A 72,089-nucleotide genomic window follows, 5' to 3' on the forward strand; every position below is an offset into this window, starting at 1 on the left:
TCCATATAAATTTTATTATGATTCATTTTTATTATCTTAAAATATTGCTGCCATTTAAGAAACACACAGCATCTTGTTGGATGTGCCTCATAGAGGAGAATCAAGGCTCTTAACCAACAGCTACTTGCTAGATTTGACTATCTTGAACCATCCAGTCCCACTGAACCTCCAGATGAATGCAACTATCGAGTGACCAAAGGTGAGATGAGCAGAAGAACTGACCAACTAAACCTAGCCAAATTACAGAATCGTGGGCAAATAAACAAGCCACTATTTCAATATGGTTTGTTATGCAGCAAAAGATAATTAAAACAAGCTCCTACCATGGGTCAGGAACAGGAAGTACAATTTGAAATAAAGTTTCCACTCTTGGTGATTATATTCTTGTAGCAGAAGATAGACAATAGCAAATAAGTAAATAAATATATAATGTCAGATAGTGATAAGGGATGTCAGGATGGATCCCAAATAGCCAAAGCACACTTGAGAAAGAAGAAGAAAGCTTAAGGCATCATGCGTTCTGATTTCAAACTCTATTACAAAGCTACGACAATCAAAGAGATACATAGATAAATGGAACAGAAAAGAGAGCCGAGAAACAGATTCATGCATATATGGTCAATTAATTTACAACAAAGGAGCTACGAATACAGAATGGGAAAAGGATAGGCTTTTCAATAAATGGTGTTGGGAAAACTGGACAGCCACAAGCAAAAGAATAAAACTGAACCACTATCTTACATTATACATAAAAATTAAATCAGAATGAATCAACAACTTGATCATAAGACCTGAAACCTTAAAACTCCTAGAAGAAAACATAGGCAGTAAGCTCCTTGATAGCAGTTTTGGTAATAATCTTTTGGATTTGACACCAAAAGCAAAGGCAACAAAAGTAAAAATAGGTAGGTGGGACTATATCAAACTAAAAGCTGTACAGCAAAGGAAATTATCAACAAAATGAAAAGGAATTCTACTGAATGAGAGAAAATATTTGCAAATCATATATCTGACAAGGGGTTAATATACAAAATATGAAGAATCCATACAACTCCATTGCAAAAACAAAAACAATTTGACTTTTTAAAAATGGGCAGAGGATCGAATAAACTTTTTTCCAAAGAAGACATACTTATGGTGGACAAGCACATGAAAAGTTGCGCGACATCACCAATCATCAGGTAAATACTACAGTGAGATATCACCTCACACCTGTTAGATGCCTGTATCAAAAAGGGCTAACAAGTATTGACAATGATGTGGAGAAGAGGGAACACTTGTACACTGATGGTGGGAATGTAAATTAGTGCAACCACTATGGAAAATAGTATGGAGGTTACTTAAAAATTTTTTAAACGGAATTATCACATGATCAGTCAATTCCACTTCTGGGTATTTATTCAAAGAAAATAAAAACACTAACTTGAAAAGATACATGAACTCCCATGTTCATTGAAGCATTGTTTACAATAGCCAAAATATGGAACCAGCCTAAAAATCCGTTGATGGTTGAATGGATAAAGAATATGTGAGACATATATATATGTAAAATTCAGCCATAGAAAAAAGAATGAAATCTTGACATCTGTGAAAACGCAGATGGACCTTGAGGGCATTATGTTAGTGAAATAAGCCAGACAGAGAAAAACAAATACCATATGATCTCGCATATATGTGGAATCTAAAAAATAAATTGAGTTCTTAGATATAGAGAACAGATTGGTGGTTGCCAGAGTCAGGGAGTAGGGGGCAGGTAAAATGGGTAAAGGGGTCAAAGGTACCAACTTCCAGTTATAAAATAAATAAGGGGGGAGGGTTTAGCTCAGGTGGTAGCTCGCATGCTTAGCACACACAAGGTGCTGGGTTCAATCCCCAGTACCTCCTCAGAAAATAAATAAATAAATAAATCTAATCACCTCCCAAAATAAAATAAAATGAGAAAGATTAATAAATAAATAATAAATAAGACATGGGAATGTAATGTACAGCATGTGGACTATAGTTAGTAATACTGTATGGCATATTTGAAAGTTGCTAAGAGAGAAATCTTTACAAAGCTCATCACAAGAAAAAAATTGTAGCTGTGTATGGTGATGGATGTTAGCTAGACTCATTGTGGTGATTATTTCACAATATATATATATAAATATCAAATCATTATGTTGTACACCTGAAACTTATATAATGTTGTGTGTCAACTATACAATTTTTTAAATGTTTATTTTAGAAAGGGGGTTAGAGGATGACAGGTGTGGTTGGGAGCAAAGGAAAAGAGATGCTATTTTAGAAAAATAAATCCTTTGAAGAAAATATGAAAATATTCTAGAAAAGAGATTTTCATGCCTGATGTTAACTATCAAGAAGTTTTTCTGTTTTCTAACCCCAATCCTTCTAACTGCATTAAAATCCATTTATAGATTCATGGAATAAACTTTAGAAGTCAGTTCATCCTATCTCCTTACATAAACAAACTGAACCCCAGAGAAGGTGTTATGGTGTCTATAATTTACATATATTAAATATTATAATATTTAATATAAAATAGACGATGTATAATATGTTAATGTGATATGTATTTAAATATTCTGGGCTAGAAAGTTTGAGATACATGTGTGTCAACTCCTTTTAGTGTAAACCTTGGAGGCTATTAGTTAACATTTGAAGTACTCTAATAAGAAATACATACTCTAGGAGTTAGTATCTAAGAAATTCTAGTCAATAGTCCACATTCCAGTAGCAGTTACAACAAGAACTTCAACTACCTTCATCTTAAATCAGCAGTAGAAGGCTGTTAAATATGGTTAGAAGTTAGATGTGTTTTCTTCATGGGTGAGATAAAAAGTGTCTAGATATGTGATTTGGCTAGAAGTACTGTATTATGTAGGTACCTCCACCCTTGCTTGGCCAAGATATAAGAATCTAGTGAGCCCAGCAACTAGGTTCTTCAGAGTGATGTTATGAGCTAGGAACTATTTGGTCCTTTTCTTCCTCTTAGTGGAGGATCCGGTCATCAGATTCTAACTAGCAGGTTAAATGAATCCTGCTGCTAGAATATGGTCTTATTTACTTACAATAAACCTTTCATGCAAAGTACTTGGCACTGTGTCTAAAAGGATGAAGGGCTGGGACTTCATTGAGCTTACAAGTTGTATGACTGGTTTTGCCTGCTTATTAATAAATATTTTGAACATGTGGCAGATTTCAGTTTGAGACTTGCTTTCATTGTAACACACCACTTGGCAGTAAGGTTTTGAGAAAGAACTTATGGCCTATCTCTCACTGTTAGGGGCTGCTACTATCTGCCCCTCACCTCTGCAATAACAACAATCCAAAATACCACTCAATAATGAATAAATAAATGTTTATTAATATAATATACTTAATAAATGAGTAAGTTGGCTTGGGTCAGTTTGTGACAGGAGATGATCTGCCTAAGATCACATAGCAAATTGATTCTTGTCACCATCAAATGCCAAACAAACGACTTGGACCCACAGTACCAAAAAGAAGCCAACCAGTGTTGAGTCAAGGTAGACAATGCAGTGTTTTAGGAAGTTCAGTTTGCTGCCATCAAAGAATGGGTTGGGAAGAGAAACCCTGGAGACAGGAACACCAGTGCTATATCACTGCTATATCGCCCAGGTGAGGCACAGGCCAGAAGGGCAGCATGGTGCAATGGAGCAAGTGTGGGCACTGGCATCACAGAGATCTTTCTTTGTTCACAGTCTGGCTCTGCCACTTATCAGCCATGCAACTGGGAGGAAATCGCTTCCCTTTTCTGAGTCCATTTCCCCAAATGAAATAACCATTAAATGAGATGGTATATGTTAAGACCCCTAACTCACTGATTGGCACGTGGTAGGCATTAAATAAATGCTAATTCCTTTCATCATCATTAAACCATAAGGTAGAAAGATGGAATGGATGCAGAAAAAAGACTAATCTAAACCTAAAGCAAGGGCTTAACCTCTTGCCTGTAGCAAACATTAGAAGCAAAACTTGGGCTCTAATTTGCTAGAATTCTATTGTTCTTCTTGCTTGACAAGATCATTTCAAATAAACAAACTTTTGTTAAGCAGAGTACTTAGTCTTATTCAAAGTGCAGAGATGATAAATAAAAATGACGTCTGTCTTCAAGGAGCGTCTAGTCTTAATATTTTCTTTGTGTCTATTAATGCTTTAATTTCTCCCCCTTTGAGCTACCACTAGCCTTCCAAATACTGTGACATCAGATTCAACTATTATTTTTTAGAAAGAACTGATGTGCCAGGCACTTAGACTAGACCTCTCACGTACATTGTTTAATCAACACAACAAACCTTCAAGGTCTGTACTGTTATTATCCCCATTTTATAGATGGAAACTAAAACAGATAGGGAAAGAGGGTTTATTATCCAGGGTCACATAGTTAATTAACAGCATAGCTAGGATCCGAATCTAATCTAACTCCAAGTCCAATGCTCTTTCAATGGTTCCAGGATGTTTCTTTTCTGTATTTATAGATACATGACTTCACTGTCTTATCAGAAGTCAGATATCAACTCTGTTAAAAATGCCAAGTTTTTAGGGGGCTTTTAGATATAAGAGTTCCTAGTATAACAATATGTATTTGATCAATAACCCCAGAGCTACCAATAATACTTGAATAAATTACCAAATGAAATATCTGGCTTTGCTATAATTTTTTTCTTCTCATGGAAGCAAATGAGACTTATACATTATGATCATTACTCAAAGTACAGCTATCACAATCCTCTACCATTTCTTACAAGGTATCCGCATGAATGAATGAAGAGAGATAGATGAACAAATGCAAATACCCTTTTTAAAGGTCCTTTATTTGGAAATCCTGGCTTTTTTATTTTCCAGCATGAAAAAAAATGTTTAATTGGAGTGCTTGATCTGTTTACATTTAACATAATTATTAATGTGTTTGAGTTTAAGTCTGTCATCTTGGTATTTGATTTCCCTTGGTCTCATCTGTTCCTCATTTCCTGCTTTCTTTTGGGTGAATTTAATATTCCATTTATTTCCTCTACTTTTGGCTATAATTCTTTTAACATGCATTTGTAACTTATCACAATCTACCTTCAAATGATACTGTACTCTTTTATGAATAATGTAAGAAATATTACGATAGTATTATTTCATAAACCTACATCTCCCCATTGAATCTTTGTCTTATATTTGTAAATCCCACAATACATTATACACTTACATTACATATATGTTATATATATAAATAAAATTAGATATTATTTTTGAAAAAGTATTCTATATTTATTCAGATATTTAGCATTTCTGGTGCTCTTCATTTTTTTCCTGCAGATTTGAATTTTTACCTGGTATCATTTCCTATCAGCTTCTAGAACTTCTTTTAGCGTTTCTTGTTATGCAGGTCTGTCTGAAATAAATTCTCTTAGCATTGTGTACCTGCAAATGTTTTTATTTCATCTTCAGTTTTGAAGAATATTTTGTTTTTTATTTCTAGCACTTTAAAGATGTCACTCATTGTCTTTTGGCCTCCATTTCTGATAAGTCATCCATCCTTTGTATCATTACTTCCCTGTATGTAATATGTCTTTTTTCCTTCTGGTTCCTTTTATTTATTTATTTATTTTTATTTTTACTTAAAAAAATTTTTTTTTGTCTTGAGGGGAGGTAGTTAGGTTTATTTATTTATTTTAATGGAGGTACTGGGGATTGAACCCAGGACCTTGGGCATGCTAGGCATGTGCTCTGCCACTGAACTATACCCTCCCCCTCTTTCTGGTTCCTTTCAAATGTTACTTTTATGTTTGGTTTTCAGTAATTTGAGTAGGATATGTCTAGGTGCATTTTATTTTTTGTTGTTGTTGATGATTTACAATATTGTATTCATTTTTGGTATACAGCAAAATGATTCAGTTATACATATGTATTTCTTTTTCATATTCTTTTCCGTTATGGTTTATTACAAGATATTGAATATAGTTCCTTGTGCTATACAGTAGAACACTGTTGCTTATGTATTTTATATATAGTTGTTTGTATTTGCTAATTCTAAACTTCTAAATTATCTCTCCCCTCTACCCTTTCCCCTTTGGTAACCATAAGCTTGTTTTCTATGTCTGTGGATCACTTCTGTTTTGTAAGTAAGTTCATTTATATCATATTTTAGATTCCACATATAAGTGATATCATATGATATTTGTCTTTCTGTCTGACTTACTTCACTTACTATAATAATCTCTAGGTCCATCCATGTTGCCGCAAATGGCATTATTTCATTCTTTTTTTATGGCTGAGTGGTATTCCATTGTATAAGTATACCACATCTTCTTTATCCATTTGTCTATCAATGCGCATTTAGGTTGCTTCCATGTCTTGTTATTGTAAATAGTGCTGCTATGAACAGTGGGGTGCATGTGTATTTCCAAATTAGAGTTTTCTCCAGATATACGCCCAAGAGTGTGATTGCTAGGTCATATGGTAGGTGTATTTTTAGTTTTTTAAGGAACCTAGATACTATTTTCCATAGTGGCTGCACCAATTTACATTCCCAACAACAGTGTAGAAGGGTTCCCTTTTCTCCATACCCTCTTTAGCATTTATTATTTGTAGACTTTTTAATGATGGCCATTCTGACTGGTGTGAGGTGATACCTCATTGTAGTTTTGATTTGCACTTCTCTAATAATTAGTGATATTGAGCATCTTTTCATATGCCTATTGGCCATCTGTAAGTCTTCTTTGGAGAAATGTCTATTTAGGTCTTCTGTCCATTTTTTGACTGAGTTGGGGTTTTGTTGTTGTTGTTGTTATTGAGTTGTATGAGCTCTTTGTATATTCTGAAAATTAAGCCCTTGTCAGTTGCATCATTTGCAAATGTTTTCTCCCAGTCTGTAAGTCGTCTTTTTATTTTTTTATGGTTTTCTTTACTGTGCAAAAGTTTTTATAAGTTTGATTAGGTCCCATTTGTTTATATTTGCTTTTTTTACTATTACCCTGGGAGACTGACCTAAGAAAACATTGCCTCAATTTATGTCAGAGTATTTTGCCTATATTCTCTTCTGGGAGTTTTATGTGTCATGTCTTATATTTAAGTCTTTATGCCATTTTAAATTTATTTTTGTATATGGTGTGAGGGAGTGTTCTAACTTCATTGATTTACATGTGGCTGTCCAGCTTTCCCAGTACCACTTATTGAAGAGATTGTCTTTTCTCTATTTATATATTCTTCTTTTGTCTAAGATTAATTGACCATAGCTGTGTGAGTTTATTTCTGGCTCTCTTAGGTGTGGTTTTATATGTATTTATCCTGCTTAGGATTTGCTAAGCTTCTTGAAACTGTACATTTTATCTTTCATCTATTTTAGAAAAATCTCAGCTATTACCTCTTCAAATACTTTTTTGTTGTTGATTTTTCTCTCCCCTCTTTGTCTGGGACTCCAATTACACATATGTTAGAATATTTAATTTTGTCTCAGTTCTTGGACACTTTGTTCCATACTTTTTGCTCTTTTTTCTCCTGTTTGTGTTTAGTTTGGATAATTTATACTGACCTGCATTCAAGCAACTGATTCTTTCCTCTGCTGTGTTGTGTCTGCTGTTAAGCCCATTAAAAAACATTCTTCATTTCTTACATCTAATTTTTCATTTCTAGCACTTCCATTTGGTTCTTTTTTATAGTTTATATCTCTCTGCTAAAATTCTCCATCTGTTCATGCATTTTATCCACCTTTTCCCTAGAACACTCACTTATTTATCATAGCTATTTTAAAGTCCTATCTGATCATTTAAAATCTGAGCTATCACTTTATCTGCTTCTAGCACTATTAACATTCTTAGCCATGGGTCTTTTTTTTTTTTTTTTTTGGTTCATTGTGTGTCTCATAATTTTTACTTATATATTTTTGTGTAAAAGAACTGTAGAAATGAATATAAATAAAAAAGTGCACCCCTTTTTTGTCAAGTTACTAGTGTGGGGGAAATTAGTCAATCTACCTATAGTTGAGCTGGGTCTGAGCATTGTTGTAGCTCTAGGTCAGTTCACTACTGGTTTCAAGTGTTTTGAAGGTGGATCAGGGCTTTCCCTTCAGCAAGACTTGGACTGTGAGCATCAGTGATATTCTGGTAAACTCCTTATGCTTTAAGCCAGTTCCCAGCTGAAATGTGGGAGATCTCTTTCTACTTTACAATTTAGATGATAGATTTGGGAGTTACTGGAGAGTTAGTCTCATGCCTGATTTTCTGTGCCTCAGGAGATCTCTGCTCACCCTGCTGCTCTGTTTCCAGTTTTTGTAAAGTGGCCGCAGTATCCTTTGTTGAGGCCTGCAGTACTCCTGCTCACCCCCCCTCCCCCAATGGATGCATCCATAAATAGATGAAGATAAATTTTTTCCTTTTATATCTCAAATAAGAAAAAAGGAAATTATAATTGACTTTTAGTATGGGCCTTCAAACTCTGCTCCTGGGAAAATATTGAAAATGATCAGAATGACCCTTCCTGCTTGTTGGAACTGCAACCTGAATCAAGTGCTTACATACTCAGAGGCTGTGTTGTAAGGTTGCAGACATCCATTCCATCACTGACTCCAATTGCAGGGAAGTAATACCACCTCTAGGGGCCAGGACTATTCAGATGGTTGACAAATCCCAGTTTAAAGCAGAAGGCTAAAATCATGGAGAGTACCATCAAGACGTGGTCTGGGTGTCAAATTTAATAATACATAAATGGTATTGAAAAACTTTGATTGGTTTCTGAGACTCAGCAGTATAAAATTTTTCATCGGATGAGTTAAAGAAGGCAAAATATGATCTTGCCATAAGAAGAGAGGCAGCATAGGCTAATGGTTGAGCATCTGGGCTCTGGAGTTTGAATGTCTCAATTCAGTTCCCTTCACCTTAGCTTTGCATTTAACTCCCATGTGCTTTAGTTTCTTGAGTGGTGAATTGGAGAAAATGGTAGAACCTACTTCATAGGGCTGTTGAGGATTGTGTAGTTAATACATAATTATTTATTTTACAAGTTAATAGACAAACACTTAAAATAGTACCGGCTCATAGCAAGCATTATAGAAATGTTTCCAGTTATTATTAGCACCAACTTTAGCAGATTCAGAATCACCAGGATGTGTAGATAATGATATGAAATAAAATTTATGGCCTGAGTCTCACACTCTCAACCCGTAGTTTCCAAATATTTTCCCCATATAACTTAGAGATTCCTTTTCATGGCTTACCATCACTTCCCAGACTTAACAGACTTGTGCATGTATATTCTTCCTGTGTGCATATCACGGGCATAGAAGGATTGATAAAAGGGAGAAATTAACCTAAGTTGGCTCTTTGGCAAGTAGGAAATGCCTCCACAGTCAGGCAGCTGGGAAATAGATGAATTAAATAGGCAGAAATACTTCTGGTCCAGTTCTAGCCTCTGGAAAAAATAAAATAAGAGATACTCTAGAAGACCAGAGACATGAAGAATTCAAGTAATGTGGCTTCTCCAGGGAAGAATTTACACCTCTCTTGAAATTCTGGTCTGAGAACCTAGAAAACTGCTATATATTTGATGGTCTCAAAATACTATTGTTGAGAAAGAAAAATGGTAGTTTGAACATGTGTTTATCTCTTTTCCTTCTTAGAACCCCACACAAATGAAAGCAAGTGAATCAGACCAGAATAAACCCACAAGGATAAAGAGAGTGGGACAGGAGACAGAGTATGAGAAGGTGGGAAGCCACTTGGGAAAGTTAGCAGGGCTGAGAAAGCTGCTTGCCAAGTGTCTGCAGAGGTGGTGCTTGTGAAAAGCAAGCCATTTCCCATCATTCAAAAGCCCACAAACAATAAGTGCTGGAGAGGCTGTGGAGAAAATGGAGCTCTCCTACACTGTTGGTAGAAATGTAGTTTGGTGCTATGGAATACAGTATGAGGACTCCTCAAAAAACTAAAAATAGACCTACCATATGATGCGGCAATCCCATTCCTGGGCATATATCCAGAGGGAACCTTAATTCAAAAAGATACATGCACCCCAATGTTCATTGCATCACTATTTACAATAGCCATGACTTGGAAACAACATAAATATCCATCGACAGATGACTGGATAAAGAAGTTGTGATATATTTATACAATGGAATACTACTCAGCCATAAAAATAGTAAGATAATGCCATTTGCAGCAACATGGATAGCCCTGGAGAATGTCATTCTAAGTGGAGTAAGGCAGAAAGAGAAAGAAAAACACCATATGATGTCACTCATATGTGGAATCTTAAGAAAAAAAAGGACAAACAAACTTATTTACAAAACAGAAATAGACTCACAGACATAGAAAACAAATTTATGGTTACCAGAGGGGAAGAGAGTAGGAAGGGATAAATTGGGAGTTTGAGATTTGCAGATGCTAACTACTATATATAAAATAGATAAACAGCAAGTTTATACTATATAGCACAGGGAACCATATTCAATATCTTGTAGAAATTTATGGGTAAAAAGAATATGAAAATGAATATATGTATGTTCCTATATGACTGAAGTATTATGCTGTACACCAGAAATTGACACAACATTATAAACTGACTATATGTCAATAAAAATGTTTTTAAAAAAACAATGTATTTTAGGGGTCCTTCCATGTCAATACATGTAGAAGTATCTCATACATTTAATACATACATTTTACTTATTATTCCATATGAATGTAACCTACCTTTTAAACCTTTCCCTTTGATGAATGTTAAGGTCATTTTCATTTTTCCTATTGCAGTCAATGCTGTAGTGAACAAACATGCCTGTTATACGTTACATATGTACAGAAGTTCAAGTAGTTTCTCAAGAACAGAGACCAAGAATGGAATTAAAGGTTTGAGGGAGGGCACAATTAAATTTTTCATAGACACTGACAGGCTATCTTCCAATAAAGTTGTCCCAATTTACAATCCCACTGATGCTGTTTGAGAGTATTAATTTCCCTCATTCTTACCACTGGATTTAATCAATTTAAAAATATTCTTCAAACTATGAGTTTTAAAAAGTTAATTTTTGTACTTTGCTTTTCTGATTGCTGATGATTGCATACCTTTTCATGCTTGTTAGCATTTGTATTTTTTTCTGTAAACAACCAGTTTTTCTACTTACGGATTTGTAAGGGCTCTTCACAGTTAATTTTACAGTGGTTTTGTGAGAAGTTTTAATTTTTCATGTAATTAAATCTATCAGTCTTTTTCTTTGTGGTTTTCAAATTTTATGTCTTGTCAAGAATGCCTTTCCTACTCCCCCACCACAATTTGGAAATATTATATACTTTCCACTGTTACGTTGTTCTTAGAGTTTATCTATTTTAATCAAATTGGAATTTATTTTTGTGTATGGTGTGATGAATGATTGGAACATATTATTTTCCCCAAATGGATAGCCAGTTGTCCTGACATTTGTTATAGACATTAATTTCCCCTCTAATTTGAGAAGACATCTTCTTCATGTACTAATTTCTAATAGAGACAGATAGATGAGAGAGGTGAGTAGAGAGGGAGAGAGAAAGAGGATATATCTGGTCTTGGACCCTCTATTCAGTTTTTTTTTAATGTTTGTCTACTCCTTGGCCAATTATATCTTATTTTAATAATTATAGCTTCATAGCACATTTTGATGTCTGATAGGGAAGTCCCTCTTCCTACTTGGTCACTCTGGCTATTCTCACATTTTTTTTCAACCTGCCAAATTTCAGTTTAAAAAACAGATTAATTTCAGTAGGGATGACATCTTTAATATAAGCAATCTCCCATATGTGTTTATTTATTTGGATCTTCTTTTATATCTTAGAGTAAAGCTTCATAATTTTATTCATATGGAACTTTCACATTTCTGGTTAAGTTTATTTCTTATTTCTTTATAGATTTTCCAGCAATTGTGAATTAATCCTTTTCCAAGACATATTTCAATAAGTTATCACAGTCTATAGGAAAGTTATTGATTTCTATACAGTAATTTAAAATGTAACCATTTTATTAATTCTCTTATTCATTCTAATAATTTTTTCAGTTGGCCCACTTAGATTTTCTAGGCAGTATTTTTTATCTTCAATAAATGCTTGTATCTTTTTTCTGATATTTATACCTCATCTCTTTCTCTAGTCTCTCAGTAATAGTTAAGTACTTCAAAATGATATGGACTAGTAGAGATGATCATTGGCATGCTTTTCTTGTTCTTTATTTTAATGGGGTTTGCCGTTTCCCATTTTTCTTGTAAGAGGAAATTTGGGGCATAGACTTTCAATTAATAGAAGCATGAATGTATTATCTAAACAAATTGTTTACTTAATAGTTGCTTGATTCAGCAGACAGCAATACATCACAGAAGAGATTCTACAGCTGAACTCCCTTGGTCCTATAGAAATATCTTGATCAGGGAACAAGATGTTACCAGTTTATATGAGGTGCGTTTTGTTGAGACTAAGTTGTTGCTCAGATGCTTTCTCAGTTACTCTTTTCTGTGCATGGGTAGCACAGCTTGTGCATATTACAGTAACAGGTTCAACTTAACAGGATACATCTGTATTTAATATAAAGTATTTAATAGAACACATCTGTATATAACATTTACATATTTGTTTCACTCTGGATGATTGCCTTCATGGGGTGTTGTGGGCATCCCCTTATGGGGAAGCTCCACTACAAGTAAAATGTTTGCCCCTGGTTTCCGGTGGATACTTTTTTTTTTAAATCACATTACAGAAAGATAGTAATAATAATAAGAGCAAAAGTTATTGTACGTTTAATTGTGCTAGTTACTGTTGAAAGTGCTTCATATATATTAACTCATTTAGAAAATTTACCTTTATTCTCAGCTTACTAATAGTTGCGTTTGTGTGTGTGTGTGTGTGTGTGTGTGCGCATTAACAGGAAAGAGTGTGGAATTTTACTGAATGCTTTTTTCAGTGTCTATTGGGATAATTGTATGATTTTCCTCCTTTATTCTGCTACTGTATGGTATAATATGAATAGGTCTAGTGTTAATGCAGTCCTCTAATCCATCAACATCATCACTTTTCACTGTCTTATCCTCCTCAAGTTCTCATTTTTTTCTTTCCTCGTCTAGATTCTATGGTAAATCGTTGCAATAACCATATTGTTAATATTCTTAATTATCTTGTCACTTTCTCTTCATTATGCTCACTGACAAAACTCCAGATCCTCCTAAACCTGATTAACTCAATAGTCTATGTCTGCACCTGAGCAGCTGGAGAACATCACACAACTGGGCTGTCTCAACTAAAATTTCTGACTACAAATGAGCACTCTTTACTGCCCAGCAATCCTGCTTTATGCCCTCAGTTTTGTTTTCCCACTGTCCAATACGACTTCTCCTCTCCCTTCAAGCCTCCAACATACTCCCCCCACCCCCCACCTCATTCTCATATGACCTCAACTTACAACTCACTGAGAAAACAGAAGCATTCAGGTTCATTTTCCTCCCATCTAATCTATCAACTTTTCTGACTTGTCCCAGGATTCATATTCTCTGCTTTTTCTCCTCAGTCTGCCCTACATCCCATATCCTTCTGCCTCTTCTGGGATCAAATTCGTTCTCTCTGCTGCGTCATCAATTCCTCTTTCTCTACTGGATAATTTCCATCCAGCAAACACACATGACTTAGAATCTCACCTTAAAACACACGTGCAAACAAGCAAATCCCTCCCTTGACACTATGTCTCTCTTCAGCTACTATTCCATTTATTCCTACTCATAGCAAAACTTATGGGAAAGTTGTCTATATTTGCTTTTTGTGCTATTTAACCTTCCATCATCTCAGCATGGTCCAACCAGCCTTTTAACCCCTTTACTCCACTGAAATCTTGTCAAAGCTATCACTGACTTCTAGTTTACCAAATTCACTTGTCTGTCCTCTTGTTATCTGACCTCTCAGAAGCTTTCAAAATGGTTAGCCCCTTCCTTCTTGAAACCCTTTCTTTCTTTGACTTGGGTAACATACCACTCTCCTGGTTTTCTTCCACCTCACTGGCTGATCCTTCTCAGTCTCTTTTGCTGGCTTCTCCTTGTCAAGCCAACCTCCAAATGTTGGAGTGATTCAGAACTCCATTCTCTGCCCTCTTGTCTTCTCACTCCTTTGGTAATTTCATCCAGCTCCAGTGGTTTTGAACACCTGGTGGCTGACAAAGACTCTCTCCTTGATTAAACTTTGGACAGGTTCGTCTGAGCCCTCTTTTTTCTAGGCTTCATCCTTCAGCCTTGTCCTCAGCCTGCCTAGCCACTTATAGCTAAGTCAGTTTATCAAGAATGATCCCACTCTTCATATCTGATCAAGTTTCTCATCCCCAAGCCTTGCTGTCTAAGTTCTTGGCTTGCTATTAACTACCTTGATGTCTCCTCTTAGTAATTTTCCATTAATTGACTCCTTTGCTCTGCTCATTGACTATAAATCCCCAGCTGTCTTTGCTGTATTCTCAGTTGAGCTCAGGCTCTCTCTCTCCTGATGCATTAGTCTTAAATAAAATCCGTCCTGCCATCTTTAACAAATGTCTGGTGAATAATACTCTTTAACTTGGCTTCCAAGTTTATATCTTCAGACCAGACAAGGCCTCTGAACTCCAGACTTATATACACTATTGCCTCTTTGACATCCCCTCTCAGATATCTAATAGGCATTTCAAACTAAACAGATCTAAAACAGATCTTTTGGTCTTTCCCTCTCACTTAATTAGAATATCTTCCTCAACCAGACAGGTTGGCTATAAGAGAAGCTAGACACTGAAAAGTCTCCAAATCTCCTAGTTTTCCAGTTTTCAGGCTCCTTCCTCTCCCTCCAAGCTTCTTTTTCCTTTTTTTTTTTTTTTTTTTTTTTTTTAGGTTACTTATTTATTTATTTTCAGAGGAGGTTCTGGGCATTGAACCCAGGACCTCATGTATGCTAAGCATGTACTCTACCACTTGAGCTATACCCTCCCTCCCTCCTCCAAGCTTCTTAACCATAGCAACTGTGGTGGTTTTAAACTATAGCAATTCTTTGACATCTCTCTCATCAAGAGGTAGTGTCTACATCCTCTCCCCTTGAATATGGGTGGGTTTGTGACCACTTTGACCAAGAGAAATGGTGGGAGTATACCATATGACTCGTGAAGCTAGGTCATAAAAGAACATGCAGCTTCCACCTCACTCACTGGAACACTTTCTGGGAGCTCTGAGCAGATACGTATGAAGTCTGATTATGCTGAGGCCGCTGTGCTGAAGAGGCCATGTGTAGATGCTCTAGTTACCTGTCCCAGCCTGAAAGCATAAAGGTCCTATGCTATGTGCTAAACATTAAGGATGCAGTAATAAATGAGGCAGGGTCCTTACCTTTAAGATTTCCCACTAGCTACAATGTCAAGAAGAGAATATAATTGTTTTCTCTGACACACACATATTGCTTCGGTATCATGGGGTCTTACTTCTCTTTCTCTTATTCCTTGTCCTCCTTATGCTTTTCTTCTTCTTACTCATACTCCTCTTCAACCTCTTCCTCCACCTTTTCCACCTCCTCCTCCACCTTTTCCACCTCCTCCTGTTCTGCTTCCTCTTTATGGCTTTCTGTTTCCTCCTTCTCTTTACAACCTTCAGGTCATGTCTTCACTCATTTATACTTGCAGGAAGGAGATTCAAAATTGGGAAAGAAAAAGAAACTTATCTGTTGATGTTATGGTTATCTATTTCTGGGTATCAAATCACCCCTAAAATTAGTGGCATAAAGAAATGACCATTTTATAACAAGTTCTGGCAAAGATGTGTAGAAAAGAGATTCCCTGTGCACTGTTGGAGGCAAGTAGATTAGTATAGCCACTGTGGAAAACAATATAGAGGTTCCTCAAAAAATTAAAAATAGAAATACCATATGACCCAGCAGTTCCACTTCTGGGTATTCATCCAAGGAAAAAAATATTTTAAAAGATATATTCACTCTCCACCCCCATATTCATTGCAGCATTATTTGTAATTATCAAGACATGAAAGCAACCTAAATGTCCATTGGTGGACAAATGGATAAAGAAAATGTGAGATATATAGATATAGATATATAAATATAAATATATATACAATGGCATATTAGTCAGCTCATTAAAAAGAAGGAAACCTTGACATTTGTGACAACATGGATGGAACTTTGTGGGTATTATGCTAAGTGAAATAAGGCAGACAGAGAAAGACAAACACCATATGGTCTCGCTTATATGTGCAATTAAAAACAAACAAAAACCAAATTCATATATTCAGAGAACAGATTGGTGTTTGCTAGAGATGGGAACTGAGGGGTAGACAAAATGGGTAAAGGGGTCAAAAGGTACAAACTTCCAATTATAAAATAAATAAGTCCTGGGGGTGGGTATAACTCAGTGGTAGAGCTCATGCTTAGCATGCATCAATCCCCAGTACCGCCATTAAAAAAAAAATAAAATAAATAAGGCTTGGGGATGTAATGTACAGCATGGTGACTGTAGTTAATAATATTGAATTGCATATTTTAAAGTTGCTAGAGAGCAAATCTTAAAAGTTCTCATCAAAAGAAAAAATTGTAACTATGTATGGTAACTAGATGTTAACTAGACTTACTGTGGTAATCATTTTGCAATATATACAAATATCACATCATTATGTCATACACCTGGAACTAATATAATGTTTATATGTCAAATATATATCAATTAAACAAAGACAAACAACCATTCTATTATGTTCATGGATTCTGTGCGTCAGGAATTCAGAAAGATAATAGTGGAAATAGTTTGTCTCTGCTCTGCAATGTCTAGAATCTCAGCTAGCAAGACTCAAGTAGATGGGGGTGACTCAAATGGCTGGTGGTTGGAATCATCTGGAGGCTTTTTACTCATGTGTCTGGCACTTTAGCAGGAATAGCTGGAAAGCTGGTCTTAGCTGGGACAGTCAACTGGAGCACCTACACATGGCCTCCCCAACATGGTGGCCTCACGGTAGTCAGAGTTCTTATAAGGCAATTCTAGGCTCCCAGAGAAAGGCTCCAGCAAGCAAGACAAAAACTGCATGAACTTTTATAACTTAGCCATGGAAGTCCCACAGCATCAATTTTGCAGTTCTTTGTTGGTGAAGTGCTCACAAGCCCACTCATATTCAAAGAGAGGGGACGTAGATCCATCTCTTAATGGGTGAAATGTCAAAGAATTTGTGGCCATGTGTTAAAACCACCACAAGTTCTCAGCTCAAATGTCACTGTATCAGAGAGGCTATCCCTTCCCATTTTTTCTAAAATTGCCTCCCTTAGGTACTTAATGTCATTTGGTTTATATATTCCACAACTCTCATCACAGTTTGTAATTATCTATTCTTTTGTCTCAATTTGTCTTCTTTTTATTGTTAGTCTCACTTCAAGATTGTGAATTTCATCAGGACAGGAACCCTGCTTCTCTGGCTTGCCCTTGTATTCCCATGACCTAGGCATAGGGTCTGGCACATGGCAAGTACTCAATAAATAGTTACTTAGAAAATTGAAAAACACATAAGTCAATAAATATTTTCACATAACTTGATAGACTCTTACCTTTTCATCATCTCAAATATGCTTGAACAGCCCCCGGAGCCTGGAGTTCACTACCTCCTGAGAACATTTCCTTCTTTGGACTTGGGTATTGGAAAAATCTTTTAAAAATTAGTTGTTTTCCCTAACCTACAGATAAAGGAGGCTTATACAGGGCTAGGGAGAAAATCAAAGGGAATGGGCATTTCTTGAGCCTGTTCTAAGTGCTAAGCATTGTGTGAGGTACTTTCCACTCATTATCTTCTTTGAGTCTCTCAATAACCCTATGAAGCATCCATTTTACTGATGAAGAAAGCTAAGATGCAGAGAAGTGAGGTGACAATGTCACATGGTCTATAGAACTGAATTTTGAGAATTACAATATAAAATTGGAATTCAAGTCCAGGTTTATCTCATTCCCTAATTCATTCTCTTTATTTCACCTTGAAGAAAAGAAAGAAAAATCAATAGTCCTCATTAAAAAGTGTAGTAGAAATAAAGAGTGAAAGTAAAAGCAAACATGTTTATCTGTTTGTTTGTCAAAGCCTCATGCATCTCATTGCTAGCTATGCCATCTCATTGACAGAGACGGAAAAAATCAAATGGCTGCTAAACCATGAATATGTAGAAAGCTGCTTGCAAAATACACAAGAGGGTCACTTCTGTTTGATATTGTACTGGAGGTTCTAGCCAGGGCAATCAAGCAAGACTGTAAAAGGGAAAGCATGCATATTGGAAAAGAAGAAGTAAAACCAATCTCTATTTTTAGATAGCATGATTTTATATATAAAATGGTAAAAAAAAAATTCACACATGCAAAACTATTAGAGGTAATAAACAAATTCAATAAAGTTGTGGACACAAGATTAATATAAAATATCAGTTGAATTTCTATATATTAGCAATGAAAAATCCAAAAATAAAATTAAGAAAACAATTCCTTTATAATAGCCCCTCTAAAAATAAAATGCATAGGAGTAAATTTAACCAAAGAAATGTAAGATATGTACTCTGAAAACTACAAAACATTGTTGAAAGAAATTAAAGAAGACCTAAATAAATGGGAAGATATCCTGTGTTCACAGATTGGAATATTCAATATTGTTAAGATGGCAATTCTCCTCAAATTGATATAGCAATCCCTATAAAAATTCCAACTTTTTTTTTTTTGCAGAAATGGACAAGCTGATCATAAAATTCACATGGAAATGAGAAGAGACCCAGAATCTTCAAAACAATCTTAGAAAAGAAGGACAAAGGTGGAGGACTTATACTGCCTGATTTCAAAACTTACTACAAAGTTACAGTAATCAGAACAGTGTGATAGTTGCAAAACAATAGACATAAAATTGAGGGACTAGACTTGAGAGCCCAGAAATAATCCCTTACATTTACAGTCAATCAATTAATTTTGACAAGTGTGCTAGACCATTTGTTGGGGGAAATAATAGTTTTCAATAAATAGTGCTTGGACAACTGTGTATCCACATACAAAGTTATGAAAGTGAATTTCTACCTCTCATCATATACATAAGTTAACTCAAAATAGATCAAAGACTTGAATGTAAGAGCTAAAACTATAAAACTCTTAACAACTTAGAAATAATTCATGACCTTGGATTAGATTTCTTAGATCTGATGACAAAAAAACACAAGCCATCAAATGAAAATTGGACTTCTTCTAAATTAAAAACTTCTGTATTTCAAGGGACATCATAAAGAAAGTGAAATGACACCCCACAATATGGGAGAAAAGTTTTACAAGTTTTATATCTGACAAGGGACTTAATATCTACAATGTATAAAGGACCCCCACAACTCAAAAACAAAAAAGATAAATGGCCTAATTTTTAAGAGGCCAGAGGATTTGAAAAGACATTTCTCCAAAGACATACAAATGATAAATAAGCACATAAATGGATGCTTAACATCGTTAGTCCTTAGGGAAATGCAAACCAAATCCACAATGAGACACCACTTCATACACATGAGGATAGTTATAATTTTTTTAATCTGAAAATAAGCATCGATGAAAATGTGGAGAAATTAGAACCCTCATACATTGCTGATAAGAATGTAAAATAGTGTAGCTGCTGTGAAAAATAGATCCTCAAAACGTTAAACACAGAGTTACCATATAACCCAGCAATTCGACTCTTATATATATACCAAAACAATTGAAAACATATCTACACAAAAACCTGTACACAAATGTTCATAGCAGCATTATTATAGTCAAAAAGTGGAAACAAACAAATATCCATCAACTGATGAATGGATAAACAAAATATGGTGTATACATACAATGGAGTATTATTCAGCCATAAAAAGCAATGAAGTATTGACACATGGATGAACCTTGAAAACATTATGCTAAATGAAAGAAACTAGGTTCAAAAGACTACAGGCTGTATGATTCCATTAATATGAAATATCCAGAATAGGCAAATACATAAAGACAGAAAGTAAATTAATGGTTACCAGGGGCTGGGGGTGGAGAAGGAATGGGGAGTGACTGCTAATTGGTACAGAGTTTCTTTTGGGGGTGATGAAAATGTTCTGGAATTAGATGGTGGTGATGATTGCACAACCTTGTGAATACACTAAAAACCAGTAAATTTTACACTTTAGAAAGGTGAATTTTATGGTATGTGAATTATATCTCAATTTTTTTAAATGCAAAAGAGCAAGGGTGCTGATGGAGTTGGGGCAGGTAGGCAGAAATTCCGTTGGGATGCCAGGCTCTTGGCATGCTAGTCTAGTTCAGGAATGTGCAATGCAGGTCCCCATCCTCAGCCAGAGTGGCTCCATTTCAGCTCCCACTTAAGATTTTTGTATGAATAAGGGGGTCCCCGGCTAGAGAGGCTAAAAAAAGCTCCTAGCCTAATTGATTGACTGCAAAGAAACTCCTCCTAAACTTTTTGAAAAATATTTTCTTTCTTTTCTTTTTTTTTTTTCTTTTTTTTTTTTTTTTTTGGTTTTGGGAGGGGATTAGGTTTATTTATTTATTTAAGGGAGGCACTGGGGATTGAACCCAGGACCTTGTGCATGCTAAGCATGCACTCTACCACTGAGCTATAACCTCCCCCTCCTCCTCAACTTCTAAAGCTCCAGACTTGTGGAAAGATAGTATGAGGAGAGGCTGGAGAGTCAACACTCCAACAGAGACCAGCAGCCCAGACAAGGGTTGGAGTGTCACAAGCAGCATGGGTGGCTGGAGCCCTGCCATCTGGCACAATGTCCACTAGCAAGGCTCCCTCTGGCACAATCTGGTCTCAGGGGAGGACTGACACATTCAGGAAGTCCAGTTCCATTCATAAACCTTGACTGAGCATGTTCTGGCTCTCACTCTCAGATAGGTGCGCCAAGTCCCTGTCCTCAGGCGGCTCAGACACAAGACGTGTAAACGGGCACTGCTGATGGCTCTGCTCCCCTCTCTTGAACTGAACTGGGATCATGAGTTCACTGTCTCTCAAGGGGCAGCAAGACAGCAGCAGGGGAGTAGTTTTTAGCTGGGGGAAAGGAGAGAAGGGAGGAGAATGAGTTACTGTTGGGCACTTACTCTGTGCTAGACACACAGGAACAGACACCTATATGGTTTAGCTTCCTCCTCACAACATCCTTGAGCAGTAGGTGAAGGGATTTGTCCCAGGAGCTTCGAGCTAGTATGTTGTGGAACTGGGACCGGAACCCAGGACTACCTGATTGGAAAGTCTGTGCTCTGGAGAAGCTGGGAGTTCACCCAGAGTTTTTCACATAGGCTCCTCCACTGGACAGTTTCTAGCTCCCACGGTTTACACATTACTTGCTCATTCATTCATTCCATAAATTTCCCTGAGTACGTATTTGGTGCTAAGTAACATATTAGGCAACAGAACACAAACCTGAATACCTGAATAAGGCATAAGCCCCGCCCTCAAGGATTTATAACATAATGGGAGCCAGGCCTGAACAGAGACATAAGACCAGGAGCTGAGTTAATTATACCACCAAGGGAGGACCTGTGGTAGTGTGGCCAGATGGCAAGTGGTTTTAATTTGAGAATGAGAATTCAAGGTTTGGTGCAATGGGGACAAATCGATTGCCAATTCTCTGCCCATCCCCCACCCTGTCCCGTAGCTGTGTGGGGTTTGGGAGAACAAGCAGTCACCATCAGAGAGAGCTGAGGGGAAGTGGTATTCTGGGGCACAGCTTCTCCACCACAGCAGGAAGTGGAGAGAGGGCTTGCCGAGCAGGCTGAGGTTTAGGGGGGTTTATTGGCTACAGAACTTTGGTTTGGGAGGGCTCAGTCAGAAGGGTCTTTGGAAAGCGGGCAGTGGGTGCCTGAGTGGGAGTGAGTTTTGGAAGGAGGATGTAGATAATCAGATCGGTCAAGGGTGACAGGGATGAGAGACTGAGGGACTAAGACATTGCTGTCCTGACGGAAACTATGGGGTTTCATTTCATACTCAGGTTTCTGAGGCTATTTTCAGTACAGGAAACAAGCTATGGTCTCTGCTCAGCATACCAAATAGAATACGGGGAAAATTTGTTAGGAAGTGTGAAGGGGAAAGTCAGCCTCAAATCAGGCTGGAAGCCACCAGCACTGTGTAAATTGTGGGAAGAATTTAGCCTGGGGTGGGGAAGGAAGGTGGCTACTAGGTTTAACTCAAACCTTGATGTTTAGTTGGTTTTTCTTATCCTCTTAACTGTCAACCTGTCTGTTCATTTAGTGAATACTTCCTCCCCTTCAAACTTTCTGTCCCTTATCATTGTTTCCAGTTAATATCTGGTTTAACAGAGAAGTGGCATGGTGCTATGGAAAGAGCTTGGAGTATGGTACCAGCAGACCAGAATCCAATTACTTGATTAAAAGTCCCAATTCCATAGTCAATCAGGGACGAAATCAGCTAGGGCTAGAATGCAGGATTTAGAACTCCAATTTTTCCATGCTCCTCTGCCGTATCATGTAATGCAGAGCCTGACTTTCTTAGCTTCCCTGAGCTTCAGTTTCTTCATCTGCACAAATACCTTCCTTAATAATATCTACCTTACAGAGGAGTATGAAGATTAAATGACATGTGAATCCGATAACAGAGTGCCTGGCCACTGTGTGCCCCAAAGATGTTTTTAAAATAATTTTTATCATACAAAAATTACTTGGTTCTATGGCTGCACATGATAGGTGTTTAAATGAATTTCACTATACATGTTATGGGCTGAATTGTGTCCCCCTCAAAATTCATATGTTGAAATACAAACCCCTACTATCTCAGAATTCAACTGTATTTGGAAAGTGGGTCTTTAGAGAGGTAATTAAGTTAAAATGAAGTCTGTAAGGCGGGCCCTAATCCAGTACGGTTGGTGTCCTTTTAAGAAGAGGAAATTCGGTCACAGACTTGTACAGAGTATTCCATGTGATGAGACAGGGAGAAGATAGCCATTTACAAGCAGAAGAGAGAGATCTCAGAAGAAACCAATCCTTATCTTGCATGTCTAACCTCCAGAACTGTGAAAAAATTAATTTCTGCTGTTTAAGCCACTCAGTCTATGGTACTTTGTAATGGCAGCTCTAGCAAAAGAGTACAACACATACAAGTTATACCTTTTAAACTGGTGGACAGAGAGCTCCCACATTCTGAAGAGTAGAAACTGTTTCTTGCTCTATGTTGTCCAAAGTTCCAACAGAAAGCACCAATGATGCTGGGCCTACTGGGCTGACCAGGCCACCTTGGAGGGAGTTATTTCTCCCTTGGCTCTTGGCTGCTAAGGTGAAGTCATCCGAAAAAGTAAGACTTTTCTTTTATGAAGCGACTGGTGACTTACTGAGCAGAAATGCTTGTCATGGTCAGCGAGAGAATGCATTATTCCTCATGGTCCATTCCCGTGCTGCTTTCTGGCTGGAAGGGTGTGCAGTCTTGGATGAAGAAATGGAGGGACAGCGCTGCGTCTGTGGTGTCCCTGGTGTTCTCTGTCCCAGGACAGTGGAGACAGAGGAGACAGAAGAGAAAGAAGTAGTTTGAGGTGGAAGGAAGGAAGAGAGATGCATGATGTGAATCTCAGGACCCTTTCCACTCACGGAAGTGGAGAGCTGTGTCTGTGGATCAGCGGGATTTGGAATCCGATCTTTTGCTGGGCACTGTGTGTCGGGAGGCTCTGGGAGAACCACATTTAGCCCCCCACAGCACTTTGCTTGGGAAAGCCGCCTAGGGCTACAGGGCAGTGTAGGCGGGCGCGCGCGCACCCGACACGTCCTCGGGGCGCTGGCCCCTCCGGGCGCGCGCCCGCCCCCGCCCCCGCCCTCCACCGGGCTGGGTGGACCCGGAGCCTAGGTCCGCTCCCGCCCTCTCCGTGAGCCGGGACCCCGGGCCGCGTGCGCCTCTGCGCCCCGCGCCCCCTCCCCGCCTGGCGGGCGCGCGCGCTGTCTCCCGCTCCCGCTCCAGCTGGCAGCGGCGGCGGCGGGGATTGTTTTTGTTGTCGCTGAGGCCGGAAGAGCTGCGGGAGCCGGGTCCCCGTCCCCGGGCCGGGCGCCGCCGCCGCCCCCTGCCCAGCGCCCGCGTCTCCGCGGCGCCCCTCCAGCGCCAATATTCCGGAGATCAAGCGTTACGCGGCGGCGGCGGCGGCGGCGGGGCCCGGAGCAGGAGGCGCCGGGGACCGGGGCGAGGCGGCCCCCGCCGCCGCCATGGAGGCGCTGGGACCCGGTGAGGAGCGCGCTCAGGCTGGGCCCCGGACCGGGCCCCGGGACTGGGCAGGGCGGGGGGTGGTTCAGTGGGCCGGTCGCGCCTGGTGGCCCCTGTCGGCTCATGCGTCCCTGGTTTCGGGCCGTCAGGCCTGGGGAAGGGGACCCGTGCCCCACATAGCACAAGGCAGAGGGAGCTGACCCGGGCCTCTGGGGGGCGGGGACCGCACCCCAGTCTGGAGAGACTCGCAAATTCTCGAGGTCTAAGGGAAGGAGGTCCAGGAAGGTGACCCGCGTTCCCAGGTAGGGGGGAGACCTGATCCAACCTCAGGGAGGTGGTCTGGCCTCCAGTGTGGGCCTCAGTGGGGACGATCTGTGCTAGGTGCTGGCGGAGGCCTGGCCCGGACCAGTCCGGGAAGGACACCCTCCTCCCCTACTACCAGGGGCATTCTTGGCTCGGGGCCACACCCCTATTTTTCTTTGCACTGACAGGCCAGAGCCCTCAGATGAGGAAGAAGGAGAACTTCCCCTAAACACTTCTCATTACCCCCCGAAGGCCAAGGGGCAAAGCGCCCACCCTTTCTCAAAGGCCCTGAAGTCTTGGAGAATATGGTCCTATGCCTCTGTTTTTTGTCAGTCTGTGCGACAGACCCAGAGTAGTCTGGTAACTCGCCTTAGTGACAGGCGAGTTACCAGCCAGCGCGCTCCAGCACAGGCTTTAATGCCCCGAGTGTCTTCTAATTGGGTTATGGGTAGTTGTGAGGATCAAATGAAGGAGAAAGTGCTTTAGAAACTGTAAGTCCCCATCGTTATGAGTGGCCTCTGGTTATCTCCCTGACTGCCCAAATCGAAGGAACCATTCCAGGTTGTAATAGATGCCCTGAAGATTGGAGGCAGGTGCTTCTACCTGGAACTCCAACAAGTTTCTAATGTCTTGGCTAAGCAGGGTAGGGTTTAGGGGCTGTGATAGAATTAACTTATTAAACCTTATCTACAGTGGACTTAGTTGTAGAGCATTTCATTTTTTTAACGCATAGAAAATTCAGGCTACCATTTGAGTTTGGAAAAACTTTGCAGATTTACTTAACACTTGTTTACATAGCTGAATGATTAAACCACACCTTAATTTGCCCCTTGAAGTATTTCTTAAAGGCCTTCATAAATCAAATTTCATATGCCTTTAAAAAATAAATTGGTTTTGCCACATTAATATTATTTGATAAACCTCAGTGTGAGTATTACACTGGGTTACTGCAGCTATGTCCCCAGGCTAAAGGCATGATCAGGTTTTTAGGAACGTAACAGACTTCTGTTCAAATACAGTCTAGTAATTTAATAGTTGTAGAACCGTGGGCAAATTACTTGTTCCTTTAGACTTCCATTTCCTCATTTATAAAATGGGGGTAATAATAATTATGTGCTACAAGTTTTTTGTGAGAATGAAATGAGATAATCTATGTGAGAAGACTTGTTGTAGAGAATAATGTGTTATAGATACTCAACAAATATTTCTTCCCTCTCTCCCCTTTTAATAACTCATAATTGAATCAACTGTTGCTTTTATGAACTGATAATGAAAGGGACTATGTAAGTGTGTATACTAACTAAATTTCATGGAAAAGATCAACCTGGTGGTGTTAGGAACATCCCAGAGACTCTTTTTATTTTTGGTTTGATTTTAGCTTTTGCAGGTTTGAGGGCTTATCAGTTCACCTAGGATTGTGGAAAATTAATTCTCATTTATAAGACACTAGTGAGTAAACCAAAATGTCACATAGATATTTTCTGTTGACTGTAATATTTTCTTGTCTGCTGTCTAGCAAACTCCTTTTTTGGTGTCACAGTACCTTGGAAACCCAATTAATAACAAGAAGCTGCTTGCTGAGCATGGAATCAGAGCAAAGGGAGTTGGTAATCTTGTGGGATATTTCATCCAGGCTGTTTAAGAACCCAGAGAAGCTTTTCTGCTTCTTTGTTAAAGCTCATGGATGCAGTGCCAGTGCCCTCCCTCTCTGGAACAATCACTGAAGCATGCTTAGTCTTGCTCTGCTCTCCCTCGTCCAATTTCAATTTCTGACAACAATAACTTAGAAATAGATTTAATTAGATTACCATTTATTTTGCTTGCATTAATGATAACTTTTATTTTTATACTGCTTTACCATTTGGAAAGTGCCTTCACAGCTGTTAGCTCATTTGATCCTCTGTGAGATAGGCAAGGCAGGTATTATCCCCATCTTACAGATGAGAAAAGAGGTTCAGAGAGCTTCAGTGACTTTACCAAGGTCTCAAGGCTGAGTGATGAAATGAGGATGAGTCTCGGTCCTCTGGCTCCTAGTCTAATGCCCTCCTCTTCTTTTTAGCTGACTTCATCTGGTTTATGTTGGGTTGTATTTGTTACCTTTTTGAAAGATGTAGTTCTCTGACTTGGTCACCAAATTTTGGAGATGCTCCCAATATAAAGACCTTAGAGCACTGGCTATAACATTTATGCAAGTGCAGTCATAATAGCTAACAGTGATCATGTGCTTACTATTATGAGGCACTGTGCTAAGCCTTTTGTATACACCATCTCATGGGATCCTCACAGTAGCCTTAGGAGATAGATGCTGTTCTTACCACATCTTCTCCACTTTAGATGAGGCCACTGAGGCACAGAGAGGCTAAGAAACTGGCCCTAGGTCACGCAGTTACGGAGTGGTAAAACCAGGATTGAAACCCAGGTGGTTTGCTTCCAGAGCCTTAGTCACTGTGCTTTGTTTCTTCATAAATACTTTTGATAATTCAAATAAACCAGCTTTTGGAAAAGAATATAGAATATAGTTTTTAGAATGTAGTTTTCTAAATAAATCTTCTAAACTTATGAAAAGAAATGATCACTCACCTTCTAACTTTTCTCTCTTGCCAGGGAAAAGAAACACACTATTTACTTTTCTCTGCTTCTTAATCTCTTTTCTTTCATTTTCTCTGCCTCTGTCTCTTTGACATAAAATACTTCAGAGAGGTATAGATGCCATAGGATTGTGAAGAATATTGGGGGGAAAAAAGCACTGGACTGGGAATTAGGAGACCTAGATGCTAGTCATGATTTAAAATCAAAATTGTGTATCCTTGGGCAAGTCACTTGATCCAGATTTCTGTTTCTAAATGTATACCATAAAGTTGGATTTGTGATTCAATGATTACTTAAGTGTATCTTGGAATATGCAGGACTGACTTATCTATATGATTTAATTGGGTTAGTTCAGCATGCCTGTCCACCTCCGATACTATTTATTACTTACCTTTTACTTTGTTTATAAACACCTTATCACACCAGAGTAGATCTTGTCCACCAGAAGAGGAGCTCAACCCCAAGCTATAATAATATTTTTATTATGAATTATGTCCTTTTGCTTTAATGAAAAATAATTGTCAATTCTTTTGTTTTAGAAATGACTAGGCTTCTGTTTGGTTTCTATCTGAAACTGCTACTCAGATTGTTGGTGCTGTTCAGTTCAACATTTGTTGAATTCCTACAATGTGCTCGTCTTTGAATTAGGTATTGAGAAGGCAACAATGAACTAGAAGTCAATTTCTTCTAAGAGTTTACAGTCTAGTCGAGGAGATAGTAGTTTAACAAGTTGTTTCTACATACTTGTGCAAGTGCTCCCTTATACAGAGGGTCTTGGAAACACAGAGGATTCATCGTCCAGTTTGGGAGACTGTGGAAAGTCTTTCTGAGGAGGTCACATTTGACGTGAGTTTTGGAGGATGAGTATAATTTAAGGGAAGAATGAACAATGAATTTAATACATGAAAAGATTTTCAGTACTTTAAGAATTAGTATGTGGTGATCTGTCAACACAAATTTCATTGAAGTATTTGCTTTGATTTTCCTGTGATGTTGGACCAGAACAGCTTCTTGCTTCAAAGTTTTCTCTCCTTAGTGAATTATCTTTGTTCTTGGTGAAATACCATTGCAACAAGAGAATGTGTTGTAACTTTCCTTTGCAATCACAGCTCACTTTACTCCACACCTATTCATAGCAGAAAAGATGTTTATTTTTTAGGCCACTGTCCATTTGACATTATCATCAAAAAGGAGTAAGATTTTCTGTAGACAGATGTTTACCAAACTGTGTTTCCCTAAATCCTTATCTACTGAAAATTGATAGATGTTGATTTTACAAACAGAGAGAGTTAGTGTATGTGTGTGTGTGTGTGCATGTGTGTCTGTGTTCTGGAGAAAAATAAGTTGGGTAAATGATGAGTTAAACAGGTTATTTATTACATGACTTATTAGAGAATTTAATATGATAATATATATTGGAATTTTAAGAAGGGGAGAGAATAGGCAGTTTCTTTAGCTTATGGGATCCTTTCTTTTTACAGAATATCTTGTGAGCCATCAGTGGAATGATTTGGAATGACTGCTCTGTCTAGACCAAGGTTTCTCATCCTCAGTGCTGTTTGATACTTTGGGCTGAATGCCTCTTTGTTGGGGGTGGCTGTCCTGTGCATTGTTGGATGTTTAGCTGTATCCCTGGCCCCTACCCATTACATGTCAGTATCACCTCCCCCTGCAAGTTGTCACAAACAAAAAGGTCTCCAGAAGCTTGCCAGATGTTTACTGGGAAACAAAAACTCCCCCAAGTTGAGAACCACTGGTCTCCACTGTAAGTTCCTTGAAGGCAGAGGGGGCTCTTTTTCCTGAGTCCACAGTACAGGTTAGACATGTAATAAATGAGTAAATGTCTGTTGAAGAAATAAACTGGACTTTATGATCAAGAAATATCAGATTGTCCAAATTTTTAAAATATCAGGTTATAGACAAGAAAGTCTAGCATTATTGGTGTTGTTTCACTACTTAAATTAGCAATTAAATTGATAAATATAGCTGCTGCTTAATCTCCTACAGTCTGTGCAAACTATAATAAAGTAGATTAATTTGTGGAGGATTAATGGATCATCTCCAGCCTTAACAGGTGATGGCCCCCAGAGTTTAGAGATGGTACTAAGATGGTACTATTAAAATGCACATAATTTTATAAGCCTAGCTATGGATCTACTGATGCTGATAAAAGATTTTATACAGTAGACTGCCTCTGAGATACAGTATACCTCATCATACTATATCTAATGTTGATGTCCTCCATATTCAAAACAATAGCAACATGGCAAAATATTTAGAAATCTAGAGAACCTTAGGTCAAAAGACATTCCAAACTCTTTATATCAGATTATGTTCAGTGAATAATAAGATCTCAGTGATTGTAGCTGTTATCAGCCCATCGTCATCATGATCTGAAGGGAATATTATCCTTCACAACCAAAGAGCACATCAAATGTCTTTCAATCTCTTCAGGGCCTCCAGCCAGCCTGTTTCAGCCACCTCGTCGTCCTGGCCTTGGAACTGTTGGAAAACCAATTCGACTGTTAGCCAATCATTTTCAGGTTCAGATTCCTAAAATAGATGTGTATCATTATGATGTCGACATTAAACCAGAAAAACGACCTCGTAGAGTCAACAGGTAAGGCTTAGAAAGAGTAGACTTCTATGTGTATTTAAATACGTATAATTTATTTATTATGAATCATATTGTTCCCTAAATTCTTATAATATGTAGACTTTGTTTTTCTTAAGATGGTAAGTTTCCTGATAGCAGTTTTGCTGTCTTATACTTGGGTATCCTCCACAGATTCTAGCAGAGTGCTGGAGACATCATTGTTCAATCAGTACATACTTAATGAATGAAGATGAAAGGCCTTTCTTTCATTGTCTAAAGGCAGCAGAAATGTATAAACATAGATGAAGACATTGATGTCATTGGAAAATAGACATCTGGAAATTACAATTTTATTATTGTGTTGGATATGAGAAAAATATAAATGTAAAGACAGAAGAATTGTTTTGGCATATTGAACAAAGTAAGCTCAGAGAGAAGCTCTGTTTAATTCTAGCATTATCCCAGAGGGGTCTAGATGAGATGATTTAAGCCTTGTGGTCTGTGTGCCAGGAACTTACCAAGTATGAAGACATATCCCTGTAGCAGATAGTCTTACAGTGTTCTGAGATCACCCACTGTCCTTTGTTCTGTTTCCACATTGGGATTTCAGGCAGTCTTTAATATTACAGTTCTTGTCTTTCCAATCTTTCCAAGGATACTCTTGCTGTTAAGTGAAATATTTTTTGCTGCTTGATTTTTTTTCTCATTATAGATTATTAATTTGGCTTTCTGGTATAGTTCAATCTCATGCAAGCCCTTTTTGGCTGTTGTATAACTGAGAGTGATAGTAATAGAAGTGGTGGTAGTGGCTAACATTGATCCATTCAACATGTGTTCTGTCGGGTGCTCACTGTGTGTCAGGTATTGTTCTGTGTTCCGGGAATACAACATGAACAAAACAGACAAACATTCCTGCCCTTGAGGAACTTTAATGAGGGAAAAGACCAAAAATAAATGAATAAGCAAACAAAACGTATTATTTGATAGTTGGTGATAAGTGCTGTGAAGAAAAATAAAACTGGGATAGAATATGAGGGTGGGAGTGAGCCACTGGTTATATGTGTTGTAATTGTATATATAGTGTGTATGTATATGTTATGCATATGCATATATATTGCACATATTATGTAAGATGTGTAAGCATATATACATATATATGTACATGTGTGTATATATATGTATATACAGATAATGTTTTAAAAGAGTAGTTAGGGAAGGTCTCACTGAAAAGTGGTATTTGGGGAGAAACCTACAGGAGGTGAGGGATATCTGCATGAAGAGAATCCTGGACAGAGGCAGCAGCTTGCACGGTATATTCAAGGAACATCAGATAAGGCCTGTATTGCTGGAATGAGTGAGGGGGAGAGTGATGCGGGTTGAGGTTAGAGAAATTCTAAAGGGCCCTCACATGCAGAGTCTTGTAGGTAGTCATGGGACTTTAGTGTTTACTCTGATTAAATGGGTTTTGACATTTGATGTGACTAACTTAGATTTTTAATGGATCATTCTGGCTGCTGTGTTAAAAATGAGCCCTAGCAGGTAAGGGTGAAAAGCGGGGAAATCAATTCAGAGGCACTTGTAGTGATTCAGGTGAAAAGTAATGGTGGCTTGAACTTGTGTGGTACAAGTGGTAGTGAAAAGAAGTGGTCAGATTCTATAAATAGTTTAAAGGTAGTGTCAACAAGATTTGTTCACGGATTGAACATGAGGTGTGTGAGAAAGTAATGAGTCATGGTTGATTCCAGAGGTTTTGTCCTGAGCAAATGGAAAAATGGAGTTGCCGTTTATCAGGGTGGGGACAACTAAGGGAGAAAGCAACAGGGGTGACAGATTAGGAGATCTGTGTTTTGGACATGTTAGGATTGAGATGTCTATAAGACATCCCCTTCGAGATGTTAAGCAGGAAGTTGGATGTTTTGGACAGAACCAAACGTCCTGCGAGGAACAGGTTTATTGTGTGACAAAGCACCTCATAAAAATGTGAGGTTGGATTCAGGGAAGAGGTCCAGGCTGGAGACAAATATTTGAGGGTCATCAGCATATTGGTGATAAAGCCATAAGCTTGGTTGAGAACTTGTAGAAAGTGAATGTGGTTAGAGAAAATAAGACTCCAAGACTGAGTCCCAACGTAACCCAATATTTAAAAATTAGGGAGATGAGGAAAAATCAGTGAGGAGACTGGCATGGAGAGGCCACTTGGATGGGAGAAAACCAGGACAGAGTGAGAAGGCAAGAGAAGATGTTTTAAGTGAAAGAATTGATCATCTAATGTTTGAGGAGTGTTGAATTTCACAATGTGAAGCTCACTGGGGACCTTGATAAGAGCAGTTTTGATGGAGGAAAAACCTCACTTGAGAAGATTGAAGAGGGAAAGGAGAAGAACAATTAGAGACAACTCCTTCAAGGGATTTTGATGCAAGGGAGAGCCGAGAACTGGAATGTCCAGATTAGGAGGATGTGGGATCAAGGAAGTTTTGTTTTGTTTTGTTTTGTTTTGTTTTGTTTTTTTTAAGATGAGAGAAATTATAGCATATTTGTATGCTAAAGGGAATCATTCAGTAGAGTGGAAAAAAATTGATGGTTCAGGAGAGAGGAAGATTCCTGGAGTGATATCCTTGTGCATACCAGAGGAAATAGGCTGGTTAGCAGACATTTTGTCTTGTCCAAAACATCTATAAAACATTTGTTCCACATCAAAAGGTCCCTGAAATTTGGTCCTATTCAAAACATCCATGAGCATATTTGACCCATGCCAAATGGCTTTGGACAGAACTGAATATCAAGGACCCTTTGGTGTGGACCAAATGTCTCCATGGACATTTTGGACAGGACTAGGAATGACTGAATATTAAGGACCTTTTGGCGTGGACTAAATACTTTATGGACCAAATATCTTGTGGGTGTTTTGGACAGGACCAAATGTCCCGCAAGGAGCAGGCTTATGTAACAAGCACTGTTCTATGTACTCAATGTGTATTTATTCGCTTAATGTAAGAACTTTGGTGGAAGATATTATGATTACCATAATTCTACAAATGAAGAAACAGATGTGGGAGATTAAGTAACTTGTCCAAGGTCATACAGCTCTGCCATTTAATCATTGTGTGACCAGGGGTAGGCCTCTTACCCATTCTGAATTTTTATTTTTTCTCTTTAATATGAAGATAATAATCATTGCCCTACTTGTCTCACAAGGTTGTTGTGCAGGTTAAATGAGAATAGAGGTGAAAATATGTTTTTACTGTAAAACTCTTTATGGTTATATTTTAAGAATGTAGGATGAGAAATTACCCTTCCACTGAAAATGTATTGTTCTTAAGTCAGCTTTTTATAATTGGAATGTATAAGACTACATTTATCTATCAGTTTTTATTTTTAGTTGCCTGGTGTGTTTTGAAAACATGTGGCTTACCCAAAGATTTCATTTGTAATAATACTTATGCCTTTAGCTAGTTGTGATATATTTTGGCTTTTAAGATACAATCCCCACACATGGGGCTCACTAGTGTTGCTAAGACATAGCACCTGACTTTTCACTGACTCTGGCATTCCAAAATCTCACAGACTCAGACCTGTCCAACTTAAACTGTAGACTCTTGTTTCCCCACAACTGCGTTTATTTCAGGTCCTGCATACAGTGTGATCTGGCATATATGCAAAAACACTTAAATAAAGCTCTTTGTGCTTGATTGAGAGCAAGGCTTTCATTCTAAAAAGAAAGAAACTACATTGGTAATCTTTATGAACTGAGGATATTTTATCACGTTCTCTTCTCTATACTACTTGGAAGCAGTTTAGAATAAAACAAGACAGTATGCAGAATAATAAATTACTAACATTAGTCAAAAGGGTTGACTTATTCCTTTGCATGCATTCTGATGCATATTAAATTTATTGATCCTCAGATTTCTGAATTTCTGCCCACTTTCTTTTCCAAAGCCAGTATACTTGAATAAGAATGCTTATTTGATAACAAACTTATCCTTCAGTTATGAGCATGCCAAACTTGGATACCTAAGATAGGTTATTCTTACAAGGCTATGTTTATGATAGAAGAGGATTTTGGAAAGCAGGAATTGGGAGGATGCTATAAATTTTATTCTCATTTTCCTTTTATTCCTCTCTTTCTTTTATCTTGTAGTTGCTTTTGTTCACTTGCCTACCTTTCTTTAGTTAACTTTTTTTTTAATTACTTGAGTCAGTTGTAACTTTAACTCTTACTTTTTCCAAAGAGTTGTGAACTGAATGTAGATGATTAAGTTATGGTGAGAGTTTCCTTACTGTTCGCCATTTCTTAGCACTAACCTCTACTGTCTCCATTACCGTTAAGGGAGGTAGTGGATACAATGGTGCGGCACTTCAAGATGCAAATATTTGGTGACCGGCAGCCTGGCTATGATGGCAAAAGAAACATGTACACAGCACATCCACTGCCAATTGGACGGGATAGGGTAAGAGTTAACAGCAAGAAACATTTATTAGACTTAGGTCACTTAGTAGTAATTACATAGGACAAAAATGTTTCCCTTCCTAGTAACAGTTCAATTCTTAAAAGTTGTTTCTCTTGGTGATGGTAGATTTGTTATTCTGTTTGTATTCTCTTGTCCCTTAGTTAATGATTGATTATGCCATCTTTCCATATATTCTAAATTTCTCACGATGTTAAAGTGCTACCTAAATCTGAACAATGGAGTTTGTATTACTGGTAGATTATATAACACCCTCTTATGAAAATATTTATAATACCACAATAACTTTTTAAGACATCTATTTTTAAAATTAGAAAAACAATGCATAAATATATACTCATTATAAAACTTATTCAGGCAATCTAGGAATGCTATGGTTTCCTGCCTCCCCACCTGCCCGCACCCTAATCCCATTTTTCTTTTCAGAGGAAACTACTACAGTAGTTTGGTATGTATCCTTTCAGATATTTTTATGTACATTAGCTATTTATGCATATGTTTATATATATTCTTATTTGTTTGCATATTGTTCTATGATTTATTTTCTCATTTAATAATATGCCTGGGAGATTTTTCCATTTGTATACATTTTAATCTACCTTATTTTTTAACTTACATTTTTATTATGGTTAAGTATTTATGACATAAAATTTACTATTTTAACCATTTTAAAGTGTACAATTCAGTGGTATTAAGCATATTCACGTTGTTATGCAACCGTGACCACTATCCATCTCTAGAACTTTGCATCATCCCAAACTGAAACTCTGTACCCATTAAATAACTCCCCATTTCCTCCTCCCCCAGTCCCTGGTAACCACTATTCTACTTTCTGTCTCTATGAATTTAATTATTCTAGGTATCTTATATAACTGGAATCATATAATATTTGTCATTTTGTGCCTGGCTATTTCACTTAGCATAATGTTTTCAAAGTTCATCCATGTTGTAGCATATACTTTGTTTTTAACTGTTACATAATATTCAATATTAAATTATTCCCCTACTGATGGAACACAGGTTGTTTCCAATGTTTTGCAATTACAGAAAGTGTTAAAATAAATATCCTTATGCATATACTATATTGAACAGTCTTTCAGGTATGTATATGTACTTTCCCTTAGGTTGATATGGAAGTGACCCTTCCAGGTGAGGGTAAAGACCAAACGTTTAAAGTGTCTGTTCAGTGGGTGTCAGTTGTGAGCCTTCAGTTACTTTTAGAAGCTTTGGCCGGGCACTTGAATGAAGTCCCAGATGACTCAGTACAAGCACTTGATGTTATCACAAGACACCTTCCCTCCATGAGGTTAGTACCTTAGTTTGAATTCTTTGCTGTAAATGTCAGACTCTTTTTGGTAGGTTGCAGGAAGCCATTGAAAGTTTTCTTCATAAGTCATAGATCAAATTTGGTTTCAGTTTATGGAACTGAGAATGAAATGAAAGACCTTTCAAGTTTTTATTGTGAAACATGCAAACTCTTGTTCCTTCAGGTACACTCCGGTGGGGCGCTCCTTTTTCTCACCTCCAGAGGGTTACTACCACCCTCTGGGAGGGGGCAGGGAGGTTTGGTTTGGCTTTCATCAGTCTGTGAGACCTGCCATGTGGAATATGATGCTCAATATTGACGGTAGGATGGGATTCTTTTTACCTTTATTCTTTTGACTTTTTTTTTTTTTTTATCCTTTCCCTTTCCTGGAAGCTAAGTATCCTTCTTCTTTGTTTGTTAGTATCTGCAACTGCTTTCTATCGGGCTCAGCCTATCATTGAGTTCATGTGTGAGGTTTTAGACATTCAGAACATCAATGAACAGACCAAACCTCTAACAGACTCCCAGCGTGTCAAGTTTACCAAAGAAATCAGAGGTAGGTGTTTGCATTACTGTGGTCTTCAGAGGCAGCTCAGCATGTTGCAAGGAGCATGGTCTTGGAGTCAGACATACCTGGGCTTCCATTCCATCCCAGTCAGTTCTATCATTGCAACCTCAGGCAAGTTACTTAGTTGCTGTAAGCCATAGTTTATTCATCTCTAAGTTTAAGATAAGTATCTTGTAAGATTGCTGTGAGAATTAAATGCAACTAGATGTATAAAGCTTCTAGCACAATACTTGACACATATCAGGTACTCAGTAAGTATTATTCTTACTTCCTTGAAAACTTCCATTTTAATGAAATAAGACAAGTTCATTTATTCTCCTCTGAGAAATTCTTTTTTCCCTTACTTGTTTTTAGCTGTCTTCTCTTATTAAACTGCAAACTTCGTAAGGGCTGTCTCCAGACCCAAGAATAAGCACAAAGCACAGCTGATGCTTAATAGATATTTATTGAATGATGCAATACATTAAAGTAGGTTGCAAATCTTAAGTCATCTGGGTTCTAATTTTTTTCTGCTTGGCAGAAGCTTTTTTGCCTATACGTGATGAAATAGTTCCCATATCTTTGCAACTTTTGTCCTGTGCAATGTCAAACCTTTCCGAAGACAACATTCAAATCATTTTTTTCTGTCTCTGTGATTTTAATTAATATTGTTTTGACCTTTTTTTTTTTTTTTAAACTTCAGGTCTTAAAGTTGAAGTAACCCACTGTGGACAGATGAAACGAAAATATCGAGTTTGTAATGTGACTAGACGGCCAGCCAGTCATCAAACGTATGTTAACCGCATCTAAAATAATACCATTACGTTTTTGGTAACAGAGGAAGCTAGCATAATCATTTGAGAAATTAGTATCCCATATCGTAATTTTAAAAATCACTGAGATCTTCACTTTTAAGCACTCAAGCTTAAAAAAAGTTTTAAATATTTTTGTTAGAGCTCTTTATAAAACGTATTTACTACCTTTAATTCATTTCGCCTCTTAGAGTATGCTGAAACATAGATTAACTTTTATATAATCATGCATAGTCATCGTTATAACATCGTTTATTATAGTGTCGTAATTCTCAGGGCATGGCCGGAAGGATCTATTAAGTCATAAAGGCTGTCATGAGAAGATATGTATTGCTTTATGCTTTATGTGGACTTTTCTTCCTCCTTTTGTAGCTAGCTGTCACATCTTCCTAGCTGTCCGTGTGTATGGAATGCCTCCAGCAGCACACTCATTTTCACTCCTCCAGTCTCATTTTTCTAATCACTCAACCTCTAATTTACTGTGAACTATGCCTAATGAGAAAATACATAAGCAAATGCTTTTTAAATGACCATATCTGTAAGTTTTACTCCTGTAATCAATATCATTAAACTCATGTCTGACAGAAACATAAATATTGGCTCTTCTAAGTAAAAAGCATAAACTTGACTATATAAACTTTACACTATTTTACTTACTCAGAAGACTTTTTCAAACAAGTGTACATCAAAATCACCTGGAGGGCTTTGTTCTAGATAGTTGAAATTTTGAGGTGATATCTGAATAGATACAGTATATTAATTAGTCTGATTTGAATAAATTATTCAGTACAAACTCATGTACACATCATTTGAATTTCTTGAGTTGTAAAGTGACATTTCTGTATTCTTCATATTATATCATTGACTTTATTCTCTAGGGAAAAAAATGCTACCAAGGCCTTATGAGGTCACTATTGAGAATTGGGCCATTTGTTTCAAAAAGAACTGTGTCATAGTCATTTTAAATGACTATAACTCAATAAAAAATGTTAATATATATATATATTATATATATATATATAAAGCTCCTGGCATAGAGTAACCATTAAAAAAAAACAACTGTATCTTTTTCATTATTTAATTACTTCACATAACCCTGTAAGAATAATTATACTTATGGAACTATGTAATCTTTGCATGAAAATTAAAAGCACATCAATTTAAAAGTCTCATAGATAATCCTCAATGCATTGTTACTTTGTGGGGGGCATTAACAGGTAAAAAAGCAAAGTTAAAGTTATTATTATGCCAAGTGTTTGAGATAATTTGTCAACTGGAAGAGCCAAATAAGGAGAGTTTCTTAAATCATGCTCCCCAGTTTATACCAAATATCTTCACACAGTCTCGAGTTCGTGTATTTGGTCTTGTGGCCTCCAAATACACATATATTTGTCCTGGTTTGGGGATCTGAATGTGTGGCCCCAGTAACTATGATATACCAAAAGTTCTCTTAAGCAAATGAAACATATGTGGATGATCCAGGACCTTATTTGAATCTAATCATCTCTAAGAAGCCAGCAAGAGATTTTACTTGAATCTAATCATCTCTTAAGAAGCCAGGAAGAGATTTTATTTGTATCTGTAGGTGTTAACTGACCTCTAATGAGTCTCTGTATTTTTCTGGTTCTGCAGCTTCTTCTTGTATTAAATTCTTTTTCCATTTTCTTTTTTTTAAGGAGTAGTAATTTGGTTTGTTTGTTTGTTTGTTTGTTTGTTTGTTTATTAATGGTGGTACTGGGGATTGAACTCAGGACCTCATGCATGCTAAACACACACTCTACCACTGAACTGTACCCTTACCCCCCTTTTCCATATTAATTAAAAATTATTTTCCTCCTAGCTTCTAGAAACATGGAAAATTCCAACAGAGTTGCTGTCCTGATTAAATACTAGTGAAAATGGCCAGATAAAGATTGACTTGTTTTTTAAGTGATTAGTCAAGGTAGAAAATGTTAGTAGGCTTTTGTTTGTTTGTTTAAAAAAAAAAAGTGAAGAAATTTCTAAAAAAGACATTCTCTCCTATAGTTTTCCCTTACAGCTAGAAAATGGCCAAGCTATGGAATGTACAGTAGCTCAATATTTTAAGCAAAAGTATAGTCTGCAGCTGAAATATCCCCATCTTCCCTGTCTCCAAGTGGGACAAGAACAAAAGCATACATACTTGCCACTTGAGGTAAGCTAAACAAAATTTTCTTTTGCCAATCTATAATCTCTTGAATGAGTTTAAGAGGAAAAAAGAGTCATGTTCTAAACTAATTTTAGAATTTAGTATTAATTTCTAAAATATATTGCACAGATAGCTTCAGTATATAACAGAATTTTCTTTCTTTCTTTTTTTTTTTTTTTCGGAAATGGAAGATGTAAGATACTGTTCAGCAAAGGCTTAAGATACAGAAGCCCATTACACAAACTGATTCCGCTTTGCCTCTTGGTAGGTCTGTAATATAGTGGCAGGACAGCGATGTATAAAGAAGCTCACAGACAATCAGACTTCTACGATGATCAAAGCCACAGCAAGATCTGCTCCTGACAGACAGGAAGAAATCAGTAGACTGGTCAGTAAGGCATGGTCCTTAAGATAAGCTAGCTTTCAGATGAAAAAAAAAAAAAAACAATAGAAAACTCCTGATGGGACACAGGTACTCTTTGGGTTTTTATATATGCAGGCTTTCCTGTTCTTTAGGTGAAGAGTAACAGCATGGTGGGTGGACCTGATCCATACCTTAAAGAATTTGGTATTGTTGTCCACAATGAAATGACAGAGCTCACAGGCAGGGTACTTCCAGCACCAATGCTGCAGTATGGAGGCCGGGTAAGCCTTTTATTTTATTCAGCAAGCTTCTTCCAACAACCAGTCAAAAAGAGATCAATCCAGGGTTTTTCCACAACACCACAGTGAATTTACCCATAGTTTTACTCATTATTGCTTTTTGTCTTTTGACTAATACCAAGTAGAGTTTTGTCTATCCCCTCATCAACTTTAAAATGGCCTTAGATTGTAATGTCTTTTCTCTTTTCTTTTGTTTCTTTTTTGTTTTTTGTTTTTTGTTTTTAAAGAATAAAACGGTAGCCACACCCAACCAGGGTGTCTGGGACATGCGAGGAAAGCAGTTTTATGCTGGCATTGAAATTAAAGTTTGGGCAGTTGCTTGTTTTGCGCCTCAGAAACAATGTAGGGAAGATTTACTAAAGTGAGTATCTTCATATTTTCAGCTTAGTAATATCCCTTCCAGATATGAAAATACCATCTTTATGTGAATGTGCTGTGTGCACTGGCACTGAATCCCTGACTCCTATAGTGACACCATCTGGCTGTAGGAAAAAGACCTTGTTCTTATAGTAAATTGCAAACGGGAATTACGTTAAGAATCTGACTCAGCTTCCTACATTTAGCGCAGAAATTTGTGACTAACAAGGCTGAAGCAGTGCCGGATGGCAAATCCTTGAGTTCTTAGTGAAGCTTTCTTTGGGATTAATTGTATCTTTTCAGCTAAGAGAAAAACTAGTTCATTTTTAATCATTATAATTTACTAGTGAGCTTGTTTTCCTGCAAGGTCACTGACTAAGATCATTGGTTCAAGTCTTACAGATGCAGTTATCTATATAAAGGAAGTTAATCAGAATGGTGGAAAAAATCAAGGCAGGAAAAGGGAACTGGGATGAAAGAAAGGAATCCTACAAAATATTGGCAAATGCACAAAAGAAATTATTCTGAAAGCTTTATACATAGATTGAAGTAACTTCTCAGATCCAAATTAGAACTTCACAATGAATTTTGCTTTTTCATAAAGTGGTGATTTCTTTTGACATTGTTATTGAATCACATCTTTTACAAGTTTGAATGTAATCCTAAATATGCTAATTTTGTGACCATGTGTTTCCATGTTCTCAGTTGAACACAAGCTTACCCAATTATTTTTGTACCAGACTTACCACAGTACACATTATCTGCAATTTTGACCTTGCTTTTTTTCAGTCCAGAATTACTGACTTGAATGTTTTTTTAAAAAATCTTTCTGCATTGTAATTGCAGTGATACAACTGCCAGTCTATTTTTGGCAACCAGTTAAAGATTTTTTTTTTTTTGATTTGTTTATTTGTTTGTTTCTAATTTTGGCTAAGAATTTACAGAACTAAAAGAAGTATCTTAGGGGAAAATAAATGCTAAGAATATACCCTGAAATGAAAGCACTGTGCCACTGGTTCTATTTTAACAGGAGTTTCACTGACCAGCTCCGTAAAATTTCTAAGGATGCTGGAATGCCTATCCAGGGTCAGCCATGTTTTTGCAAGTACGCACAAGGTGCAGACAGCGTGGAGCCTATGTTTAAGCACCTGAAAATGACCTATGTGGGCCTACAACTAATAGTGGTTATCTTGCCTGGGAAAACACCAGTATATGGTATGGACCCCTTTAATGTTGAATGAGATATAGCAGTCAGGATACCTAACTAGGTTATGGTCCAGTCACAAATAATCCTGAACTCTCAGTGGCTCAAAGCAACGAAGTTTATCTTTTGCTCTTGCTGTGTGCCCATTGAGGGTAGACTGTGTCCTCTGCTCTGTATAATTTTCACTCTGAGACCCAGTTGCTACTTGGAATGTTGCTAGCCCCATGGCAGAGAGAAAAGAGAGCTCTGGAGGGTTCTTAACTTCTGCAGTTTTTGGCCGTGACTAGCTGAATGGCCCAACCAACCTATGTGGGGGAAGTGGGAGGGAGGGCAGGAAATGCAGTGGAAATGAGGGCCAGGGCATGCAGGGCAATTCTACCATCATCCCCAAAGCAGGGAGACTAGGACTGTCTTGTGGAAAGCACTTAGGCATATTAGCGTGGGGGAGGCTACCACGTCCAGAAAAGGAGCTGCTTGGTTTGTATCTCTTTCAAGAAGGATGATACAAAGTTCTTTCGGCTATCATCTAAGTAAAGGATTTGGAAACTACATAGACCAGCCATTTGAACTTTATAAAATGTATTCAACCCTCTCTATATTTGTTTCTTTTGTTGCCTTCTGTTTATCTTCAGTGTTTAGAGGGGGGAAAAAGGAAGAAAAAAACCCTTAAAATTCAAAGGGCTGGTGTATGTACTGAGAGGGAGGAGCTGGGAAGATTGATTCCTTTGCTAGACGGGTCCTGTGGGAAGAGGAACCTCAAGGGACAGAGTGAGTGGTGGCAGGCAGTGGAAGAATAAAGGAAGTGGGCTGGCTTTCAAGGCATACAGGAGGGAAGAAAAGGAAATGGGGAGGACCTACCCAAACTCAAAAAAAAAAAAAAATTGCCCTTAGGGTTTAGCAGATGAAAGGACCACAGATGAAAAGCCTCTAGCACAGTGTACAATATATAGTAGGCACTCTGTAAATGTTAATCTGTGGGAGGTTTCCCTCTACTTTAGGAGAATATATAAACATTTTAAAATTAATTAATAAACTTATTTTTGTAGCGGAGGTGAAACGTGTTGGAGATACTCTCCTGGGTATGGCTACACAGTGTGTCCAGGTAAAAAATGTAGTGAAGACCTCACCTCAAACCCTTTCCAACCTTTGCCTGAAGATAAATGCAAAGCTCGGAGGAATTAACAACGTGCTCGTACCTCATCAAAGGTAAGATCCTGAACTCTGTTTTTCCTTTTTTTCTTAAGATCTAACTTATGTAATTTACAATAAAGTGCACAAATCTCAAATATGCATCTTGATTACCTTTATATACTTATATACTCGTGTAACCACCTGCCAGGTTAAGATATAGAACACTTCCAGCACCTATTCAGGCTCCCTTGTGGCCCCTCCCAATAGATAACCCCCAAAGGTACCACTCTGACTTCCAGCTCCATAGATTAGTTTTGCCTGTTTTTGAACTTCATATAAATGGAACCACACAGTATGTACTATTTTGTGTCTGTCTTCTTTTGCTCAGTGTTATGTCTCTGAGATTCATTCACATTGCTGTTTTAAGTGGAAGTTTATTCTTCTTTGTTGGGTAGTATTTCATTATATGCATATACGACAAATTCTTAGTTATTCCTGTACATTCATTAGACAAGTCGTCTACATTTTTGGTGGAATTAAGTACTCTTTCTCTTGTGTATTTATCTAAGAGTAGAATTGCTCAGTTATAGAAAATGTATGTATTTAGCTTTGATGGATACTATCAAATACAGTTGTCCACCTCCCCCCAATCCACAGTTTCACTTCCCATGGTTTCAGTTACCCGCAGTCAACCTCTGTTTGAAATGAAAAATTCCAGAAATGAACAGTTCATAAGTTTTAAATTGCATGCTGTTTTGAGTAGCATGATGAAATCTCGAACTGTCTCTCTCTGTCCAGCCGTGGATGTGAATCATCCCTTTGTCTGGCATATTCACACTGTATATGCTACCCATTAGTATAGGAGAAACTATGGTATATTTAGAGTTTGGCACTGTCTGCAGTTGCAGGCAGCCACCGGGAATCTTGGATCATATCCCCTGCAAATAAGAGGGCACTGTAGTATTCCAAAGTGGTCATACCAATTCACCACTTCCACTGAGAGTTCTAGTTACTCATGTTCTTGCCAACACTTGGTGATATCAGTCTTTTCAGTTTTAGCCATTTTGGTTAGGGTAAGAGTATTTCATTATGATTTTAATTTCCATTCCTCTGATAGTTAAAGCATATTGAGCACATTTTCATATGCTTATTGGCTATGTGGGCATCCTCTTCTGTGATGGACATGTTCAGTCCTTTGCCCATTTCTTAGATTGGATTGCTCTGCATTAATTTGTAGTGTTGTTTATGTTTTGAAGTAGTATCTGACTTGTCAACCCTAAAATGTTTTTATGTGAAATCCTGTATGTGAAAGTGATTCAGAAAGTTAAATTTGGGCTGTGATCTTAGTCATTTCCATGCTTGAGAAGAAGGTGAACTTGATTACCTTAGTCTTGCACAGTCAGGTCACAGTTCTCATGTGTGTCCTTGAATGAACTTCTAGGTAAATAAATTCTTCCTGAAACATTGGTAGATGAGGTGTACAGGCCATAGGGGAAGTTAACCTAAAGCATGATTTAACTTTACCCCAAATACTGTAACATAGCGGCATAGAATGCATACGTTTTTGTTAGACTTCCTGGGTTTGGATTCCAGTTTTCTCATTTCCTAGCTGTATCATCTTGAGCAATTTCCTTATCCTCTTATATCTTATTTTTTTTAAATCTGGAAAATTAAGATGATAATTGTACCTCCTTCATAGAATTGTTGTAAGGACTAAATGAATCCATCCATGTAAAGAACCTAGCACAGTGGCTGGTACATAATATATGAAATATATGTTCTGTATATGTATGTTTTATATACATATTATTCATATATTATATATACACACACACTCTTATACCATTCTGTACCAAGCCCATGTTGTATGATGATATAGAGAAATACAATACAGTCTTTGTCCTCATAGAAGTTCATCTTTAGTACCTATTAAATGAGATTGTGAGATTTTGGGTGCCTCCTAGATTATACTTTAAAAATCAATACTTGCAGTCTCAAATCTTACCTTTAAGAATTCACCAAAGAAGCATGTATGATATTTTTCTCCTTGGTTCCCTCAATGGAGAAATCAGTGCCAAATAAATGAATTTGTTCTTTCAACAAATATTAGTTGAATGCCAGCTGGGAGCTAGGCAGTGTTCTAGGCATGAGGGATACATACAGCAGTAAACAAGACAAAGCAAAACAGAATTCCTGCCTTCATGGAGCTAATATTTGTATGTGTGTGGGGGTGGGTTAATATAGTAAATAAATTACGTAAGTAAAATATGTGGTAAAAATGATAAACACTACAGAGAAAAATAAAATAGGGAAGGAAATAGACTTTATTATCTTCCTTAAGTCTCATATCTTGGGGATTTTGTCCCAGTGCCATGTGCATCCTGCAATTCTGTATCCATTGTAGAAATCCTAGGATCCCAAGAGAGCCTCTTCTGGGAAGTTTTTTCCTTTACACACAGAGATTTTGTTAAATTTGGGTTAAGTCCTCTTCTTGATTCTTCCCTTCCTACTATTACAGAAGAACCATGTTGGCTTCTTCAGTCAATTCAGATTCATTGTACTGGGTGACACAGATACTCAATGGGCCTTAGAGTTCTCTCTCAAAGAGCACAAGTCTTCATTCTCTCTTGTAAGATTGTATCTCTGATTGTATCTGGTGAGCTTGTTAAACGAAAACACTTGCAACTGTATGCCTGAGTGGCAATGTCTCCTTAAATCTGAGCAGGCCCTCGGTGTTCCAGCAGCCTGTCATCTTCCTGGGAGCAGATGTCACGCATCCCCCAGCAGGGGATGGGAAGAAGCCTTCCATCGCAGCAGTGGTTGGCAGTATGGACGGCCATCCCAGCCGGTACTGTGCCACTGTTCGGGTGCAGACTTCCCGCCAGGAGATCTCTCAGGAGCTCCTCTATAGTCAGGAGGTAATCCAGGACCTCACTAACATGGTTCGAGAGCTGCTGATCCAATTCTACAAATCCACACGCTTCAAACCCACTCGGATCATCTATTACCGTGGAGGGGTATCCGAGGGACAGATGAAACAGGTATTCTCATTATCCTGCACTTGCCCCCTGGGGCTTCTAGGTGTCTGACGGAGCTTCCTTCCATCTGCCACTCTGGGTAAATCAGATCTGAGAGATATCTGAGAGATAAACAAGTTCTCAATTAAACATCATTCCATTTCTAACTCCTAGGTAGCTTGGCCAGAACTAATAGCAATTCGAAAGGCATGTATTAGCTTGGAAGAAGATTACCGGCCAGGAATAACCTATATTGTGGTGCAGAAAAGACATCACACACGACTCTTCTGTGCAGATAAAACAGAAAGGGTAAGAACACATAGGATAAGCTTTATCATCTGATGCAAGTGAGTGTGTTTTTGAGTAGGCATACATACAATTTTTTTCCTAAAAACAGAAGTGCCTAATAATATTTTAATGAATATACTGACTCCAATTGAGCTTAGATGAGCAATTCTAAATGATACAGGTTTCAAGACTGAGTATTTCTCTTATGTGACATAAATACTTGTTTCTAGGGTTCTTAGGTGGCGGGGGGTAGGAGGAAGTTGGAGGTAAAAACATGCCAGGTACACTATGGTGATGCAGGCAGCCTCCAAAGGGAAGGTTTATCTATTTGGACTTTATTGCCATTTGCTTCTTTTTCCTACCAGTGCCTAAGGCATGGTTCTAGGATGTAAAGAAGAATTTCTCTTCCAAATGATTTTACATTGGTGCACGGGATTCTTAGGGTACACACTCCGAACACCTGTGATGTCACACTTATTAACCATGGGCGAGTTAACTTCTCTAAGCCATAATGTTCTCAACTGTAAAGTGTGATAAGACCAATCCCTATCTCACAGGGTTGTTATTAAGGATTAAATTAGTAAATGAATGTCAATTAGGGGTACAGTTTCCAGCATTTGATAAAAGGCATTTTGGATAACCTACTTATAATCTGATATTGTGTATAAACTAGGAAAATTTTAGGTACATAATGTTGGATGACTTTACTTCAATGATCTTTTCTATGACATCATCTTTTCCAGACCCTCCCTGATCCACCTCAAGAGAGACCAATTCTTTCTGTTACCTAATCTTGTGGGTCACTCCCACTATTTTCTAATACATTCTTAGTTTTTGTCTCTAATCCAAGGCTAAGCTGTTTCTTCTTGTTTTCAGAACCATTGGAGAACTAAGGTTTTCTCCTTGGGCCCCAGTTCCGCCAATCACCCAAACTCTGACTTGGTAATACTTCTTAGATTCTGCTAATACAAATTCTCTGAACTCCTGCCCGAGCTCTGAGCACAGAACATCCTGGCACCCCTCCTTAACTGGGTTGTCACTCTCCATCCCTCTGTCAGTTTGCTGTTAATGTAACTTTAGGACCTGGATTATCTTTCTGAAACCCCAAGCTATCTCATAGCTTTGTTCTTTACCATCCAGTGTCATTCCTGACCTTTGAAGATTGACAGTCCCAATCCTTGGTCTGCTTTGTACCCCTGACACTTACTAACGTCTTCAGTTCTCTAAACATGCCTCTTGCCAGTCTCCAGCTCTGACTTAGTACACTTGCCCTTTCCTTTGCTCCTACTCTTAGGTTGATAGAGGTTGCTGAGGAAGGAAATTCATTTATTTAACAATGAACCATATTACAAGTTTGTGATGGGAAATCATAGCCAGGCCTTTGATGCTGTAATTGTTTTCATTTATTATATTTCCCCATAGCATCTGTTCCAAACCTTTATCCTCTTCTCAAATCCCCAGCCTTATCCATAAGGGCTTCATTGCCAGCAATTTACATTGCCATCAATAGAACAATCTTCTGTTTCCTCCAGAAAACAAAATCTGGAAGACATGGATTTTTCTCACCTTCTTCTCCTCTGCATTCAAATTTAGCTAAGTCTTGTGTTTTCTTATCTTCTTCCTTGAATCTCTGAGGCTAATCTCTCCACCTATGTGTTCTGCCCTCCCACCTATGCTTTTCTTAAACTTTCTGCCTTCTCTAGAGCCTCACTTCATTAATAACCCATTATTTTTCAAAATTTTAATTTTCCTCAATCTATTGCCTCCCTCTCCTCACTCTCTAAAGTTTCTCAGCCCTTCCACAGGCACCCCCAAAACTTCCCTTCACTCTGCTTCTCCTTCAGCCTACCTGTCATCTTTTCTTTCCTCCCTTTCATGACCAGACTTTTAGAAAAAAAAAAAAAAAAAAAAAGACGATTTTTTTTTCTGTACTTCCTCACGTCATACTTCACTTCTCTGTAGCCTAACTTTGATTTCAGCGACTCCACTGAAGTTGTTCTCTCAATGACTTGCTCATTTTGAATCCAGCGATGTCTTGTCAAGTCTCCACACTGACTTCTTCGCATCACTTATGGACAGTTGCCTTCTTTGGCCTTAGCAGTGTGACTTTCCAGGTTCACTAGCCACCTCTGTAATTAGGCTTTCTTTGACTCCTCTTCCTCCTCTGTCCATTAAACCTTGATGTTACCTGGCATTTCATATTTCTCTCTGACTTCTCAATTTTGACTCTCTTTAGTATATGAGACTTATTTACTTATAGATTCCTAAATCTGTACTTCTAGCCCCAGATTTTCTATGCAGCTCCTGCTCTGCCCTTCTAATTGTCTACCCGTTTACTTAGATGCTCTGTAGGCATTGTATCAGTCAAGATAGGCCAGGCTGTGCTGTGGTAACAAAAGACTCCAAAGTCTTAGTGGCTTACAAAGATTTGTTTCTTGCTCATATTACACATTCATTGTGGCTGCAGCTGTGACTCCACTGTCTTCCCTTTGGAGCCTAGGCTGACAGAGGAGCATCTCTCTGGAACATCGCCAGTCATTGTAACAGAGGGGAGAAAAGATACATGACAAGCCACATGCTGGCTCTTAAAGCTTCTGCCCAGAAGTAACACATTTCAGGCTACATTTTATCAGCCAAAGGAAGTTTCATGGCCACTCCTGAGTTAATTGGGTGGGGATGTATAATCCTCCTCCAGGGAGGAGCAGCAGAATATTTGGCACCAGTGATACAATCCACCACAGACATTTCAAGCAAAACACGTCTAAACCTTCTCCTTATTGTTTTATCCTCATCTGAAACCTATTCCTCCCCCAGTTTTCCTCTTCATCTATTGCTTGGCATCACTGTATATTAGTCAGCCAAGCTAGAAACTTCAGAGTTGTCTTTAAATTCTTCTCCTCTATTCATGTCCCCCCTTTCCATGCTCAGTTGGTCAAATAGTCCTCTGTGTTCTACCCTGAAATCTCTTGTCTCAGTTGTTCCTCTTGTGTGTTCCATCTGCCCTAGGCAGAACTCTGCGGCTTTGCAGGCATTCGACACCCTCCACCAGCTGTCAGGGCTAGGTTTTTTAAATACAGGTTTTGTCCTGTCACTCCACTGTTCAGAAAATCTTCATATATCCCCCATTGCCTACCAAACGCTGTCTTATGGTGTTCCATGTTTTCCCAAGGTAGCCAAAATGTAGCATTTTAGTTTGATCTTTCATCATGTCCTCATTCACCTTCCATTAGCAATATGACTGTTTCCATTTCCTATATACATTGTGTATTTTTATCCCTGGAATGACCACATCCATCCTACCCTTTTTTCCCATTGTTTTTATTAAGATATAGATAGAGTAAAGTTACTATTTTTACTGTACTGTTCTGTAAGTTTTGGCAAATTCATATAGCTGTGTGACCACCAGCTTAAAAAACATATAGAATGATTCCATCACACACAATAATTTTCTCATGCCCTTTGGTAGTCAACCTTTCCCCCCACCTACAGTCCTTGACAACCACTGATGTATATTCTGTCTCTGTAGTTTTGTTTTTCCCAGGATATCATATGAAAAGAAGTCATAGCCTTTGTCTGGCTTCTTTTACTTAGCATAATGTATTTGAGATTCATCTGAGTCATTGTGTGTATCAATAGCTTGTTCCTTTTTGTTGCTTTGTAGTATTTTATGATACAGATGAACCACAGTTTATCCATTCCTGACTTTAAGGGTTATTTGAAATGTTTCACATTTTTATTCCATCCCCACTTTCAACCCTACTTATCCTATAAGGCATGGCTCAACCATTCCCTCCTACCAACTTTTCCCAGTGCCTTCCATAAGGCCCTTATTACATTGCATTGCAGTTCATTGCATATGGTTTTCATGAAGGGCAGGAGGGCAAGTTCATTAGTTCTCTCTGTGCCTTTGTCTCTTATCCCCAACATTTGCTGCAGAGCCTCACACGTGGTGTTCAAGCGATAATGATTGAAATGAACATGCTGGACCACCCCCCACTTTTGCCCCAGGGCAGCCCCTCTTTAGGCTCTCATCTGTAGATTCTAGAAGATTTTTAAAAAAGGGATTCTACAATCAAATAAGTATGGGAAATGCTTTATACTCTGTCTCCCTATTAAAGATTATACATTACTAGATAAAGGTTCTAAGAAGTCATATAATAGAAAAGCCTTTTAACTTTGGTTTAGCCCAGTATTGCTCAATTTTATTTGACCGTAAAAGACTTAAACACATCCTGCAGAACTAATATTCCTAAGTCACACACTTTGGGAAACAATGCTAGAACAATTGTAACTGACTTACATTTCCCCTTGTCCGGCTGGGTACCCAAGATCACATATGGAATTTGATGGAATGAGACTTCTCTATACTCATGTATATTATTATATGCATTGAGGTATGATCTTCAGCTGACAATAGTTAGAATGGAGCCAAATAAATTCCCATCAAATTTGTGCCAGTATGCTAAGTGAACTTCCTCATATAGAGCCCTGCCGTGCATCAGAAGTGGATGCAAACTCACCAAATAAAATAGCAAGATTTAATTCCTTTCCTTGCAAATATGTTTCTGAAATTCCCCTCTCTGCTTTTCCAGTTTGATTTTAGAGTTTGACCGTAGAAGAACTTTAGAATTTTAAAAGTATAAGAGATAATCACCTAATTTTACAGATGATCAGATTGAGGCCCAAAGATACCATGCTTTGTTCAAGGCATGTAGTTGCAAGGCTGGGCTCAGAACTGAAACTCTGGTTTTCCTAGTTCTCATTTCAATATACTCTTCCTGATAATGCATGTGTCAGTGAGTTCTTTTATTGATCCTATGAAAGTACTAGTTTTATGGAACTTGGTGAATCAGTTCAAAGATTCCTTCATCTTAACTTTTACTGAAAAAAATTTTTTCTTACTCCAAGTAAGGAATAAAACCAATTTTTTTTTCCTCAGAAAGCTTATCCATCTTAAATATCTCCCCTCTCCTCCACCAAGAACATAGCAATGTGTCGTTGGTAAAATAGATAGCAATAATGCAACCCAAAGCCATAGGTAAAATAATTCTTTGTCTGGATTCCCCTAGAGTATATTTGTTTGGGAAAATATTTAAGGATGAAATAGTAGGTCTAAGGGAAAGTTACAGAAATTTCAACATCTTGAATTAAACTAGTTTTCAAGAGTTCACTTAAGAAGAGTTTACTAACTCATTACTAATGAACACATAAAAGAAAAAAATGGTGTGAGCTCAGTTTAGCAGTTTGATGACTAATTATACTTTTTTTTTTTTTTTTTGGTAGGTGGGGAAAAGTGGCAATGTACCAGCAGGCACTACCGTGGATAGCACCATCACACATCCATCTGAGTTTGACTTTTACCTCTGTAGTCATGCAGGAATTCAGGTAATTTGGAAGCTGGTCCAGATCTGTGACTTGATAGGGAAGTGTTTGCAGATTCAGCAACCAGCTTGAGTAGACTTGTTATTAAACACCATATGTAACTTTGTTAATGCTTGCATCTTACAACTGTTATCTTTTGGCCTAGGTATCTGCTTATAGGTGTACTAGACGGGAATACTTATGAATTTAAGAAGTGTGTTCCAATTCTTCTCTCAAGTAGTCAACCCATGTTGGAAACATTAATCATAAAACTCTTTCTCCAGGGAACCAGCCGTCCTTCACATTACCAGGTCTTGTGGGATGACAATTGCTTCACTGCAGATGAGCTCCAGCTACTAACTTACCAGCTGTGTCACACCTATGTGCGGTGCACGCGCTCAGTATCTATTCCAGCCCCTGCCTATTATGCCCGGCTTGTAGCATTCAGGGCAAGGTATCATCTGGTGGATAAAGATCATGACAGGCAAGTTTCTCAGGCAAATAAAATCTTTCTATCTATGTTAGCAGCATGCTAAAAAAAAATATTAACTACTACAGAAAGCTTTTTGGAAGAGTTAAACTTCCTTTTAGAGTTTAAAGTTCAAGGAACAAATAAAATTGCATGTGCCTTTGAGAGCTGATAATGGAGCTTTTGGTCCAAGAAAGGCCCAGGCTTGTTTGTACTTGTGTGGTGTGTCTAAAGTCTTCCCCCCAAAAAGGAGTCTAGTTTAGAACTGTCTGTGGTTTTCCCATAGAGCCAAATGCATTTCTGTTCTGCTTGGGTTGTAAGCAGCCTCAAAACATGTCCAGCTCAGTGTCCTGGCTCGAGTCAGAGCAGTCGTAGGCCTGTGGATTCCACTTCATGCAAGGCCTGACTAGTTCACTTTGCTTTCAGTACCATCTGGGAGAAAGCACCAGAGGGAACCTGAGTGTGTGTTGGGGAAAGATGGGGTGCTAGACCATTCTTATCCCCAAATAAGGATCTCAAGAGAATCAGACGTTTTGACCTGTTACTGAGCTACTATTAAATAACTAAACAAGTTCTCTGCGTTAATTTTTTTCTTCTCCCAAATGACCATCTGCGAAGTGTAGCAGTTTCTGGGCTCTTCCCCAAGTATGAATTCAGCTGCTAAATAGTAGACATTCCACTGCAAGTCTATTTCTGTAAGGGTTGAAAATACGCTATTATGGAAAATGCCCAGCTGTGGCTTTGTACCTTCCACTCTGCAATATACAAATTCATTCAACACATTTATTAGGTATTGACTATGTTGCCCAGCACTGTGCTAGGTACTGAAAACACTACATTGAGGAAGACATGTTTCTTGGGATTTTATATTTCAGTATGGGAGACAATACAGGCAAACATAGAACTGACAGTTAGCCCAAAGCAGTATAGATGAAAGTGCAATTGAACGTCAGAGGAAAGTCTGTTAGAGGAGATTTCATAGCTGGATGGGTAGGATTTGGCTCTACAAAAAAGAGAAAAGGATTTTCGAAGCAGAGGGAGTAATGGACACAAAGAAGAAAAGTGACATGTTTGGACAATAGCAAGTTTTTCTTGGCTGGAACATTTGAAAGGGGAAGAGCAGGCACGAAGCTGGAAAAGTACATTAGAGCAAGACTGTCTTTGTTAAAAATAAAAGGCTATTCCTGGGATTAAAAAAAATTATTCAATAGTTAAGTGGGTGTGAGTGGCAGAGAAGAGGATGAAGTAAAAGATGACTAAGACTTTGAGCCTAGATGATAAGGGTAATAATAATTTAAGTAGAGAAATCAGAAGAGGGATGGTGATTCCCCATTTACTGAGCCCCTTTGGATCCCATGGTGCCCTGAAGAGGTATGTCCAGAAGTTGTTATTGTCATTCTAAAAGATCATAGTTCAGAAGAGTTGCTGCTTGTCCAAGGTTGTATGGCTAGTGAGGGGAATACAAGAAAGTCTCGTGGCAGAGTAACATTTGCTGAGTATCTACTATGTTCTAGCACTGTGCTAAACACATTCATTCATTCATTCATTCAACAAATGGTTATTGAGGCAACGCTGTGTGCAAGGCACTAGAGATTCAATGGTAAGATAAACAAAGTTGCTGTTTTCTTGGCGATCACATCCTAGTGGGCAAATAAATAATTATCCAAATAATTATCTTTCAAATGAAAGAAAAGTACAGGATTCTATGAGTGTATATTCTAGGTGGCTCTAATCTGAACTTTGGAGTCAGGAAAGATTTCTTTGGGGGAAATGATATTTGACTGAAGCCTAGAGGACAAGTAGGCATTAGCCAGATATAACAGGCAGTGAAAGTCCTTATGTAGGCACTGTTAAAGATTTGGGTCATTGCAGACATTATTCTATTTAAGTATTGCAACAGCCTATTAAATAAGTTATATTGTATTTTTCAACTGAGTGAACTGATGTTTAGAGAGATGTTACAAGTTATTTAAGGAGCCACAAGCTGAGCCTCATCTTGAATCCAGGACTATGCATGCTATTTGAAACATGTGCAGTTTGAAGTGGTCTTTTGTGATACATGGTTTTTTGCTTTCTTTTTGCAGTGCGGAAGGCAGTCACGTGTCAGGACAGAGCAATGGCCGAGATCCTCAGGCCTTGGCTAAAGCTGTGCAGATCCACCATGATACCCAGCACACAATGTATTTTGCCTGAGAGTCTCAGAAAAAAAACTCAACCAATTTGACACCCCATGCAGCCTCAAAATGTTTCAAATGCCTACTGCCTCTAGAGAGCCAAGTTGACTTCAGATGGTCTTCTACCAGCAACTCGAAATAGTTGCACTGAATCTATACTTTGCAGCGCTGTCTGATGCATCAACAAAATTGAGCCATTTTTTTTAAAGTAATAGGTACTCATAGATTGTCTTTTCTGATGCACTGGACTGAATTTTTACCTCATCATGCAAAGGCTGATCAGCCTGAACTTTCTAAAGGACTTTACAAGAAAGGTTTCTATGGAATATTTTGCTAGCTGTGGTGTTCACCGCATCCCTCTAGTCTTACAAGAGAAGGTTATTTCTTTTTTTCTGTATTCATTGAGTGGGGTGTGTGCATAAATGGGAGAGAAAAACCAAACAATCTACTTCAGTTCAGTGTAACTATTTAATTGTGTGGGTCCATAGAGTTTTTAATGGAGATTTCTGACTTTGCCACTGTAAATGCCTTTAACGAGCATTAATTTTTGAAAGTTTTACAGAGTTTTATTAGTTTTACTACTTTATCTTTTTATCTCTACAGACTTGTGTTGGTGCAAGTACAGGCTGCCAGGCAATTGCACTAAATTTGGCTGCAGATTCAGACAGGCAGTTATCTTATTTGGTTGACTTTTGTGAATGTGTAACACAAACCGATGTAATGCATGTCACGGTGACAGATAACACTGCCATGGTAAAAGTACTCATGTTTCCCCCACTTTGAAAAAAAATTAGCTTTTAGTGTTTTTCAAAGTTTTCAAAAGTGCCCATTTTATGCTGCTGTGTGGTTTGTTAGAGCTAAATGATTTTTAAACTTTTCTCATAGAAAGTTAACTTTGGCAATAAACATTTTTTAAGGTCACTCCTCTTCCTCCCCCTGATAATGTAGTTTTTTAGATGAGATTTCAGTATGATTTTTATCAGCTATTTCTTATAGATCATAATCTGGCAATTTCTGAAACCGATCAGAAAAAATATATATTTCCTTCTTTTTAAAGAATTATTTTTATCTGTTTTATAGTCACAATTGGTGTCCTGTCACTTCGTTTTAAAATAAGCTAGAACCAGGATGCTTCCTTATTGGATAGGCTTTTGTCAATCCTCAAGGTACATTGAGTGATGCTGCAACTTGCAAAAGATCTACCAGCATTTAAAACCTTTTTCCCTGGGAATCAAGGTTACTCACACAACTACTTGCAGTGCAAATTTTCTGTTTCTCTTTCAACCTGAAATATATTTGGTGGAATTTCCTTCCTTTTATTAAACAAAAACTGCATAGAAAAGGTTGATTTTTCTTAATAGATTCTGGATTCAGTTCACAGGGAGACGGGATTCCTTTCTTGTCCAAACAAAAAGAGTTGATGTAAAGCAAGCATCAGTTAAAATGTAGGGGTAATGTATTTTGTATTTAGTGTAGATAACACTTTGTGAATGGACAACAGTTACATAGAGTCTTGATAGTTCCAGCCAGTGTTTCCCAGCCCAAATTTTAGTGACTTGTAATTCTTTGTCCTGGAACATCAGGAGTGAAAGCTGGAGAGGAGGATAAAAGGCCCAGAGCCACTCCATATGACTGAGGAAGGTGCTGGGGGAAGAGATAGATGCTACACGGTAAAACGATTTTGCCACCTCTGTCTGGAAACTGCTGGTGGGGAAAACACTGGATCTAACGGTGAAGGATGTTTGCTTGAACTCATTAGCTAGTCCAAATCTCTTAAACTAGCCTTCTCAAAACCCCAGCAATATAAAGCACTGTTCCTCTTCAGTCTTTTAAACACGCTTGTAAATACATTAAAGTTTACATTTCTATGTGCTGTTGATCAGCGGCTCCACCAGTGTTTGCTGAGACTGGTCTCTGAGAGTTTTATAATGTATATCAAGTCCTAAAGCTCATTAAGATAGGAGTGCAGACGTCCTTGTTCTCTGCATAGAGTGGGATGAAAGCAAGCACTGTAACTGAGGCACAGCATAGGCAGGAGTGCAGAAGATGGCAGATGTTAATTTCTTAAGATTTTCCTTTTTTGCAAATACCTCACTTGGATACTACAAATCAGGACATGTTGGTGAGGGGCTGGCTGCTGCTTTTTATTCACACTTGTTCAGGGAGAGCACAGAAAATACCCTTCAGCTTGGCCACCGTGGACCCAAGAGGAGGAAGAACGGAAGCTTTTTTAGAAGAACTTGCTGGAGTCCAGGATGTGAGGAACTCTTGGTGGCTGGCTGGCTGGCCAGCGGGCACCACACCTGCACTTGTGTGCCTCGGACTTGCTTGATAATAATGCACAGAAGAAGCATCACTTCTCACCATCTCCTGGCATGTATTGGAGCAGGGAGCGAGGCAGAGTGCCACGAAGCCCTGACTTGCTTGCCTGCAATTGGGCTATACGCTCGACCTTGAACTATAGTTTATATGAAACTCAGTCAGTCCTAGTACACTGTGGGCAAATCAGTGTGGCAGAGGAGGAAAAGCCGGGAGGCCTATTTTTATAGGAAAACAGTACCTTTAAGGGTGCAATGCTGTCGTTTGGACAAAAGGAAAGAAATATGGAAGAACTAGAGTTGTTGGGAAAAACTTGCTGAGGGGTGAATCTTTAAGAGGGAATCACTGCAGAAACAGAGTTGCAGCAATACTATTGCAAGCAAGTCTGAATGCATGGTTTTAATTCAGCTTGACAATTTGAATACTTTAACCTCTTGGGACTGACAGAATCATTATGCATGTGTCAATCAATGGGAGGTGTGCATTCTCTAGAAGTAGGTTTAGGCTGTTTGTTTTTTTTAAAATGCAGCCTGTTTAGGCACTGTCATGTGGTATGAAAGATTTAAATGTAGCAATGCTAAAGAGTAACAATTTGGGGCTAAGGGGCAGGGGACATTAAAAGAGTGGTGAAGATCCAAATGTTGAATCAGTTATGTTTTGTTGTTGTTGTTAGCTGTAAAATGAACTAGCTGGCCTAACACAACCAGCAGTCTGGGCAGGCAGAACATAATCATTCTTACTGTAAATTCTATTTGCTGCTTCCAAAGGTGATGATTTACAAGCAGACATATTCTATATGGTCTGTATTTTAGGATCTGGTGCCCAGCCTATATCAGAGCTTACCTACCTGGCTCAGCTACCTACTCTTCCTGTGGGAAAAGGTAATGCACTGTTTAACAAGGCTCACCCTCTCCGCTCTGCCCTAGCTACCCTTTGTGGATGTGCTGTAAGATTTTCTTGCTCAATAGCGAGGCAGTAGCTCTGCTTTCATTTTAAGAAAGTGGAGGCTGAGGGCATTGTATCAATACTGCTTCAACTCCAAGGATTTTTCCTTGTAAAGTTAAAGGGAAGATCTTGTTATTGATTAACCATTTTCTTATCCCTTGCTATTGACATAGTCATTCTCTTTCTATGTCTAGTGGCTGAAAAATGTTTGCATTTGTTCATCTGACTGATGGTGTCATTTTTGTTTCTATATTGTTAGGTCTGTAATGTTTTAATATGTATTTTATTAAATTTGGACTGGATGTCTCTAGCAATACGAGGTACTTTCTAAACTATTGAGGGATGGGTGGTATCCCCATGTTGAGGTAAGATGATGGTTGTTTCAATTTTGCAATTTTTTTTTTTGGCCTGCAGGGATATTTTGTGTTCATGTGTCCAAAAAAGAATAAATTGGCATTCTTGTGCCAAACGTTGTTCTTCTTGTCAATTTTCTAATAAATATGGAGTATACTGTAATAGCAGCACACATGGTTGCTTTTTAAAAACAATTCCCTCAATTTAAGAAACCTGAGAAAAAAGAACAATGGGAAAACTGTGTTTTTAAATCCTAGGGCTCCCTATTTTTAGAAATTGTTATTTGGAAATTTTAGAAGAGAGTCTCACAATATTTCACGTGTAAGAATTTACAAACTTCATCAGGGTTCTGGGTACAGCTCTTAATGGGATGATTTCAGTAATGTTTTGAGAAAAATCTGCAGTCTTCAGAGGGCAGTATGGCCACATACTTTGTAAGACTACTTCTCTAGAGGAAGAGCTGCTCAAATTCACCTGTCTTGGGGCGATCCAATCTCATGTCTTTAAATTCTTACCAGCAAAGCTTTTTTTGTTAAGTCATGGCAAAGGTAATGAAGAAATTTATACAATATAGCCCTTATCCTTAGGAAATTTATAGTTTACCAGAGAAGCAAGTCTTAACATACAACCAACTTTACGCAGGTAATTGTTTTTTCCATCACTACAATATCTCCTTCTCCATATTTGTCTGTTATCAAACATTTATCATGAACCCAATATATCCCTAGCTCTGCCTAGGTGCTGGGAACACAGAAGAGTAAAAACTTAGTTCTTTAAAGGATTCATTCTAATATGGCATAAGGTGTGAAGGAGGAGGCAGAAAGATTAACATTATCTGAGCACCTAGTATATGCCAGTCACTTTATATTGACATCTTTAATCCCAGCAACAGTCCTTTGAGGTTGATAGTTGTATCCCTGTTTTAAAGATAAGGAGTCAAAGCTAGAATTTGAATCCACGCCTATCTAACTTCATTATATCTGCTACTGAGCATGAAATTATAGGAATTTAAAAGGGGAACAGCAACTCTTATCATGGGGACTCAGAAAAGACTTTACAGGGTCATGAAATTTGGAATAGATTATGAAGCATGAGTCAAACTTTGCCAAGTGGACAAGGAGGGGACAAGGGGATTCTAGACGCACTGTTTGTTCCCTTACAATAGATTATAGCAGCTATAATTTCCATCTACCCAAATGCTTTCCCTTATTACTTCTTTGGGCGATAGAATCCTTCTTTCTTATGGGAACCCCATTATTTTGTGTATTTCAAATGAGTCCAAATGGCCTTCCTCCCACTTCATCCCCCACTATTTGTATCATGTGAATGTCCATCCTTGAACCAGTCACTGAAGGATGTGTTACACCATCCATAACGGCTCATGTGCCCACTCCTGTGTCAGGGGCATGGCCAGCAAGTAAAGAAGTCGCAGACTGATCAGCACCATTATAAGACATGGGCCTCTTCTGTCTCTTTTCTCCATCTCTTGGCTCTGATTTCCTCTGTGTTGACTTTATTCTCCAGAAGCTATTGACAAATCTATAAGAAGAAGAGAGACAAAATTAGATGGGGAAACTAGCAACTATATTACAAACTGAGTGGAGAAAAAAAAGAAATTATTTAGTTTAACAAACATTTCTGGAGCTCCTATTATGTGTAAAGATGAAAGACACATATGCTAGCCATTGAAAGGTTCACTTGTAAACTTGGGGGCCACATGTATAACAAGGTAGCTTTGAGGGTTAAGTATTATGAGAAATGTAAATGGAACCATGGGACCACTTAGAAAGGTTGCTAACTCAGCCTGGGGGATCGAGGAAGTCTCAGAAGAAATGATGACTAAGCTGTTTTATAAAAATAAATGAGTTTTGTAAATGAACAAGGTGGAAGAAGGCATTCTAGGAATTCTTGTCATGGGCAAAGTCACAGGAGGGAAAAAGATCATGACTTGTTTGGATGAATTACAAGTAATTTCAGTACTCTTAGATTATAAGGAGGGCTTAGGGGAAGTAGAAGTGATAAGTTTGGACCACAGAGGCAAGCACCAGTTCCCATCAGGACAGGACTTGAATGGAATTCTCCGGAGTCCAGAGTTTGTCCACAGGTACAGGGGAATAGCAGAGTCTGATCTGTGTAGTTATGCTGACAGTAGTGTTGTATGTAGGTTAAAGCTGAAGTTCTGAAGGAAAGTTAGATTTTTATTTTGGTAACTCAAGCAGAAGATGATGAGGCTTGAACTTGAGCAGTGATAGTGCAGTTGGAGAGAAGGAATGAATACAAGAGATATTCAGAGAGTAGAAAAAGCAGCACTTGGCAAAAGTGGACATAGAGAGTGTGGGGAAGGAAATAGTCTCATTAGAAGGGCTCTCAGTTTTCTGGCTTGGGTAGCTGGGTAGATGATAGTGCCAGCATGAGAAAGAACACAGAGAAGGAAGCAGATTTGTGATTTGCTGGAAGGAGGAAGGTGGTAAGTTCAGTTCTGGACATATTAGATTTGAATGTGGTGTATGTGGACTGGAGAAAGAGATTGGAAGCCATCAGTATATAATATCTATATATATCTATCTATATCTATAACTATATCCTATTGGTTCTGTTTCTCTGGAGGACCCTGACTAATACAGGCTGCTCTTGGTACCTTCTCTTTGATTTTCAATTTCAAAATTTTTACTTTAATAGGCCTAGGTATCTTTGTGTTTATCCTGTGTAGGACTTTACTTATTCATCTTTGTGAAACCAGCCCACAATGTCTGGCATATAGTAGGTGCTCAATAAATGTTAGCTAATATTATTATTTGAGGAAATTCTCCAACATGGAAGTTAGAGAACAGAACAGTAAACATGACTCAAAGGAAATAGAGACCATGCAAATGGATCACAAGAAAACTTCTTCCCCAAATTGTACTTTATATTCTCAGAAAGATTTTAAAAAGATACTGCAGTCTTTAAACAAGAGGAGATTATAGCAATAGGAACAACTTAATTAAAGGAAAACAGTAACAAAAAAATTAAAACTCATACATGAAACAAATGAAATCCACAGACTCCCACAGATAATTGAGGAAGTCATGTTTGAACTCCCCTCCACCCTAAACTTTGCCCTCCAGTGATCCTGTCTCTGCTAATTCTGAACTCCAGTCTCTGTGGTCTTTTTCTTTGACCCTGCTCCTAGCTCCTGGACTTGGTTGGCATTTGGACTTGGTTTCTCTCGTGTTTAACCTTGCTTTCTCCAATTGCCTTCACTTGGCTGCCCTCAGAGTCTCAGTGTCCCATGTGACATTAACCCTCACCCCCAACCTATATGTGTATTAGGGATATAGATTCAGATATTAGAAATAGTGAAGAGTTTTTACGTTCTTATTAAAAAGATACCAAACACATCAGCAATTTATCTTACATATCACCTTTCAATGTATACATGTTTTTATATTGTTGTCATCTTAATGCATACAGGATTTTGTACTCTGTTATTTCATTAACAGTTGCATAATGAACAGTTATCCTTTTTTGGAACTGAAGTCATGTCATTTTATGGCCATAATAATTCATTAGGTAAGCATTATTGAATACTTATTGCCTGCCTGACATTGTGTTAAGCATTGAGGCTGCAAAGACAAGTAAAGTATGGTTTTTCTTCATGCTTTTGAGATTTTTACACACTTAGAGCAGGGAGGAAGGAGAAGGCTATATCAACAAAGGAGAGCAGCTAAGCGTTGCCACATGAACCACAGGAAATGCAAGCAGGGACACAAGGGAGGGAATGTCAGGAAGTTGTCATGAAGGCAGGAAGCCTTGAACTGAGTTTTGAAATACAAGTAAGTTTCACCAGTCAGATGGAGGAGATGTTGAGGTTTTAGGGGGTTAGTAAATCATACCCTTTTCCCTACAACAGTTCAGAATCAACTGAAAAATAGACACCAGATATCAGATAGTTGGACCAAGGACAAGATGTGAGCTTTATTATTGCTGATAACACTTAGATAAGAGGACTTGCTTAGAAGTGAGGGCAAATGGGAGTGTAACATTCCACTTTATTTAACATGCTTTCTTTGTAGTCACAGTAAGCACAGGTTTTCCACACAGGGAAGAATCTACTTTTTAAATTTTATTAAGTACTTCAGAATAAAATGGAAAATGTTTAGATCCCATTTAAATGACATCAAAAATTAAAAATGCTTAGGAATAAATTTGAAAAAATGTGCAAGATCTGTACACTGAAAACTAGAAAGTATTGCTAATAGAAATTAAAGACCTTCATAAATGAAGAGATGTACTATGATCGTGGATCAGAAGACTTGATAGTTTTGAGGTGTTATTTGTAACTAACTTGATCTGTATATCAGTTCTGATCAAAACTCCAGCAGGCTTTCTTGGTAGAAATTTACTGCTAATTCTAAAATTTATATGGAAATGCAAAGGACCTAAAATAACCAAAAACAACTTTGAGAAAAAGAACATAGTTAGAATTTATACTACCTGTGGAGTAAGGATTCTAAGACACTTTAGTGAGAGCAATCTTTTCAACAATTGGATAGACTTGTGCAAAAAAAAAAAAAAAAAAAAAAAAAAAAGAGCCTGAATTTTGCCTCTCACCAAACAGAAAAAGTAGCTCAAAATGGATGATAGAATTAAATGTAAAAGCTAAAACTATAAAACTTTTTGAAGAAAACATGGAAGAAAATCTTAATGACCTTGAATTTGGCAAAGATTTTTAAAACATAACATGTAAAGCATCAATTATTTTTTTAAAAATTATCAATTAATTACATTTTATGAAAGTTAAAAATTTTGCTCTTCATAAGACAGTTACGAAAATTAAGAGATATGCCATAACCTGAAAGAAAATATTTGCAAAACATATATCTGATAAAGGACTTGCATCTAAAATATATGAAGAATTTTACAACTTAAGAAGACAACCCAATTTAAAAATGACTTGACAGATTTGAACAGACACTTCACCTAAGAAAATGTACAAATGGCAAATAAACACGTGAAAAGATTCTTTATATAATTTGTCATTAGGAGAGTATAAATTGAAACCACAATGGGATACCACCATACCCCCACTGGAAAGACTAAAATAAAAGACTGTGGGTACCAACTGTTCAGGAGGATGTGGAGCAACTGGAATTCTCATACACTTACGGTGAAAATGTAAAATTATGCAATCACTTTGAAAACAATTTGGCTACTTTTGAAAAAGTTCTTTAAGTTCTTTAAAAGTTATGCACCAAAAAAATAAAAATAAAAATAAAAATAAAAGTTATGCACCTACCATAATTCCTAGTCATTTGACTCCTCCGTGTTTACCCACGCAACTGTCCTAAAGACTTGTAGCAGTTTTATCTGTAATGGCCTCAAACTGAAAACAACTTAAATGCCCATCAATATGTGAATGAATAAACAAATGGTCATATATCCACATAATGGAATACTATTTCTCATGGAAAAACAATGAACTCTTGATACACACACACACAATAACATGAGTGAATCTCAAAATAATTATGGTAAGTGAAAGAAGCAGTCCCAAAAAGAATGTATTCTTGTTATATAAAATACTAGAAAATGAAAACTAATCTTTGGCAACAGAAAGTAAATCAGTGATTGCAGGAGAGGAGGGCAAGGAAGAGACAAGAGATAGGATTAACAAGGAGCAGGAGTAAATTTTTGAGGGTGATGAATATGTTCATTGTCTTGACTGTGGTGATGGGGTGGAATGTGTATACTTTAAAAAAAAAGTATAGTCAGTTTACAATGTGTCGATTTCTGGCTGTGTGTATACTTATGTCGAAAGTAATCAGATTGCTAACTTAAAATATGTGCAGTTTACTTGAAGATCAAACCTCAGCAGAACTGTTACGGACGGGTTGCAAGAAGCCAAGCTTTCTGCAGCCCTGACAGTCTGAAATTAGGGGTGGTGGGAGGGGCTAGATCGGGCGCATGCTCAGTTGCCTCTCCACGCTCACCAATCGGATCCCGGTTGGGCGACCGGGCTCGCAGCGGAGGCCAGGAGACCTGAGAAGACGCCATGATGAGAGGGAGCTCCGCGAGACGTTTGCAGGACCGCTGTCCGAGGCCTTCCAGAACTCGGTGACCTTTTATCCTGAGGGCACAGAGGCACCGTGGAAGGGACTCTAGACAGGCAAGTGATTTAAACCTGTGTTCAGTTTGAAACAGTATTTTGAAGCTGCGTGGAAAATGGGCTGAAGAGGGTGGGGAATGACCCGTCGAGAGGCTGTGGTAATTTTTTTTCCTCAATGGTCTCCACATTCAACCATGAACTCTTGGAGGGATAGAACTATTTTGTACTTATCACCAAAGTACCCCTTCTCACATACACCCCTGCCCCGTGGCTGGTGGTCAGTAAATTTTTGTGGAAGGGGTTGAGTAATCCAGGTCACACAGCTTGTAAGTAAGAGCAGGGTTCAGATCTAGCGCTTTTGGACTCCAAACCCGGAGGTCTTTCCTTCCAAATAGAATCAAAATCTTAAAAAAAAAAAAAAAGAAAGAAAAAAAGGTTCATTTTGGGATTCAGCCGTCTAATGGATACAGTGACTTTGCCAGCCGTGAAATGCCCGCCATCAATAATTAGGGATTTCTGGCAGTGAGTTGTGGAGGAATTTGTGTATTCTCAAAAATTATGCTCCATGATTCAAAGAATATTATACACCTACTCTTTCCCAGGCACTGTGTTTGGCACTGGATGTATCAGTGAGGAGGGTGGACATTGTCTCTTACCTCAGATAGAACAGACAAAATAATAAACAAAAAAGTGTGATAAGTGCTCTGATTGGAAGCTCTAAGATGTCTCTCTTTTTTTTTTTCTGAAATTTTGAAATTTTACCATGATCTACTCTTATATGGGTTTGTTTGTTTGTTTGTTTATTTGTTTACCTCTCTCCCTCTTTTCCTCAGTGTGCTGAGCACAGAATGGTCCCCTACTGGAAACTCAGCCTTTTAGGTCTGAGAAAGTTTTTTTGTATAAGATCTTCGATAATTTCTTCTCCACTTTTCTTCTTCTCTCCTTTGGATCTGCTATTGTTCAGCTGTGAGACCTACTGGATGGCTCCTCCAATTTTCTCTTCTATTTCCCATCTCTGCTTTTTGTTCTACTTTCTGGGATAATTTTCTCAACTTTATCTTTGATGCCTGAATTTTAAATGTTAGCTATTTTAATATTTTCCTTTAAGTTTTTCCTATTGTTATAGGCTCGTTTTGTTTAATTAGTGAAGTATCTTATACTTTCTGTGAATGTAAAATGCAATTTGGGGGGAAGTTTTCTTGTGTTCCCTTTGTGTGGTCTATTTCCTTTGAGTTGTGTTTAGTTTGTTTTGTTTTCTGACTTTCATGTTGGGGACTTTCTCAAATAATATTAGCTAACATTTATTGAGTACTTACAGTGTTATAGCAAAGTTCTAAGCTTCTTACAAATACTAATTTATTTAATCATCATAACAACTAATGAAGTAGGTGCTAGTACCTTCAATTTATAAATGCTGAAATGAAGGAAATTAGAGCTTGAGTAATTTAAGGTCACAGCTTGAAAGTGGTGGAGCCAAGATATTAACTAACCAAGGCAGCCTAGGGTGTGTGTTCTTAACCACTATTCTACACTGCCTCGCATTTAAGAGTGAGACCTTGCTTCTGGTTACAGATGGTGGATTACACACCCACATTTACCTTTTTCCTCCACTAACCCCACAAAAACAAAAATAAATGAATAAAGTAATTAACAAACAAACAAATAAATAAAACTTTTTTTTTAAAGGTACAAACTCATAATGACATATAGCAAAGGAGAGGAGGAAACGGGAACAAAATTTTGGGATTTAGAGGTCCTATGGACCAATGGTAATTGACTTTGCATATTTCAGAAAACTAAATCCTAAAGTGATGTGGGAGGAAGTCAAAGGGCAAAATAATTAATTTCCCCTGCAGACCACCTTCCTTCTCTCTCTCAAGCTTTCTCTCTCTCTCTCTCTCTCTCTCTCTCTCTCTCTCTCTCTCTCTCTCTCTCTCACACACACACACACACACACACACACCCTACACACACATACACAGGTTACTAATTGGAGGCACCAGGAGCCTCTGGACATGAGGATGAAGATGGGGCTGAAAACAGGCAGATAGGTTGAAAGAATGGTAAAAATCTGTTGGATGCTCAGATCCTCTCCAGCTTCACAATAGTCAGATGATTGCCCCTCTCTGCTATATCCAACCTGGTATAAGATGAAGGTTTATTCTCTAGAGAGGATAAAACAGTCTTAGTCTGGGAGACATAAGTATAACTGAGGTAAGGAATACCATACCGAAAACAGGCAATAAGTGAATGTTTCCACATCAAGTTGAGGCACTGTTGTAGGCACTTTGTGTGTATTAAACAATTATGTCTCCCAGCAGCCATATAGAGGTGGGTATAATTGTTTTCCTGGTTATAGAAGGAAAAAACTGAAGTACACTGAGACTAAATTAGTTGCCTAACATTACATAGATAGTTACAAAAGAATATTTATAGCATTACTTATAGTATAAAGAAGAATGCTATAACAGACACCTATTACCCAACATTCCACCATTCAGTTTACCAAAAAAAATAAATAAATAAATAAAAAGAAAGAAAAAAAAGAAAAAATAGAGAAAGAGAATATTATTTTTACCTTTGTGGATTTTTTTTTTTTTTACCTTTGAGTTGTGTTCCTTCAAACTCCAATACCATTCTTTTCCCTCTCAGATGTAACTACAATCTTGAAATTTGGGTTTACCATTCCCTTGCTTTTCTGTATTGTTTAATACATATGTTTTAATCTTTAAATCATACAGTTTATTTTTGCATATTTTTGAATTTTATATAATCAGAGCCACACTGTATGTATTCTTCTGCAACTTGTTTTGTCCCTCAGTTTCATGTTTCTGAGATTTATAAGTATCACAGTTTGTTTACCTGTTCTATTATGGATGGTGTTAGTATTGTTTTCGATAATTTGATATTACAAACAGTGATTCTAAGAACATTCTTATACATATCTCCTCTTGGCACAAGTAGAAGTTTCTCAGGACAAAAATTGCTGGATTATAGTGTATGCACATTTTCAACTTTACAAAATAATGTGTTCATTATACCAATTTACACTCTCACCAACAGTATCTAAGAGTTCTCATTATTCTACATCTTTAATTTTTACCCTATTTGGTGGGTGAAATTCATGTCTCTCTGTGATGTTTGTATTTTCCTGATAAATAATGAGATTGAACTTTTTAAATATGGTTTTTTATTCTTCATATTCCCTCTTCTGTGAAATGGCTGTTCATTACTTTTGCCTTTTAAAAAATATACAATTGTATGTTTTTCTTATTGATTTGTAGTTCTCAGTATGTATTGTATACTTATAATTTGATGTTTATATGTATTATGTATTTTTCCTTGTCTTCACTTTCTTTATATTGTCTTTGGATGAACTTAAGTTCTTAATTTTAACCTAGTTGAATTCATAGTCTTTTTTTTTTTTAGTGGTTAGTATGTTTTTGGTTAGTATGGTGTGCTTAAAAAATTCTTTTCCATCTCAAGTTGCTTATATCTTTTCCTACACATTTTTCAAGACTTGCGTTTCACAGGAGTTGATTTTTGTGTGTGGAGTGAGGCAGATCTCCAGTTTTCTATTTTTCCATGTAGATAATCAGTTGTCCCAGTTCCATTATTGATTATTTGTTCTTTGCCTAGTGGTCTGCAGTGCCACCTCTATCATACCGGTTTTCTTTCCATATGTGCACAGGTCTGTTACCAGACTGTATTCTATTATACTAGCCAATTTATCTAATCCTTAGCAACTACATCACTGTCTTAATTACCACATTGTGTAATAAGATTTGATATCTGGTAGGACACATTCCTCCACCTTACTATTTTTCTTCCTAAGTGCCTGTGCTATTCTTTGGGCCTTAGTTCATCTATAAACACTTTAAAATAAGCTTGTCAAATTCTATACACACAAACTCACACAAACCTGCTGGAATTATTTGATAATTGCACTGAATCTGTAGATGAATTGAGAAAACATCCACATCTGCTCCTGTCCAATACATCTGCGCCTGTCTAACAGCAGTTTTTCTCTCCTTTCTCTCCATTTTAGGTCTTTTAAAATATTTTTCAATAGAATTTTTATAACTTTTTCTATAGAGGTCTTGCTAGCTTTTTTTTCAGATTTATTCCTCAGTGCCTTGCTATTTCTGTTACTGTTACGAATTATTACCTTTTTTGATGCAGTGTATTAATCTCTTACTCATCAGTCTTTCTGAAACTCTCTTATTTCATATGTAATAATGTGTCTATAGATTATTTTGGGTTTCCATTTTAGACAGTCATATCATCTTTCTAGTCTTCTAACTTTTTTCTTTTGGCCTAACTGTGTTGGCTGGACCACCAGTACAATGCTGAAAGAAGTAAGGGCCTGTTTGTCTTACTCCCGATTTTGAAAAGAATGCTTCTGATATTTTACTATTAAGAATAAAATTTGTATTTTATAGTTGTTATATCTGGATGATCGGTACATGGGAGTTCATTATGCCAGCCACTCTGATTTTGTATATATTTGAAAATTTTCACAATATAATATTTATTTAAACAGTGTTTGTTACACGATCTTGGTAGATACCTTTTAACAGTTGGAGAAACTCCCTTTTTGTTAGTTTGCTAAGAGTTTTTATTTTAATCATGAATAGTTGTTGAATTTTATTAAGTGATTTTTCTGCATCTATTAGCTGGTCATATTGTGTTTCTTTTTTAACATGACATTTATAGGTTTTCTAACATTAAACACCTTACTTTCTTGGAATTAGTACAATTAGGTCATAATACATATCTATACATAAATATATATAATATATTAAAATACATTATTAGGTTTAGTTTCCTATTATTTTGTTTATATGTTTTTTACATCTTTGTTCAGGAGTGAGACTAGCTTGTAATATTCCTTTCTTGTACAGTCCTTGTTTGTTTTGGTATCAAGATTATACTGACTTGGAGAGTATTCCATCTTCTCTTCTCTGGAAAAGTTTGTAAAATGAACAAACTTTTGTTGAAATGATCTGTTATTCTTTGAATGTTTGGCAGAACCCCTGTGTAAAACTTGTTGATATATTTTTTCTTTTGTGGGAAGATTTTTTAATTAGTTACTCAATTTCTTTAAACATTCTAAGGTATTTAGTTAATGGTTTGAATGTTCTGTTTCTATTCTATTCTATTTCTATTCTTTTAATAGGTTTTTTGAAGTTTTATCATGTATGCTTACCGAACTCTAAAGTGAATCAACACCTTTATCCTTGTCATACACAATACAAGGACCTTTAGACCACTTTAATTCTGATCACTCCACCTCCCAATTTATGTTTTTTTGGTGTGTGTGTGTGAAAATAGACTGTATGTATGTATGTATTTAATTGAAGTACACTCAATTACAGTGTGTCAGTTTCTGGTGTACAGCACAATGTCCCAGTCTTGCATACACATACATATATTTGTTTTCATATTTTTTTCTATTAAAGGTTATTACAAGATATTGAGCATAGTTCCCTGTGCTATACAAAAGAAACTTTTTAAAAATCTGTTTTTACATATAGTGGCTAACATTTTAAATATCAAACTCTCAAACTCCCACCCCCTTTCCCTGGTAACCATAAGATTCTTTACTAAGTCTGAGAGTCTGTTTCTGTTTTATGGATGTGTTCATAGTGTCCTTTTTTTTTTTTTTTTAAGATTCCATATATGAGTGATATCTGTGGTATTTTTCTTTCTCTTTCTGACTTACTTCACTTAGAATGACGATCTCTAGGTCCATCCATGTTGCTGCAAATGGCATTATTTTATTCTTTTTTATGGTAGAGTAGTATTCCATTGTATCAATATACCACAACTTCTTTATCCAGTCATCTGTCAATGGACATTTAGGTTGCTTCCATGTCTTGGCTATTGTACCAACTTGTATGTTGATGTTCTGTCCTACTAGTGAAAGTCCTTCATCTTTCTTGACATCTGATATCAAATAGTTACTGTCTCCAGATATTCTCTTATTCTGTCTTACAGCAGTCTTTTCCTTCAAAGCGTTTATCTTGAAGTAAATTTTGTTTTTCTTACTTGTTTATTGTCTGTGATACTGTAATTTTCCTGAGGGCAAGGAATGTACACGTCTGCTTTTGTTCACTGCTTTGTAGGCATTTAGTAAATGTTTGTTGAATGAATGAGTATATATTTGTATTTTGGAAAGATCACTCTGGATGTAATTAATGAATGGATCTGAGGGTGCAAGACTAGATGTAGAGAGATAGGAGGCTGTTGCACTTATCCAGGTAAGAGTTAATGGTAACCTGGACTTGGATAATAGCAGTAGGCATTTAGAAAAGTAGGGAGGATTGAAAGATATTAGGAGATAGAATCCACCAGATTTTATTACTGTTTTGATAGGAGGGCCTGAGTTGTGTTGTTTTCTTAGGGTTTTGTCTTTGCTCTGTTCTCTCTTCATGCAGCACACCCTCTTTGAGAGTTCTCATTGATGCCTGTGGCTTCAGATACTCTCTGTATGCTTGTAACTCTCAAATATGAATCTATAAGTGTCATGTCATTTTTGGGTTCTACAGTGCATTTAACCATGTATGAGAAATCTTAACTAGGATATCTTGCAGGCACTCAAGCTCAATATGTCAAAAATCACACTCTTTCATGCTAAAGCTGCTTCTACAGTGTTTTCAATTCTCTAGTGTTTCAGGATATGGCCCCACCAACCTCCTACTTGCTTAATTAAGTTAGACATCTATTAGAGGGTCCCTTTTGGAGCCCACCTAGGATCGGATAGGGATATAAGTATCTGTCCTTTAAAGGATGTGGCTAATTTGCTTTCCTTTTAATTTTCTATTTTAATTTACTATTTTTAAAAGAATGAAGGAAAGCAAAGCCATGAAAATGATTAAGATGATGTAGAAAGAAAAGAAAAGACCTTTCCCAGGAGCAGAACAGAGGACTATGGGATTATCAGGTATTCAGCACCTATAAATTCTAAACTCTGGGCTTGGCTTTTGCCATTCATCAATTAATTTAATCCTCCCACAACTCTATGAGATTTTTACAGATGAGGAAGTTACAATTAATGATGGGACTATCCTTGCTCGAGATCACACATTTGCATGTGGTAGAGCTGAGATTTGACTTTGGCTTGTCTGATTCCAAGTGTTTCAGTATGTAACTGGATAGGATTATAAGTCAAAGAACAGAAACATTGTTAAGACTGTTGATAACTGTCACCAGATTGCTTTCCAAAGGATCATACTGGTATAATATGCCAGTGTACCAGTCCCATCACAATATCTTGATCATTGGGTATGTAATAAAATTTTTAATGGATATAGAATTATTATTCTATATTGACTTTCTTATGAATGAATGATAATTATATAGTCCTACTTGTGCAGACTATCCTTTTCCCTGGCCCAATGATATACTAAGACCATATTTATTATAAGTATTTGCCCATTGAGCCCCCTTGTGCATTAATGGAGATGAGGGAAGATAATAGAAGTCAATTCTGCCCCTATTCTTTCCACTAGTCAGCAGCTTGGTAATACCCATCCAGGTAGATTCTGGATTGAAAGCTGAGTTGTTAGTTTACATTCCTTAAGGGGTCAAGATAGGACACCACAGGTTGACTACCATCTTTGGGGTTCATTTTGCATAGTAGGTACATGTCTGCTTTTAAAGAGGATGCCTTTCCTGGGCACAACCTAACCCTAGAGTTCTGTTCCTAAACTGGGGTGTTCCTAAAATCCTGTAACCCACTCAGGGCCAGCCTATCCAAAGGAGTGTCCTGTTCTGCCAGGCCACGTGTAGGACTGTGGGGCTTCCGTGTGTGCTGCAGAAGATCCAAGGATATAGGCTTGATCTGGGTCAATTCTAGATTGGGTGGAATTGAACTGTGAATCTGAGTGGAAATGCACTGTGAATCTGTCTTGGATGTCAGAACCAGGGACAGCTCCTTCAGGCCCTCCCCCTTGCTGCCCCTCCCCTGGCTTGGGCAGGAGAGAGAATGGGCAGATTTGGGAATGGTGTACTTCTCTAGCCTCTTCTCAATGTTTCTTACTTCCTTCTTTATGCTAGAATAGCAGTACTGGTAGTTTCTGGTGTAAGTGGTGTTTCACATCTTCATGCTCTCATTTGATGCTGCTTAGTATGCCATTCTCCTATCCTTTGCCTGGCTAATTCCTGCTCATCCTCCCAGGCCTGTTTAAGTAGGTATCTCTTCTAGGAAGCCTACCCTGAGTACCACAGACTGGGTTAGACATATTTTCTCTTAGTTCCCATGGGACCCATGCTTGCCTCTGTCATACTCAAAATTGCATTGACATGATCATATGTGCTGTCTGGTACAGTAGCCATTAGCCACATGTATTAAGCACTTGAAATGTCACTAGTCTGAATTAAGATGTTCTGTGAGTGTAAAATACACACCAGATTTCAAAGACTTATATAAAAAGACTAAAATATTAATGATTTTTTATATTGATGACCTGCTGAAATGATATTTGGGTTAATAATTGGGGTTAAATAAAATGTATTATTAAAATTCATTTCACCTGTTTCTTTTTACTTTTGATGATGTGGCTACTGGACAATCTAAAATTACATATGTATCTCACATGGTATTTGTATTGGATAGCCCTGTCTCTTCTTCAGGGTAGGAACTAGCTCTAATCCATCTTTGTCTCTTTGTATTTCTGAAGCATAATACATGGAGGATGGTGGAGATACCTGATGCTAGTCCTCAGAATTTGGGGCTAGA

The 72,089-nt window shown here is 37.7% G+C and overlaps 1 protein-coding gene across 3 annotated transcripts; it reads left to right on the plus strand.

Annotated features, from left to right (window-relative positions):
* Nucleotides 1–23,794: 23,794 nt before the first annotated feature.
* Nucleotides 23,795–57,377, plus strand: LOC102513428 (argonaute RISC component 4). Of its 3 annotated transcripts, none has more exons than XM_032495911.1 (18): nt 23,795–24,208; nt 29,534–29,699; nt 34,006–34,126; nt 35,269–35,450; nt 35,635–35,771; nt 35,872–36,006; nt 36,701–36,788; nt 38,835–38,982; nt 39,245–39,364; nt 39,493–39,621; nt 39,867–40,000; nt 41,027–41,211; nt 42,247–42,406; nt 45,057–45,372; nt 45,523–45,657; nt 50,920–51,021; nt 51,282–51,481; nt 53,551–57,377. In XM_032495911.1, the coding sequence occupies exons 1-18, from the start codon at nt 24,190–24,192 to the stop codon at nt 53,657–53,659; spliced, it is 2,586 nt and encodes an 861-aa protein (XP_032351802.1). In that variant the 5' UTR covers nt 23,795–24,189; the 3' UTR covers nt 53,660–57,377. The 3 variants fall into 3 exon arrangements, with proteins under 3 accessions (XP_032351802.1, XP_032351803.1, XP_032351805.1); XM_032495912.1 differs by lacking the exon at nt 23,795–24,208 and adding an exon at nt 24,286–24,489; XM_032495914.1 differs by lacking the exon at nt 23,795–24,208 and adding an exon at nt 34,571–34,592 and having other exon boundaries at nt 29,544–29,699.
* The last annotated feature ends 14,712 nt before the right edge of the window (nt 57,378–72,089 follow it).

This window comes from Camelus ferus, chromosome 13, assembly GCF_009834535.1.
Source record: "Camelus ferus isolate YT-003-E chromosome 13, BCGSAC_Cfer_1.0, whole genome shotgun sequence".
Lineage (NCBI taxonomy): Eukaryota > Metazoa > Chordata > Mammalia > Artiodactyla > Camelidae > Camelus > Camelus ferus.

Excerpts from the sequence above, each read along its gene's own strand:
- LOC102513428 (XM_032495911.1), top strand. Across the intron at positions 35,772-35,871 it reads TATGATGCTCAATATTGACG|TATCTGCAACTGCTTTCTAT; the intron begins GTAGGATGGGAT and ends TTTGTTTGTTAG. Across the intron at positions 40,001-41,026 it reads TGTAGGGAAGATTTACTAAA|GAGTTTCACTGACCAGCTCC; the intron begins GTGAGTATCTTC and ends CTATTTTAACAG.